Raw genomic sequence first — 55,160 nt, 5'->3', positions numbered from 1 at the left:
TACCCCCTGCATCAAATACACATCCATCCACTCTCGAAGCAATCACAATATACAAAGTCATAAGAACCTGAAGCTGATGGCAAAACCAAATACCGGAGCTGTGGTCAAAGCTGTCTGTAGCTCTGAAAGCTCTCTCGGCACTCGTCCAACCATAACAAATGGTAGCCACCCTTCTGGTCAAACTTGTTTTCAAGGGCGATGCAATAGAGGAAACATCCCTGAACAAACGGCGATAATAACCTGCCAAACAAAGGAACCTACGATCCTCTGTGGCTGAGTGTCGGTCTAGGCCACCTCTGGACCGCCTCTATCTTCTTTCAAGGTCGGACCTGCAATCACCCTTCGCTGGACACCACGTGCCGCCCCAAGAAAGCCATGAACTGAGCCAGAATCACAACTTGGAGAACATTGCATAAAGCTTCTCCCCCTCAATCTTTGCAATACACTCGTAATGATGCCGTGGCTCGCTCCTGAACTACGCGAGTACACTCGAATATCATCAATAAAAACAATAACGAACGAATCCATAGATAAGGCCGAAATACACTGTTTCATCAAATGCATTGAAAATTGGCTGGACATTGTCCAGCCCAAAAGACATAACAAGAAACTCCATAGTGCCCATATCTAGTCCTGAAAGTAGTCTTTAATAATATCTGAATACCTGATCTTCAACTAGTGATCAGCCCGAAACGGAGATCAATCTTGGAGAAACCACGCTCGCTCCTTGAAGCTGGTCAGCAATAAAATCATCAATGCGAGCATAGGACTACTTGTTTTTTCCTGTTACTTTGTTCATTGCCTGTAGTAATGCACATTCTCATGGTGCCATCCTTCTTCTTCACAAACAGAACAGGTTGCACGCCCATGGTGACACACTAGGCCCCGAAGAACCACCTGTATCTAGGAGTTTCCTGAAGCCTGATCCTTACAATTTCTTTCAACTCGCTTGGTGCCATACGATATGGGCGGAAATGGAGTGGGGCGAGTGCCGGTACCTAGGTCAATACCAAAATCGATTCCCTGTCCAGTGGCATGCCTGGCAAGTCTAGTAGGAAATACATCAGAAACTCCTCTCATAACTGGACACAATCAATGCTAGGAGCCCTCGGCTCCAACAATCCTCCGAATGCCAAATATGAAAGGCAACCCTTCCTAACCAACGAACTGGGCCTTTAAGAATGAAATTCACCCTACTAGAAACATGATACAGTCACCCAACGCTACTGCGTCCTCGTACACCCGGTATACCAAAGTGACTGTCTTAGCATGACAATCTAGAATAGCGTTACACATAGATAACCAGTCCATGCCCAAAATGACATCAAAATTCCACATAACACACTCAACTAGCAAATAGATCATCTCGGTCTCCAGACCCCCATTAGTAACCAAACATGACCGGTACACCATGGTCTACAACAATAGTATACTCCCACCGGGGTATGATACATGAACAGGTAAAAGCAAGACACCCTCGGACGTACCCCAATGGAATGAGCAAAATATGAGGACACATAAGAATAGGTGGAAAACCGGGCCCTCAAATAAGACTGAGCATTCTGTGGAAGACTGAAATAATACCCTTGTAATGACGGAATCTGAAGCAATGGCATCTGTCCTGCCCCCTGAAGAGCATGAAAAACGAGCCTGACCACCGCTCCTGATCGACACTCCCACCCTCTAGGGGACCCCTGGCCTGCCCTGACCCTCACCCTAGCTTGGTGAGCGGGGGCTGAAGAAACTGGACCAGAAGACGAGGGCGAACCCCTCTGCTGAGATGAGCTAGCAAGGCCACGAGGACACTCGCCTCCACATGTGTCCAAACTCTCCGCCCCATAACAACTCCAGGTGCTAGAGAAATGGGACTGAGGGAAACCCTTCGGCCGGAGTGGCTACGGGTGACGCTACCAGCCTAGAAGAAACCACTGAGCCAGACCCGGCGGCACGTAGATGAACTCTAGTGCTGATCAGCAGCACTGAGTCGAGGCTGGACCTTCTGCTGAGCAATACACATGATAACTACCACACGAACCTGAGATGCCCACACGATACTCGGGACGAGCCGGACTGAGCGGGCCTGAAAGACACGATCCCTACCATGCTGGAAATTGCCCCTCGGAAGGAGCGACACTGTAGACATGCCAGAACTCGAGGCCTCTTGCGCCTCCCAATCTTCTCTGATCCTGACGGCGAACCGCTCAATCTCTTGCGAGCCTAACTATCACCCAAATCCTCCTCGAATGTAGTCACCCAGTATCTTTGCTCTATCTAGTCCATACGACACACACGGAATGGTAGTTAAGGCCACTCTAACACAGATTCCTGATATCGCTTACCAAGCGTATCAGTCAGAAACCATCCAAACGGCATTGCACGAGCCAACTCCTGACAAACTCATCTCATTACTGAGACACAGTCAAATCTCATACTCTTGACGTAGCCAACTCAGGAGGGTGAGTTATTGCTTATGTTTCTCGTCAGTTGAAGCCCCACGAGAAGAACTACCCTGTACATGATTTGGAGTTGGCTGCTATAGTTCATGCTTTGAAGATTTGGAGGCACTACTTGTATGGCGTATCTTGTGAGGTATTCACCGATCATCGCAGCCTTCAGCATTTGTTCAAACAAAAGGATCTTAATTTGAGGCATGGCTAGAGTTACTTAAGGATTATGATATTACCATTCTGTATCACTCGGAGAAGGCCAATGTAGTGGCCGATGCTTTGAGCCGAAAGGCAGTTAGTATGGGGAGTTTGGCGTATATTCCAGTTGGGGAGAGGCCATTTGCAGTTGATGTTCAGGCCTTGGCCAATCGGTTGGTGAGACTAGATATTTCGGAGCCTAGTCGGGTGTTGGCTTGTGTGATTTCTCGGTCTTCCTTATATGATCGCATCAGAGAGCGCCAGCATGATGATCCGCATTTACTTGTCCTTAAGGACAGGGTCCAGCATGATGATGCCAGAGACGTGACCATTGGTTAGGATGGTGTGTTGAGGATGCATGGCCGGATTTGTGTGCCCAATGTGGATGAGCTTCGAAAGTTGATATTTTGGAGGGAAATATTTTGGAGGGAAAAATGTCCATTAAGCCAAATGTGAAATGAAGGACTTTACTGATATTTCACCAGTATGGTCATTTTTGGGCCACGCTGAGTTTGGCCGAATAGCAGCAACTACTACGATTATTAGAGTCCAGATCGTTTTTAGTTTCATTTTTTGGTAAGCTAATGAGGTATGTGCTATTTACAACAATAATTATAGTAGTACCTCATGTCAAATCACAGGCTTTCATTCAAATCGTGAAAATGAGTGTGCAATTCATTTACCTTTCATGTTGTAACTTCATAAGGGGCGGACCTTCCATAAAGCAAGTAAAGCAATTGTTTTAGGCTCCACATTTATAGGGGCCCATTTTTTGTTACACCTAATAGGCTATGTATAAGTTTAAAAAAAAGTTCTATGAAGTGAAAAAGTTTGATTTCTTTTTTTTTTTTAACAAGTATAGAGAAGAAGGATTTGCAACTGCTATGACTTCTGCCAAGAAAATTGCACTTGAAATGAATGTCAAACCCGAATTTCGTAAGAAACGTATAATATATAGGAAATAACAATTTGATAAGAATATTGATAATAAAATCTCAAAATCTTTCGAAGAGTTCTTTGGAGTTGATTACTTCATACATAGTAAACAAAGCTATTTTTTTCACTTCAAAAAATATTAAACAATTCGAAGCATATGAAAATATTTTTGGTTTTCTATTTAGCAGTAAAAATTAAGATCACTAGATGATGAAAATTTGAAAAAATATTGCCTTAATCTTGAATGTTCCTTAAAGCATAATAATCAATTCGATATTGATGGTTAAGATTTATTTTCGGAATTAAAAATATTATGAAAAATAGTACAATTAGCAGATAACAGTTTAATTGATACACTTGATCAAATAAAAAAAATGATTCTTTTTCCGGTGCCTATATTACTTATGGAATAGTGTTAATAGATCTTGTTTCCGTCGTTTCAGCGGAAAGAAATTTTCTAAATTAAAATTGATAAAATCTCACCCAAGATCAACAATGTCTCAATAAAGATTAAATGGATTAGCTATATTGTCAATTAAGAAAGACTCATTAGAAGTTATTGATTATAAGAAAATTATTAATAACTTTGTATAAAAAATGCTACAAAAATAGACTTCAAATAAGTAAATAATTTTTTTTTTAAAATAAAATAAAAGTTAAGGCCCCTCATAAAGTTTGGCTTTAGGCCACAAAATTCGTCGGGCCGCCACTCAACTTCATTGCTAAAACTTTTAATTAGAAAACTAAGGAATTACTCCCATTTGATACCGTTGCGGATTCAAGATGGAAAACAAAACCAATTTCATTTGCTTTATGATTCATGCTTGAACATTTAATAAGAAAGTATAAGTTGATACGCTAATAATGTAAATCTTTTACATTTAGTGTCACTTGAAAAATCCAACTACAGGTAAGTGGACTATACTATGTCATATAGGAGTATAAACTTGGAAAAAATGATTGAGTAACCTATTGGAACCAAATCAACTACAATGAACCTGTAAAAAGAAAGTGGATAAACATAAGACTTAAAAATTACTAACTGAAAATTAAAAGCTTATTTTTATACATTAAATTAGTTTAATCAAAGCCCCTCTACAAATAATCATCTACAGCAGATGGGATTGACAACTGAGAAAGTATAAATACTACTCCCTCTGACTCATAACATGTGTCGTGGTTACTAAAAATAATTGTTTCAAATTATTTGTCATTTTAGAAGTTCAAGACAAAATTGATTATATTTTTCTTTTTTTACCCTTAATAATCAGTTGCATTCACATTTAGTAAAAATATGGATAATGTCATTGATAGAGATGACACATAAATTGAGAAAATATTTAATAAGGGTAAGTAGTCAAAAACTATTCTTTCTTAAGGGGCGTGCACAAGAGAATCACTGCACTTATTATGAGACGGAGGGAGTAATAAATTAACTTATATTGATTAGTCTTTTTGTTTTATTTTATATTGCACTATTTTTTAAGTTTGTTCAAAATATATGATACATTTTTATTTTGAATTTTTTTTAGCTTAACCTTCTTATTTTACATCTAATAATATATTCTTATACTCCCTCCGATCCAAAATAAGTGATTTTTTGGATGTTTTCACACAGATTAAGAAATCCACCTTTTAGCATTAATTAGCACTGGAATTGACCATATTAACCTTTACTATCTCACATAAACACTCCTAATATATATTCCAACACTATTTACTCCAAGTACATTGTAGGAAAAAAATAATTAATTCATTCTTGAAATCTGAAAAAATCACTTATTTTGGACCACAAAAGAAAATGCCAAACAATCACTTATTTTGGACCGGAGGGAGTAGTTAATATAAATTTCATGACGTATTATATAGTGATAATATATATTGTGCTTTAAATTCAAAATAAAAGGTTGACGGATTAGTTTTTGAAATTAACGCAGCACAAAACACCAACAGTCAAAGCGTCCTTTATTCCTTGGGAATGTCCCAATTCCAGCTGCCTATGGTTCTTAAGACAGCATTTATAGTTGCTTTTAAAGAAACTTCTGTAGTAAAATTAAACAATGGGGTCTAGCCTCAAAGGTACCTCTTTCTCGTGCTTCTATAATATGGCACTGAATTTCTTGCTTCGCTTCTTTTGCAAGTGTCTACAATAATAGTACTCCCTCCGGTTCACGATAATTAACCAATTTGCTTTTTTTATTTTAGTTCAAAATAATTGTTCAGTTATGCAATCAAGAAAGAATTCAATTTGTTTTTACAAAATAACCCCTATGTACATATCCCTAAAAGGTTTTCTTACTCCTCACATTAAATGTTTAATTAGGGGTAGTTTAGTCATAGTAGGTATTTTTGTATAGAATTTAGTATTTTCTTAATGGGCGTGCTAAAAGCAAATTGGTCACTTATTGTGAACCGAAGGAGTACGGTTTAATATATGGGAAGTTAAGAGAGAAATTATCTAAAAGTGGAAAAGAAGAAGAAATGTTGTATCAGGCTGCCTGTCTTTTTGTAGTTGGATCTCCAAGTTTTTGGAATGCTCGAAATTCGACTTGAGCATCTAAATCTGGGTCAATACCAGCAAAAACATCTCTGAACAAGGTTCTAGCACCATGCCAAATGTGTCCGAAGAAGAAGAGCAAAGCAAACGAAGCATGCCCAAAAGTAAACCAACCCCTTGGACGGCTACGAAAAACACCATCGGATTTCAAAGTAGCACGATCTAATTCAAAAATTTCACCCAATTGAGCACGTCTAGCATATTTTTTCACAGTAGCAGGATCACTATAACTGACGCCGTTGAGTTCACCGCCGTAGAACTCAATAGTTACACCTACTTGTTCAACACTATACTTCGATTCTGCCCTTCTAAAAGGAATATCGGCTTTATTTGAACAATAGGTACAGTGTTTGAATCAATAGAGAACCTTTTCTTCTGTATGAAGAGAACCTTTTCTTCTGTATGAATCGATATTATTCCGTTCCAAATCCTTCCCGATACCTCCCAAGGAAAATCTCGAATTTGGATCCCAAATTGACGGGTTAGTGTGAGCTTATCCATGCGGTTATGTTGAATCTTATTCACGGCTCGATAGATAATTTGATAAGCCAATGATTTTTTTTCGTGTTTCAGAATACGGTTAACCAACATGTTAACTAATCGATTACGATAAATTGGATTGGATTTTGCTATTTTTTTTTCTGCAGTACCTCGACGTGACATGAGCGTGAAAGGGGTTCAAGAATCAGTTTTCTTTTTATAAGGGCTAAAGAGACCCGCAATTCCGTAGAAAGACATCACGAGTTTATCAACTTTTTGGAAAATGATAAAAAGAAGGATACCCCTATTGTCACTCCAAAAAACGCTCCCTAATGAACTGGACAATTAGTGAATTTCTACCAACAAAGAAAAAAGTAATAATATCGTAGAATGAAGTACCACATGGGTGGATATATATATGAATCCAAATCTGCCGAATCACTCCGTATTTTTCTCAATTTTATCAATTATTTGATAATTATTAATACCAATTTTAGTATTTGGATTACTGTTGGTATCGATCTTAACCCAAGCCTCAATATCTTCTTTTTGTCAAAGAGAAAAATGGATAATTTTCCAATCAAATAGCATGGGGCACGTGGAATCCCGTGTGAATCAGCAAGGACCACCTTGCAAGGCTAAATACTCTTGGGTGACCGATAGTGAAGTAGTAAAAGATGCCTCTTCTTTACATTTATTACGATTCTTTCTCCATGAATATTGGAATTTGAATAGTCTTATTACTTCAAAGAAGCCCGGTTACTCCTTTTCAAAAAAAAAATCAAAGATTCTTCTTCTTCTTATATAATTCTTATGTATATGAAAGTGAATCCACGTCGAAACCAAGAAATAACGCCTCACGTGCGAAATTATAGAAGATCCCCTTTAAGATCAAACAATTCCATCGATAATAAGTCGTTTCATGGCAGTTCCGTCTATCGCTTTATTGTGAAAGACCAGATTGGCCCGTTCTGCCATAAGTACCTCCATATTCCGCTGAGTAGAATTCGACAATGGGTTTGAGTCGGTGATTCTAAAACTTCCTTTGTTTGATCTTGATTCGCGTATAAATTCCGGAACTATGGACCTAGCTGAACCGGAGAGCCCCGAAGACCCACGGGTTTATTCAATTACATATGAAATTATTCGGCCTAATCAATTTGTCCATTTAGATTTATCTAGGTGGAATAATATGAAAAGGTAAGGTTCAAAAGAATTTACAAAAAAGGGATTTTTTTTTAGTATTTTAGAAAGGGTCGGTTAAGAGAGGGAGGTATCTGTAATTGAATAACTATAAGCCAACCCTTCTAGATGTTTCGACGCTTGATTCTCGAATAGGATTGAATCTAAGATGAATGCTTGGTTTACGTTATGGAAGAAAGATATGTATATGTGATATTAGATATTGACTAGTGCTAGTTATATATGAAATGAACTAAAGATATATTTTACTACTCTAGGGGATTCTAATAGACCGGTACATGGACAACTGTATGGGCCGATGGACTTACCAGCCTTGATCGTTACAAAGGGAGATGCTACCGCATCGAGCGTGTTGTTGGAGAAAAAGATCAATATATTGCTTATGTAGCTTACCCTTTAGACCTTTTTGAAGAAGGTTCTGTTACCAACATGTTTACTTCCATTGTAGGTAACGTATTTGGGTTCAAAGCCCTGCGCGCTCTACGTCTGGAAGATCTGCGAATCCCTCCTGCTTATGTTAAAACTTTCCAAGGTCCGCCTCATGGGATCCAAGTTGAAAGAGATAAATTGAACAAGTATGGTCGTCCCCTGTTGGGATGTACTATTAAACCTAAATTGGGTTATCTGCTAAAAGCAAGACAAATTACTGTTGATAAAAAATAAATATTTTCTAAAGAACCTATAGAAAAAGATATTTTGCAGTTTCCTAACGTTAGATGTTATGAAATCCGAGATAATTGATTTGAGACTAAGGTTTTTTTTTTTAAAAAAAAAAAAGATTAGGACGTCTGAATCTGAATACACATCTGAATATCAAGATATGTATTAAGATTCAGACATCTGAATCTAAATACACATCTGAATATATTAAGATGTGTATTAAGATCTGAATACTAAATAATTAAGACTATTTGATTTTTAACATCTGAATATCTTTATTTGAAAGTTAATAAACATAAAATTCAAATAAAATTCTAACTAATCTAATATTCTATCAATAAAATATATAGTTTTTTTAAAATATGATAGTTGTTTGTGGTGATGGCTAACGGGTGAATGCCGACTAGAGGCGGTGGTAGTTTTGATTGATGATGGTGGTTCATGCTAGTAGCTAGTAGTGATCGGTAGTGGTGGCGATTATGATTGAGGAAGGTGGTGGTGGGTGGTGATAGCTAATAATGGGGGGTGGTGGTAGTAGTTGTGACTGAGGAAGGTGGTGGGTGGGTGGTGGTAGGTTATAATGATGGGTTGTGCCGGCTGTGGTTGTTGATGGTGATGGGGTGGCCAACTCTATCCTCGAACATAGTATTTCCCCTAAAATATGCCTCCACGCGGCTCAAACCTAACCAAAAATGACTTAATATCATCAATGACGGCTATGATTGAGGATGATGGTGGCGTGGCGGTTGGATGTAGTGGTGGTAGGGGTGGTGGTGGTGGTTGAGTATGGTGGTGGTGGCGGCATAGTGGTAGTTGATAATGGTAGGCGGTGGTGATAGTTAATAATGAATATGTGATAGCATCTTAATGAAATTAAGTCTCTGTTATAGATCTTAATCATACAGACCTATTCAGACTCATTAAGTGGTAGTAAAAAAAACAAACATACTTAATTAATAAGATCTGAATAATTAAGATTCAGACTTTAAAAACAAACGCACTTAATATCTGATATCTGAATGATTAAAATTTAGACCTCCATTAAGTTCAAACAAATGAGGCCTAAAAGCCATTATATAGTTTCAGAAACAACTAAATATATCAATGATTTTGATTTTTGAGTTTGAATGCAATTTGGTAATTAAAGTACAGTAAACATTTGTTTCTTTTTAAGCACCCTATATTTTTAGGGGCAAATCAGTGTGGCAAACAATATGTTTGACACTTATATTAACTTCTGACAGATATTCCGTTAGAGATTTTAATAGTAGTACATAGTACTTTTGTCGTTTTAAAAATGGAATATTTTGTTACATTATTTCTGTTCATGTTTAAATGAATTTGATATGGTTAAAACAATAACCAAACAAAGAACGTTCACTTCATTTTATCCATTTTGCATAATAAACAACGTTTTCACATTTTTTTCCTTCACATTTATTAACCTTTTTTTCAATAACTCACGGGGAAGAGGAATTTCAAATTTCCTCTTTTAATTTTTTTTTTTTTTACCATAGGAGTAATTTTTAACTAGGACTCAACAAAATATTAAAAAATAACGGCATGATTAGTATCTTTTAATTGGTGCATAATGTTCTACTTGTAAGAACACTTTAAGGGTTAAGCTACTTATCCAATGAATTCCTCTTCTTCTAAAAACTTACTAATATACAAAAAATAATATTGTTAGCTCTGATAATGAAAACTGAGTCCCTTGTTATTATAGAAAATGACGAATGCATTTTATCCATTATTTTCGCCTAAAAACAAAAAGAAGAAATTAATACATGGATATTGATAAAATAAATGAAATTTATACTAATGCAACGGATTAAAATGGATATGTTGGTAATCTAGAATTAATAACAACATGGTCATTAATATGGGAAAGATTAGAAAAGTAATGCAATGAAGTAAAAATCAAAACGGATATTTTTGTAATCCAGAAATAATTCTAAACAACAAACATAGGATTAAGTAGTAACCCCCCCCCCCCCCCCCAAAGCCCCCACACCACAACACTGTAGAGATATGGTACGCTATATTAAATTACGAAAAGGAACAATGAACATAGCATCGTGGCCGTATCATGCGGCATTATTCAGCAATCTTCGAGTCCGTTGCTGACTTATAAAATTGAGTGATCGTTGCCTTGTCCCTCGATCTCTTCGCCTTTATATCTCGCTTCCCAATAATCTCCACTATCCTATCTACTCTTCTTCTCCTCCTTTCCATACCCCCCAAAAAAAAAATCACACTTGTTTTTTATCTCATTCTAGTCTATCTATAGTCTATACTCTTCAGCAACAAAAACTCATATCTCGAAACCAAAAAAGAAGTGTATTCATTGTTTTTTGTGCTTACATTTTTTTATTTTGGATTGAGATATTGGTACATACAAACAGTGGCATTTAAAACTTTGAGACCCACATGCAGATTATGCGTCTTGTATGTTTTTTGTTCATTTTGTGCTCAGTGTTTGAGTTTAATAAAAGATTTCTGGGTTATTTCCTGGATTTATTTTTCATGGATTGTGTTGAAGGGCTGAAGCATTTGAGTCTGAATGCTGATTTCGGATTTGGATTTCTGGTATTTGGGTGGTTTGGGCAAGTGTATAAAGTTTTAGGCTTGTTTTTGCTGTTTGGTTTGGGGTTAAGGGTCTTGCAGTTTAGTTGGTATTGCAAGGGTTGGAACCGTTTTCTTTGTGATTTTTGTGGAAAATCAGGTGAATTGAGAAATGGGTGTTGCTCAAACAATGATTTTAATGAGAAATGTAGTGCAAAGATGAGATTTTGCAAGAATGGGTTATTAGAAGAGGAAAAAGTGAAATGTGTTTCAGATGGGGAATTAAATGATGATGAACAAGAATGTTGTGATGAAGATAAAGTGTTTGATGTTTTGTCACTGAGAAAAATGGTTAAGATTGAGAGGCAGAGAGCAAATGCTGCTTGTTTGGAACTTGAGAAGGAGAGAATGGCAGCAGCTACAGCAGCTGAGGAAACAATGGCAATGATTTTGCGGCTACAGAATGAAAAGAGTTTGGTTGAAATGGAAGCAAATCAATATAAAAGGTTGGCTGAGGAGAAGCAATTACATGACCAAGAAGTAATCCAATCATTACAATGGCTTGTACTTAAGCATGAATCAGAAAGGAGTATCTTGGAAGACCAACTCAAATTATGTTGTAGAAAAAAGTTGAACTCTTTTGGGAAAAGGGATGATGAAGGGGACCACTCAGAAGTAGTTGATGAGGAGAATCATAGTTCTCTCAACACCAACTTGGATGATGCTTTTCACTATACCCTCTTTAGCTCTCTTGACATGGATTTGTCACCAGAGTAAGTTTTTTTATAACTTGGGAAAACACTAAAACTGTAGATTTGCTTCCCTTCATTACAGACAAGAACTGTTTGGCAAAAGCTCATAGGAATCCAAGACATTGTGGGGTTTTTGGGGGGGGGGGGGGGGGGTTTCAGTTATTGGAGAGTACATCAACTTGTCCAGTTAACCAATAAGTGGGTGCATATACTTTTACTTTTTGATGGTTATCCACTATCACTTGCTCTATGAATCTCCAAGCAACTAATTGGTCTTTGAACAGTGAACCAGCTCCTCCTTGTGTAGTGGAATTATGTTCAGTTTTTACTTGTAAATAATAGTACTAGTATTAATATAGCAACTCAATTCATATGTTTTGAAAGCAAAGTTACTCTGATCATGAATATTTGACTATGTCATTTTTTTTGTGCAAAGTGTTAGTACTTGAATAAAGTTAACAAGATTTTCACTGTTTCTTGTAAGTATATCTAGATCACCATAATGTTGTCACTGATAGATAGCCCCAGAATTTAAGGATCTGTAAGCATCACCAGCTTCTTTTTTTCCTACTGTGGGAAAACTAATTCGGCCTATCTTTATCCATGAGATGATGACATCAATTGCCTATTTTGCCACGGGAAATAGCTGAAGCTGCTTATATCATTTTAGAATGTGTCTATTCATCACCTTGTCGCGTTCTATTCTCTTGCAACGTGGCGTGCTCTATGTCACAGTATTCCTCCAATCTTGAAAGAAATTGGAAGAATAGATGCTGGACAGGCTCATTTTTATGAAGCTTTTTGTATTATCTTGTATCAGAATTTCGTATGAATAATCTGATTAGCATCTTAGTGCTGAGCTGCCCTTATAAAGTAGCCACCATAAAATGGTAATAGTATTTTCTAGTTTTCAACTCCATTAATGAGTATTTCTGCAATAAAGAGACCCATTCTGATGAAACTTTGACATACCAAAATACAATAGAAGACAGATTCTCCATTCAGATACTCCCTAATATCAAATGACAGCCATTTTTTTTCTCTCCATTATGAATCCAAAATCAAAATATTATCACTGCTCACCCCTGTTTTCCTCTCTTTTTCTTTCTAACAATTCAAGCAGAATGGACTAAAAGTATTTCACTTTTAACTCAGGTAATACTTTTATGTAGTCTTTTTACTGTCGCCACAAACTTTAACTGAATCCCCAGCAGTGGATTGTGCAATTGTAGGCATTATTTCCTTTCTCTTGATGCACTTGGAGCGTTAATATTCATTCACTGTTTTATGGAATTTATTGATCAAGATATAATTTTTGCTTAGATCTCCCAGACAAGGAAAAGTAAACGCTAGAGGACATAAAATAAAGACCAGAAGGAACAGACAACAAACCAGATAAAAGCCATGAATAAGAAACTGAAATAAAACCAATGACTAAACAGGCGTCAATGTTCCCATGTGATCAAATCGAATCTTGAATAAATGGCTGTCGAAACGTTTCTTTTTGAATAAAAGGTCTATCAAACTTCAATCTTGTTTACTCGGAAGGAATCCATAATTGCACGAATGTCACTTTCCTCATCTGCAAAGGTTTTTTCAGGTGTTTGTATTCTCAATTCATATAAACGGTTGTTTTCCACTCCAAGAACTGAAAGGTATCGCCTATCCCATTCCAGACGAGCAACTCGATCTTGTGGCATTACAGCCAACTCATTATTGTTAGCATATGACTTGATATTCACCTACTTATCACAGCATGACAGAATCTGGTATTAGAATCCAGAAATACGCTGGGAAAAATATGTATAATACATATCAACTAAGAAGAATGAAGCTTTAAGAGGAAGCTATTAATCACCGAGGTTTGGTGGTATGGTTAGGATCCAAACCATACCCTGGGAACAGAGAACTTTCAAGTATGGAGCAGTATACCCTCCTTAGCGGGCCTACCTAGCGTGAATTAGAATTAGTCGGGCCAATGGGTGTTGGATACCAAATGGTTAAAACCGGGAGGAGAAGAAAAAACTGGGAGCTATTCTCCCCTCAATAGGCATGACACAACTTATGTACGAACAGCATGAAAGCTAAGTCACGTATATCTAGACGCTTTTATCATCAGAAAGGCAAAAGGACCCGAAAACCATTCATAACTAGCAAAATGCGGAGTAATATTTTACCTCAACTTCATAATACAGCTTCCCATCATCAGCTACCCTGGACGAAGTAGAAAGAATACTTGATTCGCGTCTGACACCAAGTCTAGTGGACATGAATTCAGTCAAATATTGTCTAAGGACTCCCTTTCCAGCTTTTTCTGGTGGACCCAAATCTTCTACACTTTTGTACGCAGACGATGAAGGAGATGATATGTTCATCGAGAGATTTTCATCTAAAACAAGAGGATCCCTGAAAAATATGTCAGCACCAGCACCACGCACTTGAATCCAGTTTCGAGGATACAAAAACGAATAGCCATCAAAGGTATCAATATATTCCCTGAACTCAGTAGATTGAGCATATGCAACTTTGGGCAATTCATAATTTGAGAGCACTAAACTTGAGAATATCAGGGCCATCGCCTTTCTCCTTGGAACTGCAAAATCTTTTTTCTGATTATATATCGGAAAATTCTAGTGAGAAACTGTGCAATAATAACGGCTTTCAGAAAATAACCAATGGTCTAGAAGAAAGCGTATAGTGACAAGACAATGAATCACATAGCGCCATAATTTGTGTAAATGAGATCGTTTATGTACCAAGGCAGGGTATAAAAACTCGGCCATTGCAGATCTTTGACAATACGCTTCAAATACTTGCAAACTTTTATACTTAAATTGTATACAACATGTTGAAATGGTTTTTACCCTCGCTATATGATGACTTTGAAAAGTCAAAAACAATTGATTACTTTAAATTGAAGGGCTGCAAACTGTAATTTAGTATCACTTCTAATCATAATATTGTAAAAATCAATAGCCCGAGATTTAAAAAATGAAAAGGAAACATGGGAAAACCTCTAGAACAACTGAAGTTCCTTCTTTCACCACATCTCCCTTCTTCAAAGTATGCTGCTCTGAGAACTTTCTTGTTGTCTGAACAGGTTTGTCCAACGCTTGCCCTAGAATCGTAGCAAAAAGAGAGAAGTTTTAACAACATCTATGATATGAAATCGTACATCCAAGAACCAAAAGAAAAAGTTGCAAGTAATACTGGACAACAAGAAATCATGGACTTGGGGCTTGCAAACCATTAATTGAAGATTCATAATAGAAGCCAATTCTGTTAGGCAAACACCGCCTTATCACTTACATTAGTGCATGGGAGATGTAAAGCTTGGACCTTGAGGGTTTTGGGCAACACCTCAGTCTAAGTAGATGCCCAGGCAACAGACGAGTAAGGAAGGAAGAAATGCCAAATGGAAGCTTTCTAGTAATGGGCGCTTGAAACCTTGTTCTTTAGTAATTATATTACATCTCCAAAGAACTCTAAAATTCAGACGCCAAATATTAGCATAGTGCTTGTTATTCAGAATCTCTCATGCAGTCAATTGAATTTCAAGGTCAGAAGCAAAATATATAAGCTCCTTATTTGTTTACAAATAACAAATAAGTAGAACTTTGCAACTGGCCTTAAAACTCAGCAACTTTGAATATTTCAAAATTGTCATGTATTTTTTATGCGTCTCAGCAAAAAACTTAACTTGAGTTGACACCCTAGGAGTCAGTTTTTGGGTCTTTATAACTAGGTATTGCAATAAACAGAACGGGACCTAGATATTACTGTTGCACTTATGACATGCAGCACAACTTCATCGTCAGTCAGACAGAACTCCAGTCCATAAAAGAGTTTGAGATGCGATTGTTGTGTAACTAATTTCTTCTGCTTCTAAGCTCACAGCCAAAACACAAACAAAGTTGATATTAAACTACATTTGGAGGTTTTTTCTTATGAGCAGATAAAACGTCGTTAAGAAATGAGGGAGCCCTGTATACAATGAGTATATAACTTTATGCTCTACATCAGAATAGTCTCACAAAAACTCATCCAAACATCTGTACAGCTTGGGATATCCATTACTCCAAGAATAAACGAAACACAGCAAAATGTTATGAATTTGGGAAAGTATAGTCTCTGTTGGCATTTCTATCACCTTCTTACCAAATCATCCAAACGATTAGTTGGTGAGGGAAACATCTCGCTGCCCTGCCTTCTTCTGAGTTCTGACTTCCAACCACCCCCACCCAACTTCTCCAACTTTTGAATTGTTAAAACAAGAACTTAATGAGAGAGTTGAAGCCCCAAAAAGAGAAATGAGAAATACGAATTTTTCTCATAGGAGATCAGAGCTTTCTATGTTGATGACATATATACATAAACAAAAAAATCACCTTTCCATTAGGTTAAGCTTTTAAATAAGGTGGTCAATACAATTTATAATCATATCACAAATGTCTTAGTGTTCAAGTCTCACCGGTACCCATCAACAGATCATATTTCAATCAGTCGGCCTTGCGAACCTAAATAAACAAACAAAAAGTGTTTCCTCTCTAACAAATTAAGCTTTCAGATAAGATGGTACATAATTCAATAGGTCTTTTCTTTTTTGGTTTCCCACCCGGTGTCCGGTACCCTCGTTGGAGCCCGACTATATACGGATTCGCGCCGCGTAGGGCCCATTCCGGGGGGAGCGCTCCCTACCAAGCATTTTTCCATACCCAAGGCTCGAACTCGATAGCTATGTTAGTTGAATTTAAGTCAACCACATTGATAGTGTAAAAATCACTATAATTTGACCTATTATAGCAGGTTAGTTACCGACTTATCATAGAGATTTACCTCTAGTTAGAAAAGGAGGTTGAGTGAGCTCTGCCTATAAATTGCTTAACGGACTCAATGAAAATAAAGATGCAAAGAGATATAATGAAAATGGAACAACTTTATGCAATATATCAAGTTCAAAATTGAGACTTTTTAGTACCTTCAGCTATGGTGGAATGACGCTGAGTGAAAGACTTGGGGCGAGTAGAAATGGATGAAATGCCAAAGCCAACACTGTAGGAGGTGGAAGCCTGAAGAATTCTCATAGTAGAAGAAAAAGGGTTGCCTTTTTCTGGGTTTTCCTATTCGGTAAAAAGATAAAGATCCAAGCTTCGACTCCGAACAAAGAATGGGGGTAATGAACACTTGCTGTATGAGTAAAGGTGAGGCTGTGGAAAGACAATCAAAATTCTGTCCAATCCACACTGCAAATTTTGCCACGCTTTTAAATGGAGTTAGTTATTTTATGAATCAATTTTATCGTCGCCAATTGTAGTTATTTTACTTCTTCCATAATTATTTTTTATAGTAATGATGTAACTAGATTAATAAATTGTATATGAGCAGTATTTTAAAAGGTTTTTTTTGGGACTTGACCCGGGGGGAGGCACTATGAAAACGTCCCGAGGCTTATGTGTGGGGCTAGTCCTCTGAGGCTTACGCTCCCAGCGCCCAACTGTAACCCCAAAACATGCCTAAGCTCTTTGTTCGGGGCTCGCCTAATAGTCCCTAGGGCAAATCATGCAACAAATTCTCTAACTAGCATTGTTAACACTCAAATTTCTTTATCATGTCAATAATAAGTCATAGTATTGCATATTTACTAATTGAGAACATCTCAGAGTGAATATCATTTGAATAGCCAAAATTCACATCTTCGCTCATATTTTAGTTCTATATCTCTCAAAATTATTAAACTTTTATTATTTGCTACATGAAAGCAATTTTATATTTACTCGTAAGAAGTAATATGTTCAGTTATATTATTGATGGAGTTTATTGATTATTAACTTTTAGAGAGGTAAATCGTATAATTTGATAAGCACACCGAATTTTCAATGCTGTAAAATAATATATATCTATATCTATATCTATCTATATGACTACATCTATATTATCTATTTGTATATCTCTATCTATACATACTTCTATATCTATCTATCTATCTATATTATCTATATCTATCTACATTATTATAAAAGCACGAATAATTTATGCTAAATGTTGAACGACTAAAATATCCTTGAAACACTGATCGACTTTTATGCCCTTAAATATTTGTATAATTTAAGGATCTAATGGTAAATTACCTAATGATAGAATTTTTTTTCGATTTAGACTATACATATACCCGGCCCTACAACGTTGATCCTACTTAAATTTGAAAAGTATTGTTCCTAATTACAATTCTTTTATAACAAGGCACGTAATAAATGAAAGATACGTAGTTACGTACTAAAAGAAAATTTTAGTACTACGTTATAGAAAATACCTATAACATTTTAAACAAAGTTGCTATTCTTTAAACTCTTAATTTGTATTTAGTACATATAAAGCTACAACTAAATTAAGTTAGAATATTTTACCTAAATATTTGGAGTTACTAAATGTTTCAAAGAAATTGATTTAGTTTTTAAAATATTAAATAACAAGAAAATAATTAATGATAATTTTTAAAAAATATAAAATATAAATTTAAAGTGTTAAAATAATAGGGGAAAGTTTAGATGAATATTTTTATTTTACATGATAATAAAATGGTGAGATTGTACTCTTTAATTTATTTATTTTTACTTCAGTATGAGTTATTAATTCTTTTACAAATTTTTCAAAGACAATCGATTGATGTTAGTCTAGATTAGGTTTCCTAAAACAAGTTCGTCCAGGCTCCTATATATCGAAGTTTAACAAATTTTTTCTTTGATTGGTTTATTTTCATTAGATGCTCATGTGCCATAACTTGGTAAAAAAATATGTATATTTCTCCTAACAAGTATGTAAAATATGTATACTATATATAATACACATATATACGGAAAAAAATTATCTGCTATTATTTTTTGCAACAGTTAAAAATATATATATTTCTCTAAAATCTTAACTAATCATGGACTTGATATATCAATATACTTGTATGATTAATATTTTATTGCTTTGAATGTGATGAAGTGGTAATAATTTTACTCGGGTTATATCCGACATAATTTAAATTTGACATAATTTTATAAACTGAAACAACCCTCACAAATATGTCAAAGTACAAAAGTGAAAAAGTAATACTTTGTGGAGGTGATTCAAAGATGGACAACTATATGTTTTACTTTTGAGACGGAGAAGCCAAAGTTATAGAAGGAAACATACACCAAAAACGTCCTCTATAGAGAAGTATTAGATATGTACTACCACACTGAATATTTATACACTATAAATAGAATATGTGATGACCAAAATAGTCATCACTTGTTTTAAATTAAATTCTATGACTCCGAGGCCTTGAAAACCTCATTTAGAGTCACCTCGATTTGCGTGCACAGTCCGGGCGCGTAGCCGGAAAGCTTAAATATGAAAATCTGTAAAAAAATGGTAAAATTTGGTTATAAATGAATTATTTTGACTTTGGTCAACGTTTTGGGTAAACGGACCCGGACCCGTGATTTGACGGTCCCGGAGGGTCCGTAGGAAAATATGAGACTTGCACGTATGCCCGGAATCGGATTCCGAGGTCCCAAACCCGAGAAATAAATCTTTTGAAAGAAATTGTTTTCTGAAATTGGTAAGGAAATTTGAAATGAAATTTGATTAGAACATGTTAGTATCGGGCCCGTATTTTGGTTCGGTGCCCGGTACAGGTCTTATATATGATTTAAGATGTTTCTGTAAAATTTGGTGAAAAACGGACGTCGTTTGACGTGATTCGGACCTAAATTGCTAAATTTGATACTTGATGAAATTTGAGAAAAATTTCTTGATTTTGAAGTTTGATTCATTGTTATTGAGGTTATTTTGGCGATTTGATCGCACGGATAAGTTCGTATGATATTGTTGAGTTAGTACGTGTGTTTGGTTAGGAGCCCCGAGGGCTCGGGAGTATTTCCGATGTGTTTCGGGAAGTCTTTGACTTAAGAAAAAGTTGCATATTTTCTGCAACAGGTGCTCAGGCTTGTTGTTCTTCGCGATCGCGTAGTCACTCTCGCGATCGCGAAAGGTAAATGGGGACAGGGGTGATTTTGTTCAATGCGAACGCGAGGGAAGGATCGCGAACGCGGAGCACTGGGGGGTTACTCTACGCGAATGCGACCCACGTCCCGCGAACGCATAGTGTAAATGGGGGGCTGGTCTGGGAAGTGAACATTCCTCTACGCTACGCGTTCATAGGCCCGCGAACTCGAAGGTCAGGGGGCCAACCCTTCGCGAACGCGTAAGAGGACTTGCGATCGCATAAGCCTGAGGAGACATGCTCTTCGCGAACGCGGTAGACCCATCGCGAACGCGATGAAGGTCTGCCCAGCGATTTTAAAACAGTAGTCATTACGGGACTTCTTCAAAATTTCATAACTTCTTCATCTCAACTCCGAATTGGGCGATTTTTGAAAGAGGATTTCACCACAAACTCATAGGTATGTAATCTTAGACTCATTTTCTTCATTTTCCATCAACACCCACTAGATTTCTAGGCCTAAATCATATGAATAAGGGTAGAAAATTAGGGATTTGGGTAGAAGTAGGGTTTTTTGATTAATTATGATTTAGACCTCGTTTTGGGGTCGAATTCTGAAAATAATTATATATTTGGGCTCGTGGGTGTATGGGTGATTTGATTATGGTCCGAACCTCGTGTTTTGACCAAGCGGGCCAGAGGTCGATTTTTGGGTTTTTGGGAAGAACGATTGGAAAGCTATAATTAAACATTGGAATTGGATTGTTTAGCATTTATTGATGTTATTAAGTCGATTATGTATAGATTCGATTGGGTTGGAGCCGAATTTGAAAGGAAAAGCGGTGATTGAGGCTTGAGTTGGCCGTGGAAGTTCGAGGTAAGTGTTTGGTCTAACCTTAGCTTGAGGGATTAGGAGTTGAGTCCTATTTGCTATGTGGTATTCGTTGTGTATGACGTATAGGCATGGTGACGAGTATCTATACGTTGGTGTCTAGCATGACCGTGAGTCTTTATATTGTGAATATCTTGATTTCGTTGTATTCTTCATGCCTTGGTGATGATTTCTAGTTGTTGTGAAAAGTTTGTGGAAGGAATTGTGACATTTGAACATCTTGGAGCATTGGCTCGAGTTATATTATGAATTGTGAAAGTATATGAGATGATTGAACCCTTTGGAGCATTGGCTCAAGTGGTAAAGTGAGTTATGAAGTATAAGTGAAAGATAAAGAAAGAGTTATTGAAATGTTCCCTTGCCGGGATTTAATTATTTAATTATTGTTCCCTTGCCGGGATTTAATTGTTTAATTGTTGTTCCCTTGCTGGGATTTAATTATTTAATTGTTGTTCCCTTGCCGAAATTTCTATATGATCTTGTTTATTCCCTTGCCCCTTGTTGTAATTGTTGTTTGGGTGAGGAAGAGTGTTAAAGTACGATGGGTGATGCCGTGCATTGTTGATATTGCGAGGAAAAAGTGTAAAGCACGAAGGGTGATACCGTGCCGCACGATGTACCATTCCGTGCCGACTGTATTGATTACATGGTGAGGAAAAAGAGTAAAAGCACGAAAGGTGATGCCGTGCACATCTTTGATAAATAATTGTTTTGGTGAGGACGAGAGTAAAAGCACGAAGGGTGATGCCGTGCAAACTGTTGATTTCTGTTCCTCGTTGATATTCGTATTATGTTGTTCCTTTCTTTACTTGATGCCTTTCTATTCAAAACTGTTATCTCCCCCACAGCATGTTTCCCCTTCCCACATTGACTGGTTATTTCTGTATTTTTTTTTTCGCTGTATATATTTAAACTGCACAGGTTTATTTGGTAGTCTGGTCCTAGCCTCGTCACTACTTCGCCGAGGTTAGGCTAGGCACTTACCAGCACATGGGGTCGGTTGTGCTGATACTACACTCTGCACTGTGTGTAGATCTCGGAGCAGCTTTCGGACAGTAGTTGGAGGGCTTCCTTCAGTCCACCCGGAGACCCAAGGTAGACCTGCAGGCGTCCGCAGGCCCTGACGTCTCCCTCTATCTCTATTTCCTGTTTCCTTCTCTTTTATTCAGAGACAGTGTGCTGTTATTCTTCAGACCTTGTATGTAGTAATCTTAGATAGTCTGTGATACCGTGACACCAGATTTTGGGTATTTGAGGTTTTTAGAAGTTGTAATAGACGTTGATTCCAGATATTTTATTGTTACCTTGCGCTTCATTATTTAAAGTTCCGCTGATTTCATGTTATCGCTTATATTTGTTAAAAAGAAGTAATTTGTTAACGAAGTAAGTAGTTAAGTATTGGCTTGCCTAGCTCTCAATAGTAGGCGCCATCACGACTCCCGAGGGAGGAAAATTCGGGTCGTGACAGAATATCATTTAAATTAGCTAAATTGATCATCTTTGTAGGTTAAAGCGATATAATTTTGAATTCAAGTATTCTATTAATGTAATGACACTAATTTTAGCATTTAAATGTTGCATTTTTATCACGCTAATTACTTTACAATGATCATATCATCTTGTAAATAATTTTCCTACTAAATTTAGCTAGTTGTGCTTTCACATAAAAGTTCTGACTAAATATTTACGTGCAATGCATGTACATAGTAACTAGTACTATATTAAAAGCACGAAACTCCTAAGCGATATGTTATTTGCCTTTTTCACCCTTTAAAAATAAATTTTACACTAAATAAAATAGTCATTTAATTATTTTCTTAATATTTAGAACTTTGAATTTGTAGGAACTCCTTTTATTTAGGAATTTTAAATCCATTAAGATTTTAATTTTTCCTTATTTAAATTTTGTATAAGATTGAATTTCCATAAAGACTACAAACCGAGGGATCGGTGTTCTAAAATAAACTTTTAAGTAATGAAGAACTTTTTAGCTAGGGACATGAAAGGCCTCTTTGCCATAAGCTTCCTTTTTTTTTTCTTCTCCTTTTTATTTTATTTTTGAGAATGATTGAAACACTTCTGCAAAACATACAATATAAAACTAACCATCAATACAAAATAGAAGTTCAATGATTATTATAGACGTATAAAATTAATTTTTACTTATTTGGTAAAAAAAAGTATAAAATAAACAGAATTTATAGAGGCATTACCAAATTATTCACAGCCGACAAAGATAATACAAATTACACTGACTACATTATTTTTAGACATCATAAAATATTTCATAGTTATACTTAATTAATCTATGCCTTCGGCTGCTAATATTTTTATATTGAATAAAAAATAAATTACCACAAATTGGAGTTAATACGCGTTATACTTTTTTATAAGCGTTTTAATAAAATAATTTTATTATTTTATTTCACATTATCAGCACGAGACTCTGTTGTATCAAGAAGCTCTTTGAGAAGAGTAACGTATAATTCTTTTCCTCTTTTAACTATGACTCATATCATGAAACGAAAGTTCGTTGCCCTTGAAATTTCGGGAAAGAACTATATATCATGAGTGTTGGATCCTGAAATTCATTTAGATGCAATGGGTCTTAGAGACGCCATTAAAGATAAAAATAAAGCATATACCCAAGATTGTGCTAATTAGGCCTTGATTTTCTTGCGCCATCACCTTGATGAATGCTTGAAAATAGAATATCTCACATTCAAAGATCCACTTGTTTAATTTTGTAGAATAGCTTAAAGGAAAGATGAAGGGTTGTCATATCTTTCCTTTGAGCCATTCCACAAAACAAAGCGGATCTTTGACTGTGAGATATTCTATTTTCAACCCTTCATCAAGGTGTTGGTGCAAGAAACCTTAGCACAATCTTGGGTAGATGCTTTATTTGTATCTTTAGTGGCGTCTTCAAGACCCATTGTATCTAAATAGATTTCAGCATCCAACGCCCATGACATATAGTTCTTGCCTGAAACTTCGAAAGCAACGAACTTTCGTTTCATAATATCAGTCATATTTAATTAAAAGAGGAGAAAATTATACCTTAGTCTTCTCAAAGAGCTTCTTGGGACGGTAGAGATAACGTGAAATAAAACAATAAAGAAACGAAGAATATTGCAAAGAAAAGAGAGAGAAGTGTATTGATTTTGAGATGAATTATAATGGCATAAAACCCCTATATTTATAGGGAAAAAGTAACTTAGTCACAAAGTAACAAACTCTAAAGCCTTAAAAGATAGACATGCACTTTGAATACAATACTATTTATAACAATAAAAGATTAATTTTATTTTTAAATGAAGTGTTTTAGTGAAATATTTTGATGAATAAAGTGCTCTTATTTTTTGAAGGGTATCCTTCATACCAATATATAGGTAAAGAGAACACGGTTGAATATTAAACTATTGTTGGTATTAGGGCAAAAGCACACATGTATAACAAAAAACTAATCTTTTCTTTTAATTTATATCAGTATTATTTAACTAAGCCGAGATTTAAGAATTTCTTTTACTAAAATAAAGATTGTGTCGTTATAAATCATAAGTTTAAATGAGACGGAGGGAGCAGTGGTTTCCTCTTCCTCTCACAGAAGGTACAAACCAACGGATACTCACCGCACTTGCCGACTGGGAAATACGACCGGAAATCCTAACGCGTCCCTATTCCGTTCGCCGGCAGCGTCATCGCCGTCTCCGGTAATAGCAATGTTCATAAGACATTTAAAAAAGATTTCTTCTTTGTTTTAGTTAATCCCTCTTTCATGAATCGATTCCCTTTTTGTTGTTTCGGTTTCAGTTGCTCAAGATAGAGTTAAGTGTATGAGATTGAAACCAAGATTTTACAGTGCTTGATTAGTTCTTTTTTTTTTCTTCCTCTTAAATAAATTGATAGCTTAAGTAGTTTATTTCTTGTAGGTTTTGATGTTTAAAGTTTGCAACTAGAGATTTTGTGCAGTCCGCACTTTGTTCTTCTATTTGCTCCTACATTGTATTTGAGTGGAGCAAAAGGAGGGGCAATTGGTATCAATAAACCGTCATTGGTCTAGTCAGAACCACTTTAGTCACTGTATATTCTGCAGTTTCCAGTCAATGGGTGCATGTGGCCACTTGTGGTAATTGGCTTATGATTGTTGCTAGTTTGACTTTTAAGAAAAAGCCTATGGTGGTGTTTGTTTGGAGACTAATGAAAAAGGGTGCAGGGTCACTAGAGAATTTTATGCTTAAGTTGTTTTGTACGCAGATAATACTCTTTGGTGTAGAGTGGTAAGAAGAAGGCATCTTTTTATCTGAACTTTGGGAGAGATATGGAATCCTGTAGTAGTATCTCCTCCGGAATAGGGGATGGTCATTACGTTCTTTATTTTTGATTTATCAAAAGAAATTCTATTGATCTGCACCAAGATAGTGACATACTAACTGGGAAGAACGGTAGATGATGATCATTTCTTCTCACTCTTCCACTTCTCTTCTCTATCTACTGTATTCATGATAACTTGAATATTGGGCCTTAGTGGACCCAACATACTTACAAGATGAATGTTACGATGGATGCACACTCAATATTTTATATTAGAGTAGAAATAACCATATTTGGCAAAGCGGTAAGTAGCACACATAGAGGACGAATGAGAAGATCACCTGAGATGGTTTGACCATGTCATCCATAGATCTCCAGATACGCTGGTACATAGGTGCGACAATATAATGATTAAAGTTGATAGAGCGAGATGAAGTAGACCTAAAATTAGGTTCATAAGACCTACAATCTATCAAAATCAATGCAGATTAGGGTTGCCATGTCTACCAGTTGGAATTGAGGTCCTAAAGTCAGGTTCATAAGACCTACAATCTATCAAAATCAATGCAGATTAGGGTTGCCATGCCTACCAGTTGGAATTGAGGTTTAGTTGCTATTATTATACTTCTATTGGGTCCAAAATTTGTTGGGAGCTTTTAGTTTGACTACTTAGGCAGAAGTGTTAGGTCTAGATTCTCTAATTTTAGAAAAACCTATTTGCCTTGAAAGACAAATTGTTTCGTATTAGAATAAAATGGACTTGAATAGAGTGAATATATACAAATGATCATACAATCGATCGCAATTAAAGTTAATTGCCTGAATGCTAAAGAGGCTTATGGTCTTGCTATCTTTAAATGTTTGATTATCTAAGATTTCTTCTCACTTGAGGAATAAAAATTTGGTCACGAGGAAGAGGAGTAAGAGGGCGATGTATAGTCAAGTGAGGAGCCTTGACGGAAGCTAAAACGCAGGAATTGGGGGTCAAGTTGTTGACTATAGGGACTTGGAGGAGTAGTGGGGACACAAGCGCTATGTGAACCACGCAGTTGACTGCGCAGTGCATTAGGGAAGCGAGAGAGGTATTAGGGATCTCAAAGGGTTACTCTGGTGGTCACAAGGCAGACTATTGGTGGAATGGTGAGGTGCAAGGAAAAGTGAAAACTAAGAAAGCAGCGTATCTGAAGCTAGTGGAAAGTGTAGACGAAGAGGAGAAGAGGGCGAATAGGGAGCATTATAAGTTGGCTAAGAAAGAGGCAAAGCTAGCAGTTACGGCCACCAAGAATGCAGCTTTTAGTCGTTTGTATGAGGAACTCGAGGGCCGAGGTGGGGATAAGAGGTTGTTCAGGCTAGCAAAGGCACGACAAAGGAAGGCGCGTGACTTGGACCAAGTGAAGTGCATCAAGGACGAAGAAGGTAGAGTTTTGTTGGATGAGGGGCTTATTCGTCGGAGATGGCAGAACTACTTCCATAGTCTCTTGAATGAGGAGGGGGACAAGAACACTGTACTGGGTGATTTGGAACTCTCCGGGAGTCGTTGTGACTTTGGGTATTGTAGGCGGATTAGAGTTGATGAAGTTGAGGGGGCTATGCGTAAGATGAGCAGGGGCAAAGCGACCGGTCCGAATGACATCCCGGTGGAGTTTTGGAAGAGTGCGGGCAAGGCAGGCGTGGAGTGGCTCATTAGGTTATTTAATGTCATTTTTAGAACGAAAAAGATGCTCGAAGAGTGGAGGTGGAGCAGGATGGTTCCTGTATACAAGAACAAGGGTGATATCCAAAATTGCAGTAACTATCGGGGTATCAAGCTGCTTAGCCAAAGTATGGGAGAGAGTGGTAGAGCTAAGGGTGATGAGGAGTGTGTCTATCTCCGAGAACCAGTTTGGGTTTATGCCGGGGCGTTCGACTACACAAGCCATCCACCTTGTTAGGAGATTGATGGAGTAGTATAGGGAGAAAGAAGGACTTCAATATGGTGTTTGTCGACTTAGAAAAGGTGTACGATAAAGTTCCAAGGGAGGTTTTGTGGAGATGTTTGGAGGCTAGAGGTGTTCTTGTTGCCTATGTTAGTTTGATTAGGGACATGTATGATGGAGTAAAGACCCGAGTGAGGACGGTGGGCGGGGACTCGGGCCATTTTCCGGTTATGATGGGGTTGCATCAGGAGTCGGCACTCAGCCCTTTTTTGTTTGCTCTGGTGATGGACGTACTGATGCGCCACATCCAAGGGGAGGTGCCGTGGTGCATGCTATTTGCAGATGATATTGTATAGATTGACGAGACGAGAGACGGTGTGAACGCGCAATTAGAGGTATGGAGGCAGACCCTGGAATCTAAAGGTTTCAAGTTGAGCAAGACCAAGACAGAATACTTTGGAGTGTAAGTTCAGTGGTGAGACTTAAGAAGGGGAAGGAGAGGTGAGGCTGGACTCGCAGGTCATGCCTAGGAGAGGAAGTTTTAAGTACCTTGAGTCTATTATTTAGGGGGATGGGGAGATTGATGAAGATGTCATACATTATATTGGGGCGGGATGGATGAAATGGAGACTCGCTTCCGGTGTTTTTTGTGACAAGAAGGTGCCACTGAAACTTAAAGATAAGTTCTACGGATTGGTGGTCAGACCAATGATGTTGTATGGGGATGAGTGTTGGCCAGTCAAGGTCGCTCATGTCCCGAAGATGAAGGTAGCAGAGATGAGGATGTTGAGATGGATGTGCGGGCACACCAGGTTAGATAGGATTAGAAATGAGGTTATTCGCGACAAGGTGGCTGTGGCCCCTATTGAGGACAAGATGGGGAATTGCGGCTTAGGTGGTTTGGTCATGTGAGGCGGAGGAGCACAGACGCCCCGGTGAGGAGGTGTGAGAGGTTGACATTGGAGGGCCTATGGAGAGGTAGAGGTAGGCCTAAGAAGAGGTGGAGAGAGGTGATTAGGTAAGACATGGCGCAGCTTCAGCTGACCGAGGATATGACCCTTGATAGGAAGGTATGGAGGTCGGGGATTAGGGTAGTAGAGTAGGTAGTCTAGAGTGTTCATAACAGTAGTATTGGCACGCAGTCTTGCTTTCTATTGGTAGTAGGTTTTTATGACTAACCGTTGTTTTCTTTCATTGTTGATTACCTTACTATCATGTTGTTTTTATTCTGCTTTTGTATGGCTTTTTGGTACTGTCCCTTCTTGTCTATATTTTCATTAATGTGGTGCTTATGCTTTCTTGAGCCGAGGGTCTATTGGAAACAACCTCTCTATCCTCACAGTGTAGGGGTAAGGTCTGCATACACACTACCCTCCCCAGACCCCACAGTGTGGGATAATACTGGGTATGTTGTTGTTGTCTTAGAAGGGTGAGGCAATATGCTCGTAAATCCTTCATATCTTATATTCCTATTTCTTCTTCCTAGTGCTCCAAACATTTTTTTGTTTCTCTCTTTTAAAAACAAACATTTCTTTCCAGAATTAAAGCTTTTTCTGGGTTATTAGATTAATGATTTTCACTTGATACATATTCAAATACCAGAAGTAAATTTTTCTGAACTGGTCTATTATGCTGCAAAATAATACAATGTGTTTATTTATATTCGTTCTTTTACTTGGTTCCACTTTTTGATGAGAGAAATGTTTATTGATTTTCTGGTGGAAAAACCACCATGCCAAAGAGTAGAAAGCCTACACAAAGATATAGTTCTTTACAACAGACACCCAATCAAAACAATAGACAGCCAATCATCTATGCCCTAAGGAACTTTGTGGATGCTCCAAAAGTTAAACAAAAAAATAAAAGACAAGTCTGAAACTGTACAAAGTCATATTCCCCTGTCCCAAAGCTCTCCTATTCCTTCCTCTCCAGAGTACCCACTTGAGTGCTAGCGGCGCAACATCCCATGCTCTGCTTCTCCTCTTCCTCCCTCCATCCTATTTGTCCAACTATACATCACTCCTTCCACTCCTCCTCATTCCCTCCTATATGTCCAACTATGCATCCCCACCATGTTTATGGTGGTGGTGGATACTAGCTTTGAACCTTCTTCTTATTTATTATGTGAGCAATTAAGTTTGCTTTGTATCTCTCTCACACAATATCTGTCTGTATGGTTGTCGGTATCTATCTCCGTAGTGCACTTGTATGCGTGCTACCTGTGCATATTCTCTCTTTTACTGATGTATCGCTTCTTCAATTTCTCTATCCGATGCCAAATTGTTCCATGTTTTCTGCAGTTGTTAGAAATATCACAAGTCTAAAGCAATGGCCATCCATGAGGACATTGTATAGTAGATCATGTGGTGAGTCTCTTGGTTCTGTCTCTCTTTCGCTTTGCTTGTTGCCCCTTAGTATATCTTTTTATCAAGTTAGCTTCTGTGTTCATTTTCTCACTTTTTGCTTTGGTCTTCTGATGACTGTTACTGTTGGTTTGAAATCATCAGGTTAATGGTAAAGGTAACCATAGTCATCTGAGTGATGGCAAGGTATATATACCGGAAAATGAATTGATCTGAGAGTAAAAGTTTCAGCTTGGCATGGTCTCTGTGTGATTGGAGAGAATTCAGGTCGATGGTGAGGCTATAGGTAGCATATGTATCCTTGTAACTTTTTTTTATAGCATCTATACATTTCGCACTATTAGGGTATTCAGAGGATTCATGCTTAAAACTATTTTATGTTGGCGGAACCTACTGGAACCTTCTTCCTTGTCCGGGTCTAAGACCAGTTATGCTTTGAAAAGCTCATATAGGTGGAGTTAAACCATGTATCTAGTTGAACTAAATTTAATAAAGAAAGGAAAAAAGTGGGGGCTTTATATTGCTAGTTGTAAATTGACCTGTATGTTGTTCTTCTCTTTTATACCATACTTCTGACCCATTGTTCTGAAACCTAGAAGTATGTGATAGTTAAATGCTTCAACATTTTCTAAATGTGTTTCCATCAAAACTTTGGTGGTAGTGTTTATACTATTTTCCCCTCTAAGTGACAACTGGAAATCTAATAGAATCATTGGAAACGGGTACTTTATGTTTCTTTTCTCAATCACTTTCTTTACTATTTATCTGGAAGGTTGGTATAAGACTTAAGAGCAGATACTGTACCAAACAATTTGATAAACCTTGCCTGCATCTTTTATGTAGCTGTGAAATTTTACCTGTTTGAGTTTTTGGTCAATATTATTAGCTTTGTGGTGCTACTTACTGTATTTTTCTTGTTGCATGTGCAGGTGTATTACTGTTAAATATTAATCATGGAAAATACTTACACGGATCCAAATGAAACTCCAGAGATGTTACCACCTCCACCAGGGAGTTTTATTGATCGTGAAGAACTCATTCAGCATGTTGGGGAGTTTGCACTATCCCAGGGATATGTTGTCACGATCAAACAGTCTAAGAAAGACAAAGTGGTAGTACTTGGCTGTGACAGAGGAGGTGTTTACCGGAATAGGCGTAAGCCTGTCGATGAGACATCCTGTGGACATTCTCGAAAAAGGAAGATGGGATCTCGGTTAACAAATTGTCCTTTTGAGCTTGTGGGTAAGAAGGAAGATGGATTGTGGGTTCTTACGGTAAAAGATGGATCACACAATCATGAAGCCTTAAAGGACATCTCGGAGCATCCCTCTGCTCGACGTTTTTCAGAGAAAGAAGTAGTATTAATTAAAGAGATGACAGATGCTGGTTTAAAGCCACGTCAGATTCTAAAGAGGCTTAGGCAGACCAATCCAGACCTTTTGTCGACACCAAAACATGTTTACAACGTTAAAGCTAAGCTACGGCATGGAAATCTTAACGGTTGAGCCTTCTTTACCATCCTTATCCTCTAGTGCTCACTTTGTTTATCTCTTATACTCTCGTTCTAATATTGGTTATTACTATTGGGATGCTTATTTCGTTTTGATGTTATTATAGGTCATTGCTCTTTTCTTGTTAAATCCTTACTATTGTATTTTGCATGCCTTAATATATAACGTTTCTCATCATTTACTTGGGATGTCAAAATCAGAATAACTTCAAGGAAGAAGTGTTCTGCTAGACTTTTACCGTTATCTTAGCTTTTCATGTTCTCCTGAATGAGCACGTGCTGTACTGGTCCATGGCTTGTGGCAAAAGGCTGAAGTTGTGGTGAAGGCTGAAGTTCTTCTCCAAGAAATGTCAAGAGGCTGTAGAATTTAACTAATTATGACTTCTTGTAATGTAACTTCTTGGCTTGTCTCAGTAAAAACAATTTTTTCCCAATGAGGGTTTGAGATTGACACCAGAAGGCTGAAATTGTGGTGCTTGGCCACCTACAGTAGACCCCTCCATGCAAAAAAGGAACAAATAATAATTACAAAATCAGCTGCTAGGCTATGGTAGCTCATTGCCAGTTGATCTAATTTAGCACACCTGTCCCCATCTCATATAACTTATTCAACTAAGCTGTTAGCTTCTTTTATGAAAGACCGAAAGGTAGAAAAGGAGATACTTCAAACTTTTGGTCAGCGAGGTGCTTTGGGGTCCCTACCATATAATTTACAACCTATGTTGCTCGGACTCTCCGAAAATGTGACAGGACACGTGTCAGATCCTCCAAGAGTAGTGCATTTTTAAGGATCCGATACGGGTGCGGCTGCATTTTGGAGAGTCCGCGCAACATAGTTTACATTGAGATGGGGAGCTCGCTTTCAATTGAAATGCTTGTAATCCAAATATTTTGCTTGTCAATTGTTAGATGGTTATGTGTAAATAGTCCTAGTCCTATATGTAGTAGGAGTAGAATATGTCCTAGTCCTATATGTAGTAGGAGTAGAATATGTATTATATATAGGGCTCATTGTATCATTGTTAAAAATAGATTTTTCTCCCGTGCATTCTCACATGGTATCAGAGCTTCAGTGAGAATATTATCGTTGTGCGTCATTCCAGCGACATCCGGGAAGAAAGATCTCATCGCCGTGCAATTTTCCGGCAACTTCGTCTTGTTCCCAGGGTTCATCACTGCTACAGTGGTACTGTGCATATACCAGTACCACCATCAGATCCAAAACCCTTGTGCGACCAAACCCCAAAAATTTCCAGTCCCATCTGAACAGAAAAGTCAGTCATCGTGCGTCTTTCTGGTTGACGACTCAAGATTGATTTGCGTTATCTCCTCATCGGTAAGTGTTGTGCGAAAACCAACACTACCATCTTGTTCGGAAAAGTCAGGCGACAAAACCCCAGTCAGTCACTTCGGCAGAAAGTCACGCGCTTCCACGCACCGCCAGAACTAGGATTCCGGCGAGCTACAATAACTTTTCCGACGCGTGACAACTTTTATTTTTTCGGCGTGAACAGTGATTTCCCGCTTCCCGCTGTGAACAGTAATTTCATAAAAGTTTCTGTTTTCTTGTGGTGTTTTAAAACCTATTTTGTGGTGTGGAATTCGGCTTGGTCTCACTATTTTCAAATTTTTCCGGTGACTTTTCAGCCAACTTTTCTTATCAGCAACCACTTGGTTTTGTTGCTCAGGGGGAGTCTAGTAGCCTTGTATGTCGAATGATCAACTTGCAGATATTTTCACCAAGTCAATCACTGGTCCTCGTATTAGTTACATATGTAACAAGCTCGGTACATATGATTTGTATGCACCGGCTTGGGGGGAGTGTTAGATAGTTATGTGTAAATAGCCTTATAGCCTGTTTGGCCAAGCTTCTTTTTGGCCAAAAGTGCTTTTTTTTTTTTGCCAAAAGCACTTTTGGCCAAAAATTGAGGTGTTTGGCCAAGCTTTTGGAAGGGAAAAAAGTGTTTTTGAGGAGAAGCAAAAGCAGTTTTGGAGAAGCAGAAAAAAGTAGCTTCTCTCCAAAAGCACTTTTTGAGAAGCACTTTTGAGAAAAATACACTTAGAAGCAGTTTTTTAAAATTTTGGCCAAACACTAATTGCTGCTCAGAAGTGCTTTTCAAACTAATTAGCCAAACACAAACTGCTTCTCACCAAAAGTACTTTTGAGAAAAGCACTTTTGAAAAAAAGCACTTCTTAAAATAAGCTGATTTTTGCAGCTTGGCTAAACGGGCTATTAGTCCTATATGTAGTAGGAGTAGAATATGTCCTAGTCCTATATGTAGTAGGAGTAGAATATGTATTATATATAGGGCTCATTGCATCATTGTTAAAAATAGATTTTTCTCCCGTGCATTCTAACATCAATGTAGACCGTCACGAGTTTATCTAATTTTTTACACCTGCCTCCATCTCGTTTCACTAATTCAACTGACTGTCAGCTTTTTTTATGCAAAAATGAAAGGTTGAAAGGAGATACCTCGAATATTTGGTTGACCATGTACGTTTGGGGCCCTACCATATGATTTACAACCTACCTTACAACTGCCTTAAGTTGAGGAGGTGTTTTCCTACGGGAATGAGTGTTAACCAACTGAGCCTGCAAATTGAAGATTCTTAAATTTATTTCTTGGCATGGAATAATTTTCCAGACATGTGTGTGGCATGCTATCAGTATTAGATTCCTGTTAGAGCCATAAGATTCTTGATGTTCAAATTTTGTCACATCAGCCCCCTGCATCCCTTTTTGCCAATAATTTTCTTATATTTTTCTAATTTTATTTCACAGATGTGAATTAGTTATTATCAAATATTAAATGTCAGAGCTTAGTGTACTAGTTCCGTAATACCAAATTCACTTGTGATTTATTTTTCTTCCTTACAAAAAATGAGCTTGTGATACATCTAATGAATCTTTTCTTGGATCAGTAAAAGATAGTTTTATTGATGCCATTTGAGGGTAATGCTGGGTGGTATGTATGGTATATCCATTACATATTGTGTAATGAGCTCAAAAAACATAGCAACTAGAATAAGCATAATCATAAAATAATATGAGCTTACCTATCAAAAAAAAGAAAATTAAAAAAGAAATGAGATTTATTGTGCATAAAATTCCTGGATCAATGAGTTGCTGTTTGCTTGAGTATCAACTTTGTCAGGATGTGTCAACTTGGATACCGTTATTCATGTTTTGCACATCTTAAGCATGTATTAAAATTTAATTTACTTGATAAAAAAAATGTTTTGCACATCTTATGTATTCCATGTGAATTCTATGTGCTAGTACCACTTTCATTTTGCTGCCATTGAGTGGGACTGCTTTTGATGCATAAAATATTACTGATGGCTAAAGAGTATTTGCCCGAGTTACATAAATTTTAGTAGGTTGCTCTAAGAGACCTCTACTCCCTTCAGCTGAAATCTGATAAAGCTACTGTTATATTATGACTTTGTTATTTTCACATACTGAATTATCGTAAGGTGCTGTTTTAGTGAGGAGATTCAAAACAGTGAGGCCTTGTACATCTGTAGAAGGGAACACTCAGCCCGCAATGACTACTGAGCCTTCTTGGAGGAAGCGCTATCCTCCGGTAAGGTTACTTGAATCTAATCAACCATATCCAAAAGTAACTGCCTTTTCTTGCTCTTATTTTTCTTTCTTTTTCCTCTCCTTTTTTTCAAGAGAGCGAGGGTTCTTTGAAATTTATTCTAGTAAGATAATTAGTATATCCCTCGAGAAGAAACATTTTGAACTTCCAATATCCTTCTAACCAAGGTAAAGCACGAAAGAATAAAGTTATCCCTAGTCGCTCGCTTTTGCTAGTTGCTGTCTAGTGCATTAGCTTTGATAGGGAAATAATTATCTCATCTAACATGTAGGCAATTTCAGTTTAGGGTTCAGGTCATATACCCTTCTTAAATTACACCCAATAGTTATACCGTAACAGCTTTCTTTTGAACAGTTTGAAAATGTGAATCTGACTTATGGGTGAAGCTAGAAGAAATGTCTAATTAGTAGTTTTGGTGAGAAATTAAGGGTTGAGCTCTCTGCTTCTATCTTGATTGTGTCAAATATATGATACTGCTTAATCACTCCAGGATACTGCTTTTGATACCACATATGATTCTTCATTTGATAAGGGATAGCATGAGCTAATATTACTTTGTACTAAGGGAAAAGAAGTTTTTCTTTTAGTTTACAGGGATTTTTGCTTTGCACTTCTCAATATCCCTCCTTCCATATCCTAATTTCTTATTGGTTCATGGGGTCTGAAAGTTGGTGCATAATCCTTCTCTTGTATCTTTGGGATGTATGCATGATAAGTGTTCCAATCTTTGAGTTTAATGGATGTTTCTTTGTCCAAACTTTTCTTGCAGAGGAACCCTAATCTTATAGGTGGTAGATTTGTTGACTCGCAATCATCTGCATCCGTTGACGTACTAAACCCTGTAAGTGCAGCTGCGCAAATATGGACTAAACTTTTCTTTGGTGGAATTCTTTTTGACTTGCTTTTTATGACTGAAATCTAATGACAGGCAACACAACAAGTGGTCTCACAAGTTCCTTTAAGTACGGGTGAAGAACTTAAGGCTGCTGTGTTTGCAGCAAAAAGAGCTTTCCCATTGTGGCGGCACACACCAGTTACAACCCGTCAGCGGATCATGTTCAAGCTTCAAGAACTTATCCGGAGAGATATTGTCCGTATCTTGGGATTTCGACCATGCTTATATGTTATACATATTAGGGTTTGGTTATAGAACTGTTCACAATTATCATGTAGGATAAGCTTGCGTTCGCCATAGCTACCGAGCAGGGCAAGACTTTGAAGGCTGCATACAGCGAAGTGCAACGTGGGCTAGGTGAGTACCTTATAACATTTTCCTTTGTGTTATTCTTGATTAAATGAAAGGGGGACTTGCTCTTATCGATTCCTTCTGAATTTGAATTCTTGCTATCTAGATGAATTTAATATTTTTTCTTATTATAAAGTAGCATTCTGAAATTCACACTTTAAAAGGCCTCCTTTTACATTTTCTTGCGAGGATGTTTGTTGTTAATGAGTCTTAAGCTAACATGTATTGCCATTTTTATCTCCTAATAATTTCAAGATTTTGAGGGAACAACTTTCATTGTCTTCCCAAATTGAGAGGACAACTTTGAAATCATTCTGGTCCTAGTTATGTATTATTTTTGTCTGGCTGATCTGTGAGAGCTGGTGCTTTTTATACTGCTGTCCGTCGCCAGTTAAAGTGGTGTGGATTTGCTTTTCCAGAAATAGTGGAGTGTGCTTGTGGTGGGGCAGCACTGCAGACAGGGGAGTTTGTTTCAAACATGTCAAATGGAATCGATACTTTTAGTATCAGAGAGCCTCTTGGAGTTTGTGCAGGAATATGCCCATTCACCTTCCCTGCTATGATTCCATTGTGGGTAAGCCTCACTACAGCTGCTTCTATGCCATATCCTTGGGTTCCACTATGTCTCCTGGATGATTCTTTGGATTTGATTATTTAAGATGTTGCCTGATTTATTTATCATCAATTAGCCCTTAGAGAAGTCTAGCGGAGGTTTTGTCCAAAGAAGCTTGGGCTTAGCGGTCATATTCTGTTTTCATACCAGTTAATTTATTTCTTCCCTCTAAATTTTCAGGGTTGGCAAGTTGTGGTAATCCAATATTGTTAATTAATTGATGCTTTGATGGTGTGTTCTTTTCCAGATGTTCCCTGTTGCGATTTCATGCGGCAATACATATATTCTAAAGCCATCTGAGAAAGCTCCAGGTAATTGGTTATGGTTTAGATGAAAATTTAAGGTCGAATAGCTCTGAAGGAGGTTAGTTTTACTGTAATTACCTAAAAGCAATCGGCATCCATTTCGATTGATTTAGTTGTGGCTTTATTATGATGATCATCTTATCAGAAGAAACTAGTATGGTTATTGACTGCTTAGAATGTGTCATTTGGTTTCTTCTCATCCATAACTTAGTGACTAGTATGGATGCTGTAATGACTAGTATTCCATAACTTAGTGAAAATTCAGTGCCAACTGTACTGATCCTGTACATTGCAAATAAAATTCTTCATTAAGTGTATCAATTGAGAAATATGATATGCAGACACCCAATGTAGGATACAACCATAATTCAAATTTTGAAACTACTCATAGTATCCATCCCATATCAATGTATTTGACCTCACTGCATCAAGGCAACATATAAACATTCTTAGAGAGGGAATTTGAAGATACATTGATTATCTATACTGCATGTCTTGTCAAATATTTTTCTTTATGCCCTATTTTTGTTGCACTATGTCACTTTGAAGACAAACTTTACATTTTAGCTATGTCCAAAAACTATATGTTAGAATTTCAGAGAATCAGAGCAGCTGAAATATTCATATAGTTAATTTTTCCAGTTTTATTTTCAAAATGGGTATAATAGACATAGATATGTACAAATTGAACCTTCATGACCTCAAATTAAACTGTGCCACATGGCGGAGGGAGTGGATAATACCACATGTAGTTTACCCCTTTACCAGTATAATATGAATATTTTGGCTAATAGAGCAATGGAGAACTTCTTAGTTTCTTCCCGTAATACTTTCATTTAAATGCTTGGAAAAGGTCTTGATGCCTCTCTTCCCTTTTTCATTTTGTAATCGTTAGTTAAAAGAGAAAATTAGGGTCTTGTTAATAGCATTCTTTCTATCATTCATACTCGTAAGAGATTAGGAGCAAAATATCTGATAGACTATTATTAGCCAGGTTAATTTTCAAAATGTAGTCTCAACAGAAATAGTTTAAGAGATTTCACATTATGTTTTTCTCCTGTAGATTGATTTTGCTGTTTAAAGAGATACTCCCTCCGTTTCAATTTGTACGACAGTGTTTGACTAGACACGGAGTTTAAGAAGCAAAGAAAGACTTTTGGAACTTGTGGTATTAAACACGACATTACTTTTTTGTGACTATAAAAGCATGCCACTAAGGGTAAAAGGGGAGGTTTAAAGTTAAATTGTTTTCAAATTTGGAAAGGGGTCATTCTTTTTGCTACAGATTGATAACAAATAATTGCTAAATAAAATGGAAGAGAGGGAGTAAGAGTTAAGGAAAGAGGACTAACTTTTGGAATACAAGCAATGCGAAGTATGTCATTTTTGTGAAAGAGAGGGTCTAATATTTCATCCTCTCCTCATGCTTGTATCTATAGAATTGTTTAGTTGTTCCTCTTTCTGTATATGTGGATATGTACCTTAGAGAAGGTTCTGATTAATGTATGCAGTACTTATGATTGTAGCATCTTTTCTTTCAGGAGCTTGCATGATACTTGCAGAATTAGTATTGGAAGCTGGTTTGCCGAATGGTGTCTTAAATATTATTCATGGCACCAATGTAAGCTCCAATTTCCTTGATTAACAATCACTGTTGGCTCATGAACTTCCCTAATTTGAGGACAAGAACACATATCTGATTGTTAATTTGGACTAGGTCTCGCACTTCGCTTGCATGCCTTGAATTGTTTGATTTGCTGACAAACCAGTTCTCTAAATTTTGGAAGCTGTATTTGACCTCTATATTAAAATGTTTGCTATCTTCCATTGTGATAGAACTTATTCTTGGCACCATGTTTTTGATTAACATGATACTTTGTTGGCGCAGGACATTGTCAATGCCATCTGTGATGATGACGATATTGAAGTTGTGTCTTTTGTTGGTTCTGATGCTGTAAGTTTGACCCTCGCATAACCACCTTTAATAGTCTGAAAATGTGGGGTTTAAAAAATCCTCAAGGTAATGGTGTATAGATGCAGTGCTTCATACTTTGGATCTTTGACCCTTGCATAATTAGTTCCTTTTCTTCACTCTAATTGTGCCTGTAGTGAAACAAAAAGAGGATAAGCTGAGAATGTTTGGAAGGGAGTAATCAATAAAAATGTTTGCTAGAAAAAAATTAGTCATTAAAGGTAACCAAACATAAGCATATGTAGCTACAGATCATACTTTGATACTCCTCGCATACCCAACTGAAAGGAAAACAGAAAGAAATGAAAAGCTGCAGGATCTTATTTTAAAGGTGATTTGAACAATTTAAACCAAGAATGAACAAAGATAAAAGAAATGAAAGAACCCAGATCAAAAAAGGAAAAAAACTGAAGGGACTGCAACACCAGGTATGGTGGGAAGATATCGAAGCAACTAGGCAAAAGCAAGTCTGTGGGTTCGATTTTTCAATCCTCCCTGTTGCGTGAGAGACAATATTTTACTTATAGTGGTAAGTGGTAGGATTCCAGCTATAGGCTGCTATTAACTGTGAAACTCTACAAGCTTCATGTCCTTCCCCTCTTGATTATGTTCCATTTATTTAAGCCTGGCAATTTGCATCTTCTTTATCCTGTAACTAACATATTCTTGTCATAATCAAGGCTCAACTGTATATGCATGGCAGATCATTGGCGAACAACAGTAAATGTGTCAAGGTAAATGTGGCTACTCTTGCTTGTTATGGCTGTGGGTACTTTATGCTGATTCCTTTTTTCTTTTAATTTGATGAGTCAGAAGAATTTACTTACACTACACCCAGATGGTGTGATCTTTACAGAAGTGATTTAAGTGGCTTCGCACACCCTACTCTTTAAGCTTCCCCTGTTTGTGGGATGGTAGTGTATATATCAAGCCTCCCCAAAAGTCTAACCAACTCTCTACACAAATTTCATTTTACACCTAAGTATAAAAGAAGTAAAAGAAAACTCTCGACCCTCAATAGTGGACTCTCTATTCTTTCAAAAGCTTCCTGTTTCTTTCCCTCCACAAAATCCAAAAAATGCAAAAAGGAGAAATCTTCCATAACTGCTTTTCCTTTCCATCTCTTTCATCATCTTCTTCAACTTTCTGGTGGTGCTATGTTTTGGAATCAAATACTATCTCCATCTCCAACAATAAAATCCAAATTTTGTAACAGAAGCTTCCATCTTCGACAACAACATGATCAGAACATCGCTTTTGTCTCTCTCTCTCTCTCTCTCTCTCTCTCTCTCTCTCTCTCTCTCTCTCTCTCCAGATTTCATACTAGACATGTCTGTTATGCTCAAAAGTAGGCATAATCTCCACACAAGTCACCTATCTGCCTGTACAAGTCTACACACTAGAGAGAGATTGGGATACCAATCAAGCTCGGCGCAAAGATTCCACTCATTTTCTCCCGATCAGTACACCTAGTGCTGGAAGCCCAGTGGTACAATAGCAAGAATTAGTCCGCCTTCCATCTCTATGCAGGCTGGACACTTTCAAGCCTGCAGTCACTCACCAACACTGAGCAGCCCTCTACACTGTTTCCAATGGAACCTATTTCAAGCCTGCAGTCACTCACCAACACTGAGCAGCCCTCTACACTGTTTCCAATGGAACCTAGTTGAATCATATAATGGAACCTACTCTGCATTGAAACATCTACCTAGACAGGTTTCTCGAAACTTCAGTCTGCTGTCTTTTCTCTTGACACCTTGAAAAAATCCTCCCTTTCTGGCTAGAATCCTTTCTAGGAATAGGGCCGGGCAGGTAGCTACCTCTCTGTAGGATCTCACCAGTTTTATGTCATTCAATCTAGTAAGCAAATCTTTCTCTTCATGATATACTAAGCTTACATTACTCAGCAGTCAGCACGATCAGATCGCTCCTGATTTTCTATAGAAGTTTCTGTGATCACTGGGGTACTGCCGAGGACTTGATTTATCTGGCAAAGTCTAGAGAGAAAAGAGAGTTTCTGTCTCTAACTAGCCGCTTACTTTATGTGGATCTTTAAATATACTGGACATCCTGAAAAAGAAAAAACTGCACGCACACGTTTCGGATACTTGTACATACCCATATTCAAACGTACCAGTAAACGAGTCCATGTAACATAATCCTATTGTTGCCAACTTGCTGTTATAATTGTTCTCCTCAGGCCAATGCGGGAGCCAAGAATTATGCTATTGTCATGCCTGATGCAAATGTTGAAGCTACTTTGAATGCTCTAGTTGCTGCTGGTTTTGGTGCTGCAGGCCAACGCTGCACAACAATCAACATTGTGGTTTTTGTTGGAGGCTCAATTTCATGGTACTCGTATTAATTCTCCAGTTTTTCATTTGATCAAGTCTCTTTTCTGCTTTTTGCTTAGTCCAGCTTCTCTCGCGTTAGTTGCTGAGGCAAGAACTTCCAGTTTACTTGAAGGTCGACTGTATGCTTATCGTATTCTTGTTTTGATCAAATAAAGTATGTTTTATTAAAATCAGTACCAAGAATGTACTATGTGGAGTACACCTGTATGCTTATCATACTCTTTGCTGATCACTCTTGATGTCAAAATGATAGTAATAGAATTTCATTTTTCTGGTATGTATACATGATTGCCATTAGTCTCTTCTTGTAAAGGAAACTCCATCTCCCCCTCTAAATAGTCCAAGAAATCGAATGCTATGCATGGGAAGGATAAAAGCATCCAAAATTGCGACGGTTAACATGCTTTAAATCTTATAGGTATATAAACTCAACTTTCTTGCTTTAAATCTTATAGGTATATAAACTCAACTTTCTTTGATATTTCAAGTTAAAGCACTTTTATAACCGACAAACGTACATGCTACTTGAACTCAGTATTATCAAAGGCGAAAAGCGCAAAAAAGCTCTAAGGCCCGTTGGGGCTTTAAGCGCAAATAAAGCGTGGGCTTTAATGAAAAAAGGCGAAAAATGGAGAAAAAGTAAAATATGTATATGTAGTCCAAGACCAATAATTATAAGCATGAATAACAAATGTATGGACAAAAAAAATTACGATAAAGTGAAATATCAATTGTTCAGTGTCGCCTTTTCATGATTACACTCATTGGCGAGGAAAAGTATGCCTTAGAGCCTTTGATGCGACACTGCAGCGCCAGCAAAGCAAGGCGAATCGCTCAACATGCTTTGAGCCTCGCTTTAGGGCTTAAGCGTGCCTTTGACAACACGGCTTGAACTTCAGGTAAGTGGACAATCATAGTTAAAGTAATGAATTTTGAATCTTAAGACTTATGATAGTGTGATGGGAATTTTTCTGACTTAATAAAGCGAAAGAAAGATTTAACAATTCAATTCATTGCTTAAAATATAAGTAACTGATTGTGAGTTTTTACATGTCAAAAGTTCTTTGATAGAGTTGAGTCAAATTTCACTAGCAAATAGTAGGAGCATTTTATTCACTGATAGCAGCACTTCAATTTATGGCGAAAGAAGATGCCGAAAACTTTAACTCTAATCAATCCAATACATTCTTTTCAACAAAGTAGTAAGTAGCTAAGCACAAGAAGGATACATATGGAAGATAGAGTGAAAATTTTCTCAAAAATAAGCAACTAACAATTTTCTCAAAAATAAGAAACTAACTCCTAAAATTTGGGCTATTGTTGTATTAGCAGTATAAAATGACAAACTTTAACTTTGTCTGTATTTAAGGCTAAATATGTCCTGATTGTCGGTAATGTATGGAGAGGAAGTCATTGCTATTAGTTTGAGGAGTTGGATTATAGGGTGTTTTACTCTCCCTTTTCTGATGGTAAATGGGGCAAAGAACCAAAAGGTGGGTTTAAGTTCATTAAGGTTCAAGACGAGGCAAATGATTTGTCCATTTTTCACATTTTAGTGGTGGACTTGTATATCCTTTGCCAAGTTCAAGTTAATCTTGTACTTTTTACCACTCCAATCTTTACCTCAGGGCTCAGACTTTACAAGATTGCATTTCATTCATTGTTGCTTATCAGTTATTTGATTAGCGGATGTTAGCTGTATTTATATGCCGAGCTTCTTAATCATTACTGACAGGGAAGATAAACTAGCAGAAGGTGCAAAGGCACTCAAAGTAAATGCTGGAACTGAACCTGGTGCAGCCCTTGGACCAGTAATCAGCAAACAGGTACATACTTTGACCCTAATTTCTACTCTGATAGGAGATTTGCAGTTGGGTTACTGGAGCCACTTGAGCTTGTACTGCAAAATTACCATGCAGTTATTGCTTTTGTCAAGTAGCTTCAGTTCTTTGATGAATTCTAGTGCTACTACAAGTTCACCTTCTTGTAGCCCGTTTGGCCAAGCTGCAAAAATCAGCTTATTTTGAGAAGTGCTTTTTTTCAAAAGTGCTTTTCTCAAAAGTACTTTTGGTGAGAAGCAGTTTGTGTTTGGCTAATTAGTTTGAAAAGCACTTCTGAGCAGCAATTAGTGTTTGGCCAAGCTTTAAAAAACTGCTTCTAAGTGTATTTTTTTCAAAAGTGCTTCTCAAAAAAGTGCTTTTGGAGAGAAGCTACTTTTTTCTGCTTCTCCAAAACTACTTCTGCTTCTCCTCAAAAGCACTTTTTTTCCTTCCAAAAGCTTGGCCAAACACCTCAATTTTTGACCAAAAGTGCTTTTGGCAAAAAAAAAGCACTTTTGGCCAAAAAGAAGCTTGGCCAAACAGGCTATTGGATTAATTTATCGTGATTATTTGGTGTGGCATCCATAGGTCAGGGAACGGATATCCAAGCTCATCCAAGCAATTGTTGATAGTGGCGCAAGACTAGTTCTTGATGGGAGACAGATTGCGGTACTTTCACTTTGTTTTGTGTTTTATCAATTTTTATGCTTCCAGAGATGGAGTCTCATGGAGATATCCTCCCACCTCCAATACAAAGGGGACTCTAGGTTGAAAGAGACCTGAGCTGGTTGAAAAATATTGAACTTGATACCCTTATTGAAAGAAAATATTGAACTTTTCTTCTATTGTAACCTTTTGCATCTTCTTGATGCCTATAATGCAATACCTTCATCAAAAAAAATATTGAACTTTTCTTACAGTTGGTATTGTAGTGGTTGTATAATATACTGTATTGTCCTGATAGTGCTACCTCATGAGTTATACTTGCGTTTAAGTTGCAATATTTCTTCTGAAGACATACAAATAAAACTGAATGCAATAGGAGGTCAAATAAAGTCATCTTTCTTGTCTCCGCTTGTAAGAGGGCTAAAGAAGAATAGCAGGGTCAATTTCTCATAATCTTCTTTCTTTGATTGAGGTCATGTTTCATGTCTTGAAAGCAATAACTTCCTTAATTGGCTAATGTGAGAATGCATGGGAGAAAAATATTATTATTGATTAAAGTGTTGTACAACCCTATTTATATACAGTAATTACATAATAATAGGTATCTACTTCCCGATGTGGGATCACTAAACATGACTAACTACTTCACACTCCCCCTCAAGCCGGTGCATATAAATCATATGTACCGATCTTGTTACAGATGTAACTAATACGAGAACCAGTAAGAGACTTAGTGAAAATATCTGCTAGCTGATCATTCGACTTTACAAACTTTGTAACAATATCTCCTGAGAGTATCTTTTCTCTGACAAAGTGACAGTCGATCTCAATGTGTTTAGTCCTCTCATGGAACACCGGATTTGACGCAATATGAAGAGCAGCTTGATTATCACACACCAGTTCCATCTTGCTGATTTCTCCGAACTTCAACTCCTTGAGCAACTGCTTGATCCAACGTAGCTCACACGTTGCCATAGCCATGGCCCGATATTCGGCTTCGGCACTAGATCGAGCAACTACATGCTGTTTCTTGCTCTTCCAAGAGACCAAAATACCTCCTACTAGAACACAATATCCAGACATAGAACGTCTATCAGAAGGTGATCCTGCCCAATCAACATCTGTGTACCCAACAATCTGCTCGTGGCCTCGATCCTCGAATAGTAACCCTTTGCCTGGAGCTGACTTTATATACCGAAGAATGCGAACAACTGCATCCCAGTGACTATCACAGGGAGAATCCATAAACTGACTTACAACACTCACCGGAAAAGAAATGTCAGGTCTAGTCACTGTGAGGTAATTCAATTTGCCAACCAACCTCCTATATCTCGTAGGATCTCTAAGGGGCTCCCCCTGTCTAGGCAGAAGCTTAGCATTCGGATCCATAGGAGTGTCAACAGGTCTACCGCCCATCATTCCAGTCTCCTCAAGAATGTCTAAATCATACTTCCGCTGTGAAATAACAATACCTGAGCTAGACTGAGCGACCTCATTACCTAGAAAATACTTCAATCTGCCCAGATCCTTAGTCTGGAAATGCTGAAAGATATGCTGCTTCAGATTAGTAATACAATCCTGATCATTGCTAGTAATAACAATATCATCAACATAAACCACCGGATAAATACACAGATTCAGAGCAGAATACCGATAAAACACAGAGTGATCAGCTTCACTACGAGTCATGCCGAACTCCTGAATAACTGTGTTGAACTTACCAAACCAAGCTCGAGGGGACTGTTTCAAACCATATAGTGACCTGCGCAATCGACATACAAGACCACTAGACTCCCCCTGAGCAACAAAACCAGGTGGTTGCTCCATATAAACTTCTTCCTCAAGAACACCATGGAGAAAAGCATTCTTAATGTCTAACTGATAAAGAGGCCAATGACGTACATCAACCGTGGACAAAAAGAGACGAACAGATGCTACTTTAGCCACGGGAAAGAAAGTGTCACTATAATCAAGCCCAAAAATTTGAGTGTACCCTTTTGCAACAAGACGAGCCTTAAGACGATCAACCTGGCTATGCAGGCCGACTTTGATTGCATAAACCCAACAACAACCAACAGTAGACTTACCTGAAGGAAGAGGAACAAGCTCCCAAGTGCCACTCGCATGTAAAGCAGACATCTCTTCAATCATAGCCTGTCGCTATCCTGGATGAGATAGTGCCTCACCTGTAGACTTTGGGATAGAAACAGTGGACAAAGATGATGTAAAAGCATAATGAGGTGATGACAGACGATGATAACTTAAACCGACATAATGGGGATTAGGATTAAGAGTGGATCGTACACCTTTGCGGAGTGCAATTGGTTGACTAAGAGGAGACAAGTCCGCAGTAGGTGCAGAATCTGATGCAGGACATGAATCACCTGGGCCTGATGCTGGACGTGGACGACGATGATAAGTCAAGAGTGGTGGAGCTGCAGAAGGCTGAACTGGACTAGGTGGTGGAACTGGAGCTATAGGTGGTGGAGGTGCAACTGGAGCAGTAGGTGGTGGAGCTGGAGTTGCAGAGGAATATGAATGGGAGGTAGTGACTGAATCTCCAAAAGATGAAACTGGTAGCACCTCAGAAATATCTAAGTGATTACCTGGACCTGTGAAGTATGATTGGGTTTCAAAGAAGGTAACATCAGTAGACATAAGATACCGCTGGAGGTCAGGAGAATAACATCGATACCCCTTTTGCTTTCTCGAGTAACCCAAAAATACACACTTAAGAGCAAGAGGAGCTAACTTATCTTTTCCTGGAGTAAGGTTATGAACAAAACATGTGCTTCCAAAGGCACGGGGTGGAAGAGAGAACAAAGGTAAGTGGGGAAACAGGACAGAGAATGGAACTTGATTCTAGATAGCTGAAGATGGCATACGATTAATAAGATAGCAAGATGTAAGAACTGCATCTCCCCAAAAACGCAACGGAGCATGAGATTGTATGAGTAGGGTACGAGCAGTTTTAATAAAATGTCTATTCTTTCTTCCAGCTACCCCATTTTGTTGAGATTTGTACGGACAAGATGTTTGATGAATAATCCCATGAGAGTTCATAAAGTGCTGAAATGGGAAAGACAAATACTCTAGGGCATTATCACTACGGAATGTGCGGATAGAAACCCCAAAGTGATTTTGAATTTCAGCGTGGAAGGTCTGGGAAATAGAAAACAACTCAGACCGATTTTTCATCAAAAATATCCAAGTGCACCTGGAATAATCATCAATGAAACTCACAAAATAGCAGAATATCAAGGTAGAACTGACCCGACTAGGACCTCAAACATCTGAATGGACTAAAGTAAAAGGTGACTCTGCTCTATTATCAAGACGCCGAGGGAAATGGGAGCGGGTATGCTTACCAAGCTGACATGACTCACACTCTTGAGTGGACAAGTGAGATAAACCAGGTACCATTTTTTGAAGTTTTGACAAATTGGGATGTCCCAACCGTTTATGTAATAAATCTGGTGAATCGGTAACAAGACAAGTTATTGAAGGAAGACAAGATGCGAGTCCATGTGATTTTGCAAGGATAAGGTAATAAAGTCCATCTGATTCACGTCCGGTACCAATGATCCTCCCCGTACTGCGTTCCTATATAAAAACAAGGTCATCAAGAAATAAAACAGCGCATTTAAGTGATTTGGCTAAGCGACTAACGTCTATGAGATTAAAAGGACTATTGGGAACATAAAGGACTGAATCTAAAGGTAAGGAAAGAAGTGGGGGCTTGCTTGACCTATTGCAGTTGCCATGGTTTGAGACCCATTGGCCATTGTAACTGTTGGAAGAGATTGAGAATATGAAATACTAGTGAAAAGAGATTTGTTACCAGAAATATGATCAGATTCACCTGTATCAATGACCCAAGACTCAGAGGTTGAAGATTGGGAGACACAAGTCACGCTACTATCTGTTTGAACAACGGAAGCTATCCCTGAAGATGTCTGTTTACATGCTTTGTACTGAAGGAACTCAATATAATCCGGTCAAGAAACCATCTGGATTGGATTCAATGCATTGGATCCAATTGATTGTGAGTTAAAGGCTTCTGATACGAATGCCATTATAATATTGTGCCGGAAAAAAGCAGAAATTTTCTGGGAATCACTGTTCACGCCGGAAAAATCATTGTAGCTCGCCGAAAAATTCCAAAGTTGTCGGAAACTGTCGGAAATAGTACCAATGGACTCAGAATTTATGTGCGACTAGGCTGTCCTCAAGAAGCTTGGCCAAAAAATGGCCGGAGAAGCACGCACGCGCCGATGCGTGGGACAGACGCGCCTGCGGAATCGCAGATCTGGGTGGCGCGTGGGGCGTCTGTTGCCGGAGAATCTTTTTGTGGTTTGGTCGCCGGAGGTTTCTGAATCTAATGGTGGTGATGGTTTGTGCACAACACTCACCAAACATAAGATACGCAAATCTGTCACTTAGGTCACCGGAAAATTGCACGGTGACTGAGTTATTTCTTCCCGGATGTCGCTGGAATGACGCACAACGATCTTTTCTCACTAATGCTCTGATACCATGTGAGAATGCACGGGAGAAAAATATTATTATTGATTAAAGTGTTGTACAACCCTATTTATATACAGTAATTACATAATAATAGGTATCTACCTCCCGATGTGGAACACTAAACATGACTAACTACTTCACAGCTAATCTATTAGATTCTTGTTTGCGTTTTCTTCAAGATTGACCACCTATTAGTTTGATTCCTTGGATCATTTTTTCTGCTAGAAAAAAGGGTAGTGTTGCAGAGTTTTCAACATTAGAATATTCTTTTGGATGTCAGTTTCCGTGGCAGTGATTGCATTTTCGTTGAGAAACTCCTAGAGATAGGAGAAGGAATGTGGTCTAATATGGAGTTCCTTTTTGCAACTTAAAGGTACCAAAGCTGCTTTCCTCTCTCTTAAACATTTGTGGATGACAAATAGGTTTCCAAATACGAGTCGGGCAACTTCTTTGGTCCCACAATATTATCTGATGTCACAGAAGACATTGAATGTGCCAAGGTATCTAGTTTTTAATCTAATTCCTTGAGTACTTTCATGTGCTTGCAAAAAGTGTATTACTAAGTGCTATTGTTCCTTTTGTATGCAGGAGGAAATACTAGGTCCCGTTCTTCTTTGTATGCAGGTTAGTCATATGTTTCCAAGTTCCAGATCCCTGTTCTTTTGCTGCATTTCTTGTGAATTCACTGAAATTTTCTCACCTCTTGGTCTTTTTAACTGCAGGCTAATAGCATAGATGAGGCCATTAACTTAGTGAACCGAAATAAGTATTTCCCGTTACTTCCTTATTAAATCTTTGTGTGAAGTTTTCTGTTTTATTTTTATCTTATCATTTATGCTGCTTTTTATGAAGAAAATATTGCAATGGAACATCTATCTTCACGGGCTCTGGGGCACTTGCGAGGAAATTCCAGATTGAGATCGAAACAAGGCAGGTAAGACATTGCAATAGGGGAGTAGAAATAGGTGGGATATATTTGATAGATTTTATTCACGTTGCATCTTTATGAAGGAGAAGGAATGGTTAAGTTCAGGAATATGAGAAAATACATTCTGATTAAAGTTTTCAATTCAGAACTGATAAAAATAAACACTAAATTTTAAAAGGTGAAGAATATAAAAAGTATGTTTTAAGTACAACTTAAAACCACCTTTGCTATTTAACATAACGAGAAGAAATAGCCCTCTGTAAGAAGAAGAAGCCTCAATTAGTGAACAAATTTAATTCTTATCGAAATAAATAACTGAGGGGCAATTTAGTCCACTTACAGAAATAAGTAACAACTAGCAACTACAATTATTAACACTCCGAAAAAGGTCTGACAAGGAAAGATTTGAAGTAAGTTGTATTATGGAGAAACTGAGGCATCCAAGGGTGTGGCTAGCAATCAATAAAGTGGGTGAAAACCACGAGAAACAAGAGTTACCCGGTACCTGTGCTAGTCAAAGGTGGCAGGTATCGAGTGTAGTAGTCAAGGTGCTCACAACCTAACCTAGACACCGTCATTAGAAAAAAAATAAACAATAGTAAATGGAGAAATTGAGAAACTTGTACATCCAAATTGGTGTCAGAAAATTTGATAATTTTGCAATATTGATGAACTCAGGTTTGCATAAATGCTGCTGTTCCTGCTCCTCTGCCCCTCTTCTCTCTCACATGCTCAGAGTTGTCTTTTGCTGGGGATATCAATGCCAATGGTAAACATACTTGGAATAAATACCTTTGTTCCTATTATCTACTAATTTTTTCTGCATCTTAGTTGTCTTAATTGGAGCTGTGGGCTATGTAGGCAAAGCTGGTGTACAATTTTACACCCAAATAAAGACAGTGACTCAGCAATGGAAGGAGTTCTCCAGTAATGAAGGAGGATTGCCACCCTTAACATCAAACTACCCCCAAAGTGATGATGGATTATCTCAGGGACTGCAAGCTTTTGAATATCAGAGTGGTACTGGGGATTATCAAAGTGGTGATGGAGTAACCGAGGGATTACAATCTATTGATTACCAGAGTGGTGGAGAACCGCTGGCGCTACATTCAGGGGATTTCTCAAATGGAGATGGAGTCCATATGGCTTTACACCCAAAGGATTTCCCAGGATGTAGCGATGGTGAATCTCTGGGAGAACATTCAGGGGATATTCCAAGTGGTAATGGTATGTCCCCAACAATACCAATATCTGATGGATCACATTGGACATTGAACTTTTAAATAGCAATCATTTATAGCTGGTACTAGAAAATGTGAATAATAGTTCTAGTTTTGTTTGCTAAAGGATTGATTTTATTTTAGTTTTTCTTGATATATTTTCCCGAAATGATTAGCTGAGCTATTTTCTGTCGGTTCCTTCTTTGTCTGATGGATCTGGTCCAAGAAGTGACTAGGATCATATGTGAAGATTGGTTGCTTGAAAGTGTTAAAGAGTCGAGACTTTATAGGACTAGAAACAATTTCCAATGCTAGAAACAACGAATTTGACGTTAAAATCGTGTGCATATTTCCGTGAAATATTTGATGTGGGTGCTATGTGCTGTTGGTGCTAATTGAAGTTTAATTTGAACGTCCTTCACCTGAAATTGCATGTAGGACTTAAAATTTCTGAGTTTTGGAAGTTTTAACAAAATGTGTAGCATCAATATGGCAGTATTTCATAAGCATGTACTGTTTTTCTAATTAAAAAAAATTACGAGATCTTTGGAAATGTTGAACTGACGAGATGTCAATACACAAAGTGCTATGATAAGATTCGTATCTTAGACAAATAGACAGTAAAGGAAACTAACAAGGCTTATAGTTTATTGAGAGACTTGGTAATTTCCCATACAGCAGTTGAATTCTTACTCTTCTATTTTCCTTCCCCCTTAGTAGAAAAGGTAAGAGTCCCCTTAAGGAAATAAATTCATTCGTTTCATTCTACTAAACTATTGTACAATCTTTAACCAAACTTAAAAGACTCTTGTCAAATCCAGACTTAATGTATAGTGCCACTAATGATTAATCTTAACTGCCACCAATTGGACTTGTCTATAGTCTATACATATGCTTCCATTGTACATTTTATGGTCTAAATTGACAAGATCAAATCCCCCATTGTACATTCCGATATTGCCTATCCCGTAGGATCGCGCATTCACTTAACATCTACATTTCTATATCTTTGCGGATATTTGTGACTTTATAAACCTAACATTTACTCACATATAATATAGATAGTCCCACAACATTCTTATTAAACTTGCATTTCATCTTGGGTGAATGTCTTCCTATCCCGTAACAATGTTATAACACTTTTCATCAATATTTAATATGACTTGAAAATTTGAGCTCTATTCTGAACTTCATCAATCGTGACTGTTTTTTCCAATATATTAGAGAGCTAATTACAGAGCTGCAATCAAGAAAATAGTTAAGCAAACGGGCGATGTGCACAAATAGCCACTAACAGCTCATGTCTTTATTTTAAAGCCAGTGTTTTAAATGTCTTTAGTCTTTAGCCACTGGTTTAATAAACTTTAACTGCCCGGACGAAAATACCCTTCTGCTCATGTCCTTATCTTCAGGACTTCAGGACTACATGTCCTTAACTTTTGAACTTGAAACTCTAAGTTCAGGACTTCAAGACTACATGTTCTTAACTTTTTAACCTGTAACTCTAAGTTTAGGACTACATGTCCTTAACTTTTGAACTTGGAACTCTAAGTTCAGGACTTCAAGGCTACATGTCCTTAACTTTTGAACTTGGAACTCAAACTTCAAGACCAAACGTCCTTAACTTTTGAACTTGTAAGTCAAAGTTAAGGACCTATTGTCGTTAACTTTTGAACTTGTAACTGTAAGTTAAGTACTGCTTGTCCTTAACTTTTGAACGTGTAACTGTAAGTTAAGGACTGTCTGTCCTTAACTTTTGAACTTGGAAATCAAAGTTAAGGACCTATTGTCCTTAACTTTTGAACTTGTAACTGTAAGTTCAGGACCTATTGTCCTTAACTTTTGAGCTTGTTAGTCTAAAGAAAAAGGGGACTTTGAAAGTAATAAATCATTAGCAACAATCTATTCTCAGTTTAACAAATATATATAAAAGTAACGAACCTTCTCCAGTAATCCATAGTATAATCAACAGACAGTTATCAGAAAAACCGTCCAGCTATGATTGAAGTTTCAAATACATTATACAAGCGAGCACTTTCCATTGCTTTTACAGTTTTCTATACCAAGCTATGCCACAATTAAGAGAAAGTCATAGCCCTGTTTACTGTTACTCTATATCTGTAATTAACATTCAAATGCCTGTCAATCCCCAAAAAAAGACTAGAGGTCGCAACGAACAATCTACAGAAATTTGTGAAAATGGAAAGTGAAAAGTTCAAATATCTGTCAAGATCAATGATGACACAACAACAACATAAGCTAGAAAGAAGAAAATGTAGTGGGTGGTAACAGAATGATATTAAAATTAATAGCCACTACCATCATGGTAGATGATGGTAGTGGAGCGTACATCATCCATCCCTGAGAGTTTGGGAAGAAAAGCAAGGGAAGAAAGGGTAAAAATATCTTTTCATATTAATTTTAATAGGGTAGTGGCTATTTTTGCTCAACATTAGAACTGCTGGATAAAAACTAAATACCACCTTAAATAGTGGCTATCCCATGCCATTTCTACAAATCCGGACCGGTAGTTAGGGGGCCGGGTGGGCTGGGTTTAGGGGGTTGGTCCGTTCACCTAAATAGATCCGGTTAACCGGCCCGGAAAGGTTTAAAGGCTATATTTCTGATTTTTTTTAAATGTTTTAGACCGTTGAATTTACTCTTTTTTCGTTAATTTACTTGTTGTTAAATGTAAACTTCAATTTGTACGTTTGAATATTGAAATAAAAAAGCACTTGCAATTTATAAGTGCAATTTTTTTTCCATCTTCATTGTATTCTTTACATTTTTTACTTTATATTAATATAGATTATAATAGTTATACAAAATACGAAAAAAAAAAATAACACTAACCTGGCCCGGAACGGCCCCTTGAACCCGTAACCAGTTAAGCCCGGTTTAGTCTAACCCATAACCGGCCCGAATTGGAAACCGGCCGATTTCCTTTTTCCCAACTCGGCCCGTCCCGGCCCACCCGTTAAACACCCTTACTCGAAGGTGGCCGATATGCAATATCACCAATATAATTGGTTATTTCTCCTTTAAAAATCTTTTCCATATTTTAAAAGGGGTCTTAACTTTTAAAAAACAAAAAGATACCCGACACAGTATGACAAGTGACGTGGCTGATCTCCAAACTGGATAGCTTCGAAAAGGGCAAAATTATTTACCTACCAAAATTTTCCATTTTAAAATGCAGTGAGGCAATATTTTCCTAACTCCTTATCACTCACTCTGATCTTCATCATCAATCATCAGCTATCCGATAATCTCTAAAATAATTTGTGAAATCGATAAAGAGTTAGAAAATTGCAATAGCATTGCTCTTATCTGCTTTTTAAAAACACCATTTTCTTGGACCAAATATATAGCACGGTTAGTCTGAGGAACAATGATGCAGTTTTCAGTCCATAGAAGTAAGGTTTCCCCAATTTATAGAATACCCTTTTTATTATTTTCCATATTTATCATGTCTATTAATTGATAATATAACCCATAAATCTTGTATTTGTTGCAGTGAGGAAAGTGAGGTCTTTGACTCCAAGGGTTTTTGCTCTCTCTAATCATCACTTCTCAGTTGCTGTCAGTACCTCGTTACCCCATGTTTTAATTTATTCTACTTTTTATCTTAATTAATCAGTCTTGATTTTTTTTTCTATGAAATGGACGGAAATGAAGCAAGTTGAAGCTTAATTAGTGTTGAAGGTTCTGTCTTTCAGATATGAAAAATAGGCTTAGTGTAATCAGACTTACTGTTGATAGAATAGCTTAGTTCAATCGGAGAGGCAGCTTTTAGTCTATCTTAGTTTTTTATGAAACAGTGTTTTGAGCTAAGAACTTTCTTGGTCTTGTTTATCAGAGAGTTCCAAATTTAATTGGTGGCAGCTTTGTAGATTCAAAATCATCAGAATTCATTGATGTTATAAACCCAGTAAGTGAATCGCGTTAAAGTTGCAATTTATACATTATATGCTAATATGTTGGGTGCAGAATGTTCTTGGATTCCAGTTAGGGGAAGTTTTTGATTGCTTGGGTTTTGGTTATAGGCAACACAAGAGGTGGTTTCTCAGATACCTTTAACCACAAATGAGGAGTTCAAGTCTGCGGTTTCTGCAGCCAAGGAGGCGTTCCCGTCATGGAGGAACACACCCATAACCACAAGACAGCGGGTCATGCTCAAATTCCAAGAGCTTATTAGGAAGAACATGGTTTGTTTTTGTTCAATTCCGGTATCTTTCTGCAGTTCTTTGCTTGTGATCTCTGTTCACGTCATTTATCATATGTTTGTTCCAGGATAAGCTTGCCCTGAATGTGACTACTGAACAAGGAAAGACATTGAAAGATGCACAAGGCGATGTATTCCGTGGTCTTGGTTGGTTCTTCACTCACTAAGGCATAGGGAAACATCTTATATATTATGACTGTGAACTTGAATTTCTGTTTTCTGTTTTGTGAAGAGGTGGTGGAGCATGCATGCGGAATGGCGACTTTGCAGATGGGCGAGTATATGTCTAATGTATCAAATGGAATTGATACCTATAGCATAAGGGAACCTCTGGGTGTTTGTGCTGGGATTTGTCCGTTCAACTTTCCGGCAATGATTCCCTTATGGGTAGGCATATCTTTTTTTTTTTTGCTCCTTTCGCAGTTTCCATACATTTCAAGTGCATTTCTCAAATCTCTTTATTGTTTAGTCTCTGTTCGAGCTTGGTTGCCTTCTCTTTGACTTCTAACATGCTTGAGGAATCAGTCTCATTTCCACATAACAACACTATGAGATCAAGAAAGCTTTTGTTTGTGATTAGTATGAATTTTTTTTCTTCTTTTCTTTTCCCTTTTTTTGGGGGGGAGGGGGGGATTGGGAACGGGGTTAAGCTTAAGTTTCAGAAAATATGAGTATCTTTATGTAATTTATATTTGAATTTGGTGCAGATGTTTCCTGTTGCAGCTACTTGTGGTAACACCTACGTTCTTAAGCCTTCAGAGAAGGACCCAGGTACCTGTTCTCATATCTATCAATTATTGGCTTATTGTAGCATACGACATTTAGGGGAAGAAGTACATGTATGTTACCAGTTATGTAAAGCGAAGAGTTTACAACTTAATAAAAGAGCTTATATTGAATTAACACC

At 37.5% G+C, this 55,160-nt stretch overlaps 3 protein-coding genes across 5 annotated transcripts in view; 2 read left to right on the top strand and 1 right to left on the bottom strand.

Moving 5' to 3' along the window:
• Nucleotides 1–13,141: 13,141 nt before the first annotated feature.
• LOC109211465 (psbP domain-containing protein 1, chloroplastic) lies at nt 13,142–17,054 on the bottom strand. The gene is made up of 4 exons (XM_019374999.1): nt 16,777–17,054; nt 14,813–14,916; nt 13,976–14,407; nt 13,142–13,540 (listed from the first exon to the last, which is right to left on the bottom strand). The coding sequence occupies exons 1-4, from the start codon at nt 16,880–16,882 to the stop codon at nt 13,319–13,321; spliced, it is 864 nt and encodes a 287-aa protein (XP_019230544.1). The 5' UTR covers nt 16,883–17,054; the 3' UTR covers nt 13,142–13,318.
• A 7,166-nt stretch (nt 17,055–24,220) lies between these two features.
• LOC109211462 (methylmalonate-semialdehyde dehydrogenase [acylating], mitochondrial-like) lies at nt 24,221–50,186 on the top strand. 3 transcript variants are annotated; one of them, XM_019374996.1, is made up of 22 exons: nt 24,221–24,378; nt 29,196–29,261; nt 29,403–29,532; nt 30,188–30,758; nt 34,262–34,359; nt 35,147–35,218; nt 35,306–35,467; nt 35,551–35,629; nt 36,043–36,197; nt 36,484–36,547; nt 38,083–38,162; nt 38,430–38,495; nt 39,194–39,247; nt 40,714–40,865; nt 42,603–42,693; nt 43,276–43,356; nt 48,303–48,380; nt 48,469–48,504; nt 48,603–48,646; nt 48,733–48,814; nt 49,487–49,577; nt 49,670–50,186. In XM_019374996.1, the coding sequence occupies exons 4-22, from the start codon at nt 30,212–30,214 to the stop codon at nt 50,089–50,091; spliced, it is 2,454 nt and encodes an 817-aa protein (XP_019230541.1). In that variant the 5' UTR covers nt 24,221–24,378; nt 29,196–29,261; nt 29,403–29,532; nt 30,188–30,211; the 3' UTR covers nt 50,092–50,186. The 3 variants fall into 3 exon arrangements, with proteins under 3 accessions (XP_019230541.1, XP_019230540.1, XP_019230542.1); XM_019374995.1 differs by having other exon boundaries at nt 29,403–29,544; XM_019374997.1 differs by lacking the exon at nt 29,403–29,532.
• Nucleotides 50,187–53,133: 2,947 nt separating this feature from the next.
• The window catches only part of LOC109211463 (methylmalonate-semialdehyde dehydrogenase [acylating], mitochondrial), a 6,550-nt gene continuing 4,523 nt past the window's right edge, over nt 53,134–55,160 (top strand). Inside the window, exons 1-7 of the mRNA XM_019374998.1 lie at nt 53,134–53,444; nt 53,546–53,610; nt 53,888–53,959; nt 54,075–54,236; nt 54,322–54,400; nt 54,486–54,640; nt 54,961–55,024. Coding sequence (XP_019230543.1) covers nt 53,420–53,444; nt 53,546–53,610; nt 53,888–53,959; nt 54,075–54,236; nt 54,322–54,400; nt 54,486–54,640; nt 54,961–55,024 — 622 coding nt within the window. The 5' untranslated portion in view covers nt 53,134–53,419. The remainder of the gene's footprint in view (nt 53,445–53,545; nt 53,611–53,887; nt 53,960–54,074; nt 54,237–54,321; nt 54,401–54,485; nt 54,641–54,960; nt 55,025–55,160) is intronic.

The sequence above is a fragment of the Nicotiana attenuata genome, unplaced genomic scaffold, assembly GCF_001879085.1.
Source record: "Nicotiana attenuata strain UT unplaced genomic scaffold, NIATTr2, whole genome shotgun sequence".
Lineage (NCBI taxonomy): Eukaryota > Viridiplantae > Streptophyta > Magnoliopsida > Solanales > Solanaceae > Nicotiana > Nicotiana attenuata.
Note: the sequence above shows the minus strand (reverse complement) of the source record. Positions and strands in the feature narration are given on the sequence as shown.

What these genes read in the sequence shown, in the direction of transcription:
- LOC109211465 (XM_019374999.1), bottom strand. Translation starts at nt 16,882, where the DNA reads ATGAGAATTCTTCAGGCTTCCACCTCCTACAGTGTTGGCTTTGGCATT. An exon ending in TCATTCCACCATAGCTGAAG is followed by an intron (nt 14,917 to 16,776) that starts GTACTAAAAAGT and finishes CTACGATTCTAG; the next exon opens with GGCAAGCGTTGGACAAACCT. An exon ending in GAACTTCAGTTGTTCTAGAG is followed by an intron (nt 14,408 to 14,812) that starts GTTTTCCCATGT and finishes ATATATAATCAG; the next exon opens with AAAAAAGATTTTGCAGTTCC.
- LOC109211462 (XM_019374997.1), top strand. Translation starts at nt 30,212, where the DNA reads ATGGAAAATACTTACACGGATCCAAATGAAACTCCAGAGATGTTACCA. An exon ending in ACGGCATGGAAATCTTAACG is followed by an intron (nt 30,759 to 34,261) that starts GTTGAGCCTTCT and finishes GTGCTGTTTTAG; the next exon opens with TGAGGAGATTCAAAACAGTG. An exon ending in ATATTATTCATGGCACCAAT is followed by an intron (nt 38,163 to 38,429) that starts GTAAGCTCCAAT and finishes TTGTTGGCGCAG; the next exon opens with GACATTGTCAATGCCATCTG.